We start from the raw sequence: 72,089 nt of genomic DNA on the forward strand, positions 1-72,089 counted from the left end.
AATGTTTGAGTACAGAACTGTTTATACTAGTGCAATGTTAAAAACTCTGGAAAATTTTAAGGTAAATGTTACTGAAAAATGGAGTGTTTACTGTACAGAAAAAAATACAGTAAATTGTACTAAAAAAAAACCCATTGCAGCGCCAATTGATACACAACGTGACTTACAGTGCCAAGCACATAACACCTTTTTTCTCCTCACGTGATGTGCCCCAACGTGTATGGTAGTCAGCAAAGCCGATACGAATGCCGATGCAGATACGAAGGTTCCGAGATCAAACCTGCTGTTCGCATGAAACTTTTTTTCAACTTTCGTTTATTCTACCGTAAAATTTTTTAACAAAATAAGATTTTACGGTAAAAGTCACCGGCAACATAGATATCAGTAACTTTTACCATAAAATTTCGGCTTTTTTTTTTCTATTTTTTTTTTTTAACAGTGTGTTCACTAACACCAAACTTCACTTTCTTGTTGTGTGTAAAGCCTTTTTAGCAGCGATGAAGAAGTTCTTTCGGGCATTTCTATTGTATCCCGGAAATAGCTATTTGTAGCGTTTTATTAACGAGTTACAATGTGGAGTTTTCTCTGGCTACGTATTTGTATAGCATTTAGAAGTTAGAAAATGTAAAGTAGGATATTATCTATTCAATAAATGTGCACTATTATTCTCAGAAATTTGATTAATAATATATATCATTATTTGGTAATATGTCTTTGCGAGGCAATACATTTTAGTTAATGCATTTTTAATACTGTATAAGTATATTTTCAAACATATACTGCAAGACTCCTCTAGACCACGGTTCTTTCCTTCATTTAATAGTCTAATTATTTGCTACGAGATGAAATTGCAAATTATCCTCTTAATTTTTGCGTTTAAAGAATTCAAATATTATTCCACAAAACTGCGAAGCAAATAGTGTTGAAAAGGATTTTAGTTAGTTTAGTTTAAAGGACAAATAAAATTTTCAAATTAACTATTCTTACTTGCATTTAGATACATATTTAAAGAGAATATTATAGTACTTCCATTAATTAGTTGTAGTTAATATTCTATGCGAGCACTTATTACAAAGTAATTTACATATTCTGTATAAAGGTTAAAAATTGAATACTATTTGATATAGTACTTACTGAAGAATATTACTTTTAATTATTTCTTATTTGAGCTATAAATGATAGGATAAAGTGAAAAGTAAACATTAGTGTAAATTGTTGTACTTAAACCAACCTTTTTTTACGCTTACTTTGAAATGTGTGTTCGATTCCTTTAAAGAATTTGTAAAGCTCTGAACTTTTATTAGTGCTCAGTGTATTTGTATTCAGTGGAAGAAGAAGCGTAAGACGTTAATGAATAATCATCGTTAGTTGGGATTGGAAAGTTTTAAGAATGGGCTTGTAATTTCACAACAGCAGTACTTACATGCAACTCTACTTACATAGTCCCTTTCTGATTGAATACACCGACTCCAATCATAGACAAGATATAAAATGAAGGGAGTGAAGACTTTCGTTCATGAAGCAAAGATCCCAAGTCACGTAATAGAAAGCAAAGTGATAAAGATTTAAAGCAAAGCATTGGAAGAAATGAGTTTTATTTCGCTAGTTTCGCGCAAAACATGCTAACTATTTGTCGTTGTTTAGTCACGTGACTTGGCTTCGTTGCCTCTGCTTTTCTTTAGCCACGGATTGAACTTGCTCTCCATATTTACTAATTCCATTCCAACTGTGTTTCCACGATTGGAAGCATTTCAGGATTTTTTTTTTCTCAATTGTGTTTAGAACGCTAGCCGTATTCGTCTGAATGCCTTCAATCGAATCAAACCGCGTCCCTTTCAGTAACACCTTCAGTTTAAGAAACAGGTAGAAGTTTACTGGTGCAAAATTAGGGGAAAAGGGTGGTTGCGGAAGCAAGATATTGTACAATTTGGTCAAACATTCCACGGTGGAGAAGGCACGATGAGCTGGAGTATTATGCGGTAGAGCATCCAACTCCTGTCTTTTCCCAATTCAAGCATTTTCCTCCCCACATTTTCCCGCTAAACGTTGAAGGATACATTTGAAATATTCCTGGTTAATTTTCTGTCTCTTAGGGATAAATTTATGAAGCACTATATCGGTGGAATAAAAAAAATCACCAATATTGTCAACACATTCGACTATATGCTTTTTTTTTTTTTTATCCGTAGTGAATCTGGACGCTCCCACTGCAAAGACTGCACTTTGGTTTCAGGATTATATCCATTTACCCACGATTCGTCACCTGTAATTACCCTATCTAACAAATCTGAGCCATTTTTAATCCGATTAATAAGTTCTTGGAAGGAAGCGATTTGACTCGATTGAAGACATCCAGGTGAATACGGCAAGCGTCCTTAACAGACTTCAGAAAAAAGAAAAGGACGTTTCCAAACGGGGAAACACCGTTGCAGTCAGAAGGAGACTATTTTGAAACATACACCACAGTAGCATGTACGGCCATTTTGAAATTACAAGCCCATTCCTAAAACTTTCCAATCACACCTCGTATGTATTTGTCTCGTGAAACATCAGGAAGAGTTGACGTTAAAAAACAACTTATTTATTACGGCTATGATGCTTACAATGAAATGCGTAAAACAGATAGAAAATAAGCTCTTTAAAAAAGAGCTCATCTCCAACAGGCAGCAATTTAAATAACATATTAAATAAATTTTCTTAGATAGAGCCTAAAACGCCAAATTAAACATTCAGAGCTACGAAATACACGTTAAGCACAACTGGCCGAAGCTATCATTAAAATTGAAAATCGGACAGGCTCAAGTGGGCCGCTAAAAATAGAACCAAGTCTGACTTGAGTTGAAGATGGAAAAGCAAGAGAATAAAGAAAAGTTCCCGGAGTTTAACTGCAATCCGCAAATTACATATTCTGCGGACAAAATCCTGTTGCATGACAGAGAAAATGAATGAGATTAAACCAATGCAAATAAATGCTAGAAATAACTTTTGAAAAATAGTTTTGCTCAATACGTAATAGAATCTTTCTATGGATTCTGAGATTAAATTAAAAAAAAAAAAAAAAAAAAAAAAAAACAATGCATGCCTGTTAAAGCAATCATGATTTTATTACTGTTCTGACTATGAAAGTAGTTGTTGAAGAGTCACTGGCAGAGTAATAGGGAAGACAGGGTATACTGTAAAATTGCTTCATTTAATTTATTAATGCTTTTCCGTAAATTTATTGTACAATTTCCCCTTATAAATAGAAAAGTTCCGTTCTGGATTGAAAACAGATCTTTTCATGGAATTACTGGAAATATTCTTTTACCTTAGCGCACTAACAGAACATGTCCATATGCGATCGTTAGAAAGAGCCTTTATCCGTGAAAAAACGGAATATCTCCAGCGTAGAAGTTTTTTTTAATGGCGGCGAAGAACGTTGTTTATTTCGTGCATGGAGATAGCTGTATACTGAACATTTTTCGAACTTTTCCTCTTCTCCATCAACATGAAATTGTTTTGAACAAAAGCAGTGATTACTGCATTAACTGAAACGCTTAGAGCGTTTGTTCTTCGGCTACGGTTTGTTTATCTTGCAGCAATGGCGGATGCCGCAGCGGTCAGAAATCACTATCGCCGAAGATGAAGTTTTTGGTATCTTCTCATCCGGGATTGATTGCTGGTGAGTGTTTATATTTTTACTACAAATATATACTTTTTGAATTCTGTAACGATGATTGCTGCTTAAAATTAAGTTTTTATCTAGTTTGAACATTTAATTTCCCGCAGACCTTTGTTTAAACTTGAAAACATCGTGACAAGTTTTTAAAATTAAAAAGCTTCTAATAATATTAAAAACTTTTGTTTGCTAAGAGGATATTTTACAAAATTGTCTCGAATAACTAAGTAATTGTTAGATGAGACACCATTGAGTCTTGATTGTTTTATTGTTAATCTTTATATATATATAAATGAATGTTTGTCTGTATGTCATTCATGAACTCAAAAACTACCCGGCAGATTTGACTGAAACTTTCACCGTTTGTTATTTTTGGTACTGGGAATGTTTATAGACAAGTTCGAAAAAAATCCGATCGATAGTTCCTTTTTTATTCCAATTTAAGTAACAATCCATTGGATAAATATGAATAAAATTATCGACTGCAGAAATTAATTCGCGTGAAAGATCTCATTGATAAGAAGTTAGCTCTTGCCCTTTTTCGTGAGTTTGAACAAATAAATTCTTTCTTTAATGTTTTATGGCTTTTCATGCAACGGGGGGATTTAAAACTTTTTCTGTTCGATAATTTTAGCGATTGATTGATCTTGCAAACTGCGTGAGTACTAAATTTGTGTATAGTCACGGCTTCACTTGATACCTGGACCGATTATTATGAAATTTGCTATATATATGTATTTTTCCACGGAGAAGGTGCATAATATGCTCATTGAAGCCACTCGCCACCAGCTACTCGCACTGCAGAGTAGCAACTTCTGCCCCGTTCAACCGATTGTCATGAAAATCATCATAATGATGTATTTTTTTTGGCGTAGCAACGCGCGTCGGGTACAGCTAGTTTTTTTAATAAATATCTATATAGGTATACGGAGATATGTAAGGGAAAATTTAGTTTCATTAACATCTGCGATCTTCTTTAGTTATTTTGAAAAGTATTGAATTCAAACTCTATCAATACTTAGCATGATTTTTTTAAAGTAAAGTTAAATAAACTGATGCTTCCGAAACGGGTTATTAAAAGTAAAGTTATTTCCAGTCTTCTCATGTGGGTCACTTTTTATGTGCACCAAGTGGGCAAAGGTTTTGGATACTGTCCCGTTTATTTTCTTGCCTTCGCAATTAGTTTTTGTGAGAAAAAGTACATTGAGTTAAGTATGACATCACTTCTATAGTAAAATGATGTGAAACAACGTAAAACGGCACAAATTTTCAGGAATATATATATATATATATATATATATATAGCCTCAGGTTTCGGAACACGTCGCGAGTCAGCAAGTAAACAAAATATAAGCAGTTTAAAAACATCAAAAACTGAAGATGTTGCAGTAAATATTGAAGTTTTGGTATTTTTGTTGAATTATAATACAAATAAGACGTAAGCAAGCTCGTCTTATCATCATTGGTTTCAAACACACGTAGAAAAAGATTTCCTATCCTTTCGTATTTGTCAACCTCATTTGACAGAAATTTTGAGAAAGCTCTAAATGACCGATCACTATTTATTCAAATTTGTTGCAATTTGACCACAGTACGTCGTTATTTTTTTTAAGCAATCGCTTTCCTTTTCTCTAATTCTTGTAGAAGGACTCACATAATTCTTGTGTAGGGAAACGTTTTGTACCTATTGAGATGACAGTAAAAATAGACATTCCTCAATCGCTTACTAAGCACGGTTACATTATACGGTTAAGTAGCCCATTTTACAGCAAAATGTCATTATATGTTTTAGAACAAACAACTATAATGGACCCTATTCACCTGACGTCACTGTGGATCAAAAACGTCACTGCAGTGCATTGTGGGAACTGTAGCAGACGAAAATCCGGTACTGCAGCGTATGTATGCATATGAAATCCGGTACACATGCATTTATGCGGTTTATAAACTTCTTTCTATTTAAAAATAGGAGGTATTTTTAATTTTGAACTAAGAAACGTAGTAAAAAAATGATTAATTTAATACGAATTACCCTCTTTATTATCGCATTTCAAGAGTTTAAGCCTATTTGGTGACTCATCAGAAACATGATGAAAACTCGAATTGTCTTTTTACTTTTCCCTTTTCTCGGCATTTTGCATGCAGTCATAAGTCTGTATAAGTCCTAAGCTTGTTCATCACGTGTATGAAGTCGAGTAATCCTTAAATAAAACTAGTGTTTTTAGGATTACTAACACTGCGTAGTTGGTCAAAATACACGCAGATGGACAGCTGATGGGACCGTTTCCAAACCGTAAATATAGTCCATCGTTCTTTTAATTTTTTCCATGTCGCACAAATGTCTAAACTTAAACTTTTTCTGCGAATAAGGAATTCCTTTGTATTTCCAGTAAATAATACAAAAATAGTTTCAATTTCTATTATGTATTAGCTGTAAAATTTGCTTCACTTTCTGACCAAATGCAGCGAATATTTGGTGATTTTTCCTTTTGTCCTTATAATTTTGACCACCACTGTAATGCAGAAAAAAAGTTTCAGTTTGCCTTTAACATAAATCAAAGAAAGCAAGCCTGAATCATAAACAAACGGTGCAAACACTCTAAGAACATTTTTTTTTATTCAAACAACTTTTAATATAATATTTAAAAGGGGAATATTGATATTTTCTAACTACATGCAACGATCTTATACACTATCGTATCCACGTGTTCAACTTCCGCTTTCCTTTATGCGCATGCGTTATTTTTCAGATGATCTGCATATTTGATTTTAAAGGCAATATGTACTTATTTTTAAGTCGAAACTGCTTGGAACAAATGAGTAGGTAAATATTTTCATTTTCAAGCAGAATATTTTTAACAGTGTGGGCACACAACATATTATTTAACATTAATATTTTTGCAAATCATTTATTGAACTTCAGGCTTCCGAAACATACATTTTTTTTCCTTTTTCTTTACAAGTCAATGAACAATTTAGCTTAAATAATACATACAGCACAGCAAGTTAAATATGAAGAAGAAAAAAAAAGAAACATTTTACCTAATGAGTATTAAGAAGACGTCTAGACAGAAAATAAATCTTTTTAAATGAAATGAAACGAACAATAGAGTGTAAGTTAAAGTTAATGAGAAAAATAAAAGTTAATCAATAGACTTTTCACCATTTGTTTCTGTCTTGTTGCTGGATTGACAGTTCGGATTCTGATAAAAAGTTTCTTTACGTTAAAATTTTATTAAGAGCACAATTTAGTACATCATTAGAAAACCCTATAAATCGCTCGTAACTTTAAATTAGTATAATAAGTCCAAGCGAGAAGCAAAGACAAAGGACGTATTCTTCGCAAAACGAGTGTAACTTTTCAATAAATGATCTTTTAATCCACGCCAAAAAACCGAACAGGATATGAATACCACTAGCATAACCCACTAATGTGGAGAGACTGTAGCTGAACTGTACACTGTAAAAAATTTTAGTGTATCTCAACACCAAAAATGGTGGCAACTACTTTACACCAAGTGTAGTGTAGTGAAATACCACACATAAATCTTGGTGTTTGCTAACACCAAGAATAATCTGTGGTGTTTCACTACACGACACTTGGTGTAAAATAGTAGCAAACATTTTTGGTGTTGAGATACACTAATTTTTTTTTACAGTGAACATATTATACAAGTTTTAATTTCCTAATAGATTATTAACAACACAAATACATATAACTATTTTGTATATGAAGATTCTCAACTTTTTATTTTTAATACGAGGAATGGGCATTTTTGCCTATAAGTTGTTCAAAGAAGTATCTTTCAAAAACACTTAAAGAAACTAAAATTATCTGTATATTAGAACAATGAAATTAACACTTTTCAAAAAGCAACATAAAAATGGAACAGTTTAAGATTTCAATCAAATTTATTCAAGAAGATTTCTTACTCGGTCTTAAAAGTTTGGTATAACTAAAAACGAATTACTAAAACAAACAGAATATAAAAATTTCAAAAATCACGATACAATAACGATAAAGTTTCTCGCTCCTCAAAAAAAAAATATATTACAAAAAAAAAAAAGTGTTTACTAGGCCTTACCGTTTTCCCGGAAAGCGCGCCACACACAAACATGTTATTTTATTATGAATTGATATACCGTAAACCCAGCCCCAGAAAATGGATGCTAAAGTTGTAACGATCATTCATAAAATAATATATTCGTTAGTTTATCTTTCAGATGGACTAAAGACTTTTCTAACAATGGTGCAAAGTAGCTTTGGTTTACGGTAATTGACATTTCATTACAAATAAAATTTAACATACCTTTAGAAAACTTATATCCTGCGTGCACGACGATTGCGTGTTGACGACGTTGCAACGTGCTTGAGAATGATTAATGTTTGGTTGCCACCGACTGTTTTCCAATCTTACACCAAAGGTGGTGTTAACGGATCCTCAAATGGTGTTTGCGCATGTGACGTAAGTGTAAGAATTCACCAATATCGGTGTTTGGTTTCAGTTACACCACTTTTGGTGAATGGGAAAGCTAGATATGGTGTTGACTTGAAATAAAGCGTTGATTTGCACAATTTTTGGAGTTGCTTAACTCCAAACTCGCAGTATTATTACACCTCAGTTTTTACAGTGTATGTAATGCAACTTGTAAAGAAGATGAGGGGATGATGATTAGGGTGGAGCTTATAATTAAAGTATGAAAATATAATCTTTTTAGCCCTTAATTCGGTTCATTTTCATGAAAAAAGTTCAGGCAAAATTTTACTCGGATATAACAATATTAAGATGATACACGATGATATTTTTTTTTAAATTTTTTTCCCCAATTGAGCACACCAAACTACAACTTTTAAGAGGTAACATGATTCTGAAATTAAAAAAATCGATTTTTTTTGGACCACACTCATCTTTATCTTTACTAATAATAAAGCTGAAAATCTCTCGGTCTGGATATCTCTCAGTCCGGATCTCTCTATCTCTGTCAGGATCTATGCCTGCCTGTCTGTCAGGATCTCTGTGACGCGCATAGCACCTAGACCGTTCGGTCGATTTTCATGAAATTTGGCACAACGTTAGTTTGTAGCATGAGGGTGTGCACCTCGAAGCGATTTTTCGAAAATTCGATGTGGTTGTTTTTCTAATCCAATTTTAAGAACATTTTCCCAAGCAAAAATATCATAAGATGTACGAGTAAATTACGAAATTATCATTACGTGGAACAGTAACATGGGCAAAAGCCAATTGACCAGAAAATCCACCATACATTATTAGTAAATATACACAAATACTTTTAATTTTCTAGTACGTGCAAAGCCGTGCGGATACCACTAGTTTACATATAAATATACACTGTTCGACAATGAAAATGCAACACAAAGGAAGACGTGGTCAGAAATTTATGCAAATTTCAGTTCTAAAGGAATTCGCAGAGTTATGCAAATAATGTGAAATCGGTAGGTGTCCAACGCATGTGAAGTTAGATAAAAAAAAAAGAAGGATCTTGCAAAATTGGCAATATTCGTGCCGTTATTTCTGCCAGACGAATCTTCAAAAAAAAATTTTTTTTTTGTCTCGGAGGATATATGCAATAGGAGAGATAGCCGTGCCGCAGCCAACGGAGGCTTTTCCAGCATACAGACGATTTTAGGAGGGGCATGGTGATCGAGTAAAGATATAGGTTGGTTCAAAGCACAGCTGATATGAACATGGATGCGTCCACGTTGCATCGGCGAAGATGGTTGCAGAAAAGAAATGTGACAAGTTTCAGGGGTGCAGGTGCAGACAGAGGTGACGTCAGCACGCTTAGATCAACGCATCCGCCGACAAGCGATGTTAACCCCCTGATGCCAGTCTAAAAAGTTTTAAAACATTTCTGGATAAAACTACAGCACAGCAAGGCAAGGAATAAAAATGCTACCGACCGCCGTGTGCAAGCGTTTAAAACGTCAACACAAGCACTCGCAAGTCGAGTTAAGTTCCACTCTGCTGGTGTCTTACTTTTAACTTGAATGTTCCTTTGTTGTGAAGTTTTCATTCTGTTAAAAATGTGTTTAGTTTTTTTAAAGCAAACTTGTCTCTATTTCTCGAATGTACTTCTTTTAAGTCGAAGTGTTAACTATACTTTTGACCTTAGTGCAGTGTGGCACGATTACGTGATAAGGAGCCGATTTGGGCTCCTTTTTGCCGTGGATAAAGACCTAAAATTGTATTGCTACCTTATCTTTGGGGAACATCAAGTTTTGACGAAAACTGAAAAAAAGTAACCTTTCTTTTCAGGACGATTCAAAAAATCTGCTTTAGAACAAAAATACGTTAAATGCAATACAAACTGAAATCAAGAGAAAAGAAATTGATACTCTAACATGCAAACTTAATGACGCTTTAAGATGAGATAAAAAAAAATGTTCACAGTCAAAAATAACTTCCTTTGTCAAAATATCTTTTGAAAAAAAATATTCTCAGTAAAGAAATTTTTTCGTCGCTCTAATAATTATTTCTTTCCAAGTATGAGTGTTATAGTCTATCTATTATGCATCGCTCCAGAAAAAGAAAATAAAAAATATTCTATAAATATATACACAGTGGCGTGGTTTAAAAAGAATTCAGATGGTGAACATGCAGCTGAAGGAACTCGATTTTGGGAAACTATAAAAATCCATTCTTTAGACCAAATCCCTTCTTTGATTACTTAGAAATAGAATGTTGTCATTCTGTTTTGAAGTTATAAGACCTGCACCTTTTCGATCTTTTGCAACCTCCATTTAAAATGCATTCTTCAACGATGTTTCTCAAAATTTGTATTTTTTTCACTGCATTGGAACCTTGATTTTGGTCAAAAAGAAGATATTGAATTTTAAGATCGTTCCTTCATGTGTCTCTTATTATGTCTTTTAAACATAAATTCTGTTCGCCAACATAAGATAGAAATCGGTGCTTTGATGGTGAAACATAAAATCATCAGTGATATCCGCATAGAAAGTTCTAAATGTAAATTTATCATCTTTGGGAAATCACCATGTTTTTCAATTGTAAATACAAGTAAATTTAATTCTAGGGTTTCTCACTGGCATTTTAAAATTTTTTGTTCCGAGTTTTTTATTTTAGAATGAATGCATTACTTACTTACTACTTTTTTTCGTTTTTTTTTTTTTCTTAAGTGCAGTCGAGCACGTTAAGAAGAATAAGCAATTTGTCACGAAAAACCTCTCTAATAAGCGGAATATACCGTTATCCGGGATAAAAATAACACGTATCAACAGTGTGGGACACTGAAGTTTTATTATATTAAGCGAGATATTCATTTATCCGATATTCCGATAAGCGGACTCGACTGTATGCACTTTAAATACCAACAAAATTTTGAAATTGCAAAATTATGCGCTTACTGTGGGATTTTCATAGTCTCGGTTTATTTTCGCTTCATTAGAAAATATGGGATTTTTTTTTAATGAAAATCCGCGGACTAAGATTGTCCCGAGGCACGTAGTTAACGAGTATGTTTGAAACGCTTTAGTCTTCAGCTCGACTTTCAGTTCCTTATAAACTAGAAAATCGCCCGTCAAAGCATGACGGATGAAAATTGCTTCTACATTTGAACAAAGCAATTGCCTGTTTGGTGATATTTTGACAGTTGAAGTTTTAACCCTAACTAAAGTGGATTAATCTTAAACTCCAGTATTCATTGTTGACCACTTTTTCGTGTCTTCATTCCCCTGAAATGAGTCTTACCAGTGAAACAGTTGCCGAATCCAGTTCAGCCTTGTCATAAAAAAGCCTTTCCCTGCATTTTAAACATTACCAAAACATATTATCAAGTGATCATGCCGTGGCATGAGTTTCATTGTTGATGACGTCAGGAGCGTTGCTCGTTTATAGGATATTATATATATGACCATAATTAGGGAAGAGTGGCACAAAGCGGGTAGATTCTCGAAGAACGCTCAAAAATCGTAGTTTTCGGTTTTTTATTGCAGCAATTTCGGTTTTATTTGATAGCAGGGTTCTTGATCTTCAAAATTAAAAGTGATTTTTGTATTATTTCAAAACCTTTATTTAATTATTATATAACTTTAGAAACATTTGAAAAAACCGCTTTGCCCTAACAAGGAGCCCAAAACGGGTAAGCTTAACTAATTATGAGTTGGTACATTTGCCAATCAAATATGAAGTTATGAATGATTAAAATAGTTTACTAGCTTACTATTATATAAAAAATGTAAAACAGTTGTACTTATTCAATTTAAAGTCAGCACATTTGGTTATAACACATAAAAAATTAACTGATTAAAATAATAGACTAATTTTTTGCCTTCCTAAAATATAACATTTTAAAGTTACACTGTTCCTATTGAAATAGAAAATCTCTAAGAGTGCACACGAGTCAAGAAATTAAAAATAAATATTTGATTAAATCCTATACCCGCTTTGCCCGACCCGCATTGCCCGAAGTCATGTTTTTATGTTAATAATTATAACCTTAAATTTAAAAAGGAAACAAAAGAAATGACTATCGTAGTTTGTAGGCGGATGGTGTCAGAATAACGTTAAAATATTTACAATCAAAAATTAGGCTGGTCTACACACAACACACAAGGAACAAAATTTCCTTTTTTTTAGAAATGTATCTTTTTTTTTTTTAAATTTTAAGCCTGGTTGCGTTTTGCCGCTTCACTGCTGCTTCGCTGAGACTGATAAAAACTCGGGTGTGTTCATGTAACTACGACGTACGTATGCATCGCCGCTTATACTGCATGGGGGGGGGGGCTCATATGAAAGGCCGACCAACTTTGGGCAGTCTACCCGCTTTGGGCCACCCTCCCCCTATATGTCATTTAATGAAATGCAATTGATGTCATTTATTGAACTCAAACGAACATTTGATTCTGAAGGATTTTTTTCCCCGCACAGATTTTTAAGTCTTATTCACTATTTTATTCAGAGGATTGCTTCTTGACTTCGTCTGATTTTTTTCCGTTATTTTTCTATGAAACTTCATTTGATAAGCGTTGAGGTCAAAACCTTAGACATTGCTTAAGTCTATCTTTTCTTGTAGTCGAACTTACTTATAAGGAGCCCCGATTTAACAAGAGCTCGGATTTAGCGAGGAAATCGGAAATGGTTGGTACAATGTTAAGTCTATGGGAGCATAATTCGCTGTTAACGAGGAAACCCCGCTTAAAGCGAGCAATATTTTTCTGATTCATAAAATTTCAATTGACTTCCAACTCAGCTTACCCATTTTTGGTAAAATTCCAAAGTCAACTGCAGTTCGTAACAAATCATAAATCCAGGGAAGAAGAGATGACAGCACATTTTTTTTTAAATTGGTAGAGTAGAGAAACATTTAAAAAGACTACATGTGTTGTGTGTATATGTGTATTTCTCAAGAACAATAACACAAAGGACATTCAGACAGTTTGAAGCAAAGTAAACAACTTCTTTGGGTTGTACAGTGATTAAAAAGAAGAAAAGACCTCCATGATGAATTTTTATATTTTTTTCGCGAATCCGTTTTTTACGAGTAGGGGGAGACCGGGGCAGGTTTTCCAACTTTTTTTTATTTTTTAATTTTTTTTTATTTAAACATTTTGTTAAGTTTTGATTACGACTTGAATTCTTGTACTTTAGGCTAAATATTAAGATTACTAAAATATAAAAAATTTAAAAAACTTCCAATAAATAAATATATATTTGTTACCAAGTCACGTTGGAAAACCAACCCCGTAGCCGGGGCATGTTTTCCAACATGTAAAATTGGGTCGGGGTAAGTTTTCCAAATAGTCTAAATGGTCTATAACAAAGATAAAATAAACATAGAGTGTAACGTAAAATTTATATTCTAATTCATTGGTAAGTACAATGGGTACATTCTTAATAATTTATTGCATTAAAATGTATTATAACAATAATCAAAGTTAGTCAGAGTCATCCTCCATATTACTGTGACAGTTAATGTAAACAAAAAACAAAGAGACTTCTTTTTTGACGCACGCTAGGTGAGCCCATTTCAATCAACGAATACACTGGATCCACTTTTCTTTTGGCTTTGAGTTAGACCTATAAACATACAGTAAAAAGAGATTGTCGCAAAGGAAATTGTCTACTATATCTAATAAATTATTGAAGGTTTATTGTAAGAAGTCTACTTGCACTCCATATTTTGGCAAATCCGAATCGTAAATCTTATATAGGGGGACAAGTCTTCAGTTGAGGCCATTTCAACTGCAGGAACTTGTGCTGACGGTACATCAACATGTGACATTTGGGTTGTAGAAACTTCGGCTTGAGGTTCTTCGGCCTGTGGCATTCCAACTTTAGCTTGAGGCACTTAGGCTTGTGGTAATTCGGTTTGAGACACTTCGGCTTGAGGAACTTCGGCCTGAGGCACTTCGACTTGAGGTACTTCAGTTGGAGCCAACTGAACATTAATGCACTTGTGGCGGTTCTTATTTAATGTCCTCGTATTTATATTAAATTCTATAGAAGCTTTCCTAACACTACATCCATTTCTTATTGCTGCAAGCGCTGCATTTATTTGCGCTTGCGTGTAGTTCCCTCGGTCTGACTTCTTACGGTAATTGCGCATCATTTTCAGTCCATCTGATATATCACATTAGAGAATGAAAGTTCAGATTCAGATAGGACTTGATACTATTAAAAAAATAATAAATCAGATTATTTAAGTAGTTATCCAAATTTTAATTTTGAATATTTATAATTGTGGTTTTATGCAGTAATTATAAACTGTATTGGCTAAAAATATAAAATTAAACGGTAAAAAAAACAACATAAAAAACGTTCATGGAGATCCCGGGGCATTTTCCAATCAGAAAATGTGCCCCGTATTAAATTGGAATACGTGCCCCAAAGCCATCTTTGATATTTTTTGTAATATTTGACTATGAAAATGAAAAATATTTGCCAAAACAATCACGCCATCAGATCCGTAATAAAATATAGTTTAAAGTTAGATCCCAACAATTAAACAAAAACAGTATCATACATGTTTTTTTAATGAAAAGTAAATGCTTGCAAAGTTACTCACCAGAAAAAAAAACGCAAAAGTTGACGTCTCATCAAGACAAAGCCAGCTGATGAACTGAGGATCTCGTGAAAAGCGTGTGCAGTGCTGTAGTTTCACACTGTCCGGTAAGCGTCGCTACGTAGCGAGAAACTCTTAAACTGTGGCGCGTTGGAATACGTGCCCCTATAGAATATCTGCCCCGGTCTCCCCTACTCGGTTATAACGAGCAAATAACGTGGTTCTTTTGCTCTCGTTATAAGCAAGTTATTTTGCTAGGTGTTGGAAGCGCATTTTGGATGGTGTATCCCAATGTTGTTTTTTGGATCTTCTCATGCTATTGTTGAAGACGAATCGTACTCCAATGTAGTTGTCCCTGCTGAGAATGTAAACGGCCTTGAACGGAACAATCTTCAATGAATACGTGGTTACAATATCAATCAAATCTCTTTCGTGATTAACAAAAAAAAAAAACATTGCTGGAAGTTCTAAGTTTTTCTGTTGATTACCGTCATAATCAAATTAAATTTTATTCAGTATGAAGTTTCATTTTTGCAAGACGAATCTTTAAAAAAAATCACACGTCGGATATGCTTTTTTAAGGAAAAAAATAAATAAAGCAGAAAGTATGCATCGTGTATGATGTTGGAGAGGAAGTAAGGGTATACGTATAATGTTCAATGTACAGAAAAGATGCAAAATGTGATTTCTGAAAATGCATCAGACGACCACTGAGCTTTGCTTGTTGACCTGGGTCATACCTTTGACGTTTTTGGATTAGCTACAGATAAAAGTAATGAATGTTTTAACAAGAAAAATAGATTAAAGGAAAACACAGTGTACACTCGGAGTCACACGCGTTTCGTTGACTCCCGTTTCACAAAGTAAATTTCTTGAAAAAAAAAACCGCCAAGAATTTATTTAAAAAAAATCCTTATACTTCTGGATAATTCCTCAAAAACGAATTGCGAAATTTTATTTTCAGGTGAAAATATTACCCAATAAAACTGCTTAAAATTACTTAAAAGCATTGAAGTTATGATACGTATCACCGTTTATGTTTGATATACGGAAGAGGTATTAAGAATGCGCTTTATGTGTGCAAAGGCTGTTTTTTATAAATGTTTGGCGGACGTTGACGTTTTTTCGAACTGCAAGGTGTGCGATATAGGTACTGTTTCACCTCATGCTCGCTGTGCGCTTGACAACGCTTTGTCGATCGGCCAAATGCTACAATATTAACCACCATTATTTCCACACTCCTTCCCCTTTCATAGAAATAACAAGTGAACACAATTTCAACATTTCCTTCCCAATGCTTCTTCCTAGCTCCCTTTGTTTTCAATTAAGACTTAAAAAGCAAAATATGAATCAGATAAAAAACAGAGCGAAAGTTAACCATTTAAAATAACTGGAATAAATTTGATTGTAATTAGTTTTTGTTTTGTGGAGTTCTCTTGATATTAATGATGATGCATATTTATATATTCTTACGTAGAAAAGATATTTATTAATTAGCGTTATGTTTTCATGGCAATTTTTATTCATTGCTATTTGGCGTGCCTTTGGTTTGATAATTGAAATACTTTTATGAAGTTTGTTTACACTTCAATCTACTTCATTTTTAATATACATAACTTCCTGTCAATTTACATGTATTTCTACATTTATTTCAGGATTTTCAGTATTTTGAATGTATCATAAAAAAAAGTTTGAAAAAACGAGCAGTTATAAATATTTTCAGCGTGATAAACCATTTATTTCGATAATATGTTCTTTACACATTTTCATCAGAATAAAAAAAGCATATATGCATTATTTTTTTCCAAAATGATAGCATATACATTGAAAAAAAAAGATGTTTATTCGCTGACTGTACATTTAGAGCGGGTGCTGTATGGAGTTGAGATTGCAAAATATGAGGACCTCATTTTGTAAATTGTTTTGAACTCAGTAAAGCTTGCATATTACGATTTTGGATGTTGCCAGGAGGCTTGTTGGTCCATTAATTTTTTATGCCCCGCTCCCTTAGGTACTAAGTAAATGAATTGAGCAAACTCATCCGAACCATTTTAATGTTTGTCCTAGTTACAATGTCCCGTTGTTTCTAAAAATTTAATATATTTAGAGCTAGATAATTTAAAATAAAGCAAAAATATTAATAAATAAATAAAAATTAAAAGAATAATTTTTGTTGAAAAAAATTAATGCCAAAAATCAAATTTTACATAGATCTTAAAAAGCAAAATATAAAATTCAATCTTTTTTATTTTGACAATCGTTATTGATGCGTTTGCTAAATACTTGTCTCAAAGAAATTAGAGAGAATACAGTTGATAAAGATCATACAGGTCTAGTTGAAAAATAAAATCATTATAAAATAATAATTGCAGAATTTTGGTGAGTTTTTAAATTTTTTTACGTGCCAAGAACACTGAAAACGAAATATTTAAATATTTGAGCAACTGTTATGAAATGGTTGAAATTTGGTTAGGTTAGTTATGACTGATAGAAGGAATAATTTTGAACTGCATTTGTTAAATAGACAAATGTTACCTTATTTTTTCTATACGAATCACACAAATTACATTCGTGGCGTGACTCTTTATTTACAAGATATGATAAAACTACCTTTAGAAGTTGTAAATGGTATGAAGAGAGGAATGCTTTCCGCCCAACAAATGGAAGGTAGATTTAATGCAGTAAGTCCCGATTTAGCATTAGGTCAGTCTAAAAATCGATCTTTAGCCGTGACTGGAGGTTTGATTGGTCTTACATAAAATGAAGATACGAAGCAGAGATGGCTACTTCTTTATCCGTTTAAAAACAGCATACACGATGCTTTTTCTTCATGTATCGGAATACAAGAAGACTCGACAAGTGACATTAATTACCATAATGAATGGACGCGATCCAGGATCAATAAAGACAAAAATGATATTCAAAGTATCGTTACATATTTTATTGCTTGCAATCCTTATAATGATAGCGAAAATTGCGCGCTCCGAAATATTTACACCGGTGAAATTACTGATGAATCTTCTTCTCAATGTTTGCTAAATATTGCAAAAAATGGAGAGATTGCATTAAATACATACGAAAAAGAGCAGTTTGTTCTAAAAAGTAAAACGGTATCCGACCCTATTAAAAAAAATACATTTGACAACTTTGTAACTACATATGAAAAAAGGAAGAAAAACTACGTGTAATAAAAAGAGACAAGATGCAACACATATAAGTCTTTTTCAAAAAACATTCATGTTGGCTGATTAACGAGGATTTAACACACAAATTTTAGCAGCTCATGAAATTTCGGATTACTGCAAGTACATTTTTCATGCAGGAAGATTTTATAAGAAATTTCCAAAATCGGAACTCGCTCTTAAAGTCGAAAGTCATTATAAGTTCGGTGCAAACACGCAGATGGAGGTTTTCAATTTACAAAATTCTAAAATTTTTATTGTTGATGGTATGGCACTTGTTCACCGAATTCCATTAAAGAATTTCAACACCTTTGGCGACTTTGCTGAGGCATTCTTCCAAAGAATCCACGATTTTTTCTTGCAGCACATAATATTTTACAAGTATGATGATCTTTCGATCAAAAGTTTAGAGTCAGCATTACGGATAAGGGTCAAAAAGTAAAAAATGTTGTAATTCAAATGATAATACAAAAGTCCCAAGCATTTGCAATAATTTCTTTTTCAGCACTGAAGATGCGTTACAGCTCGTTCAATTTCTCTGTATTGCTGCTTCGAAATATGCACAAACATACAAGATTGCGAGTTATATATTTGTGGAGGATTTTATGGTCCATCAAAATATTTTAAATTACAAGGCAGTTTATTTTTTTAAGAACCTGAATTAAATTTCAACCACTTAGAAGCCGATTCTAAAATGTTTTGTCATATATTTCACATTGGAAAAACCATAACTACCCATATTATAATTCTTAGCGCTGATACAGATGTTTTCATCTTGGGAATTTATTTTTGGAATAAGTTAGAGCGTCTTGTTGTTTAGTTCCATGGTTTCACGGTTTGTGCAAGAAGAAACTCATTTCATCTTGTTATTTGACAGCTCAATCATTAGGCGAAAACATCTTATTCTGCCAGAATTACACTCTCTACGTGGCTGTCATTCGACCAGCAGATTTGGTTCAAAAAAAAAAAAAAAAAAAACAAGGTTAAAAAGTTGCATCGTTGGATTTTACATACTTCTAATTTACAAACAATTGCAGTTCTTCATGCTATTCGCTAGTCCGGGGAAATCTTCCATTAAAACCACTTAAACTTTCATTGTTTTTTACAACTTCGAAAAAAGAAAAATATTTTTAAAAAAATTTGACGTAAGCTCAAAATAGTTCTTTCCTTAGAATTTTAACACTAGTGTCAGAAAATCACTGAGATGAAAATGATTCATTCCATTTAAAATGTGATCTTATCTTCATCTGCCTTTCCTTACATCTTTAGAAGGAATATTAGTTTGAAAGTGGTCAGCACACTCTTATTTTATGATCTGAACTTTTGGAGACCTGTATTTAAATTTTTTTTTTTTTCAATTTGGTAAAAAACAAAGCAAAAAAAGATATCCAATAGTACTAATAGAACTTGTCATAAATATATGCATATCATGCTTAGTAAGTAAAGATGTTGCTGTTTTTTAGTTAAAAAAACGTTTCATAATATTACAGAAAATCTGTACCGGCTTACAACCTGAACTTTAACTCACAAATGAAAGGATCGTAATGTATTTTTTTCAGCAAAATAAAAAACTGAAAAAAGTCAAATCTAACGATAAAACATTGTTGTACCAAATTGCTTTCAAGCGACAGAAAAAAATCATGTTTGTTTCAGTTATTTTGATATATTATCGATAATCATTTGTTTTTAAGGATTTTTGAATATTTCCTTTCGTTTTTTTTCTCTCTTCATTTTAAGGGAGAAACTCCAGACATTTAACTCGAAATGAAAACAGTATAATATTTTCATTTCCACTATCAAAACTTGCGTCAAAATTTGAAAGCAGGAAGTACATCAAAAAATGCAGATTTCGGAAGTGCGAAAGGTTTTCATGTGTGAATGACACTTTTTTTCAGCTTGCTCTTTGAGTATTATGAACAATCTCAGGGCTTGTCATGTTTTCAGTACAAGATATTATATTTTTTTACAACAACTAACCGGTTAAATCTTCAAATTGGAGCAGAATCAAATAAGATCAGTCCATTTATCTTGACATCACAGTCTCAAGCTTGCACCGAGAAGTTAAAGTATTTCTTAATCGTTGTTTTGTTACTTAAAACTTGTATGAATACCTATGTTATATAATTTAACAAATGATTGGAAGAAAGGGAAAAAAAGCTTACACTGCAGTCTTAGCTCTATATAGTTTTTGTCTCACATAATTTCGTGAGAAATTTCAAACTGTTCATTAAAATTACTTAATTAAACAAAAATTACTTTACGTGTCCCTGATTTAATCAAGCTATTAAGTTTTCCAAATAACACTTTAAACTTTTGCTAGTTTTACTTATAATCATCATTGTTGTAATAATGAGTAGTAAGGGAAAAAAATTGTTTTGAATTCATGAACTGAAACAATAAGGATATTTTCTTCCAAACGTTTATGTAGGTAAAAACTGAGAATAAATAAATTTCATTATTTTTTAAACTAAAATCACTTACTCTTGCTGTGTATAAACTAAGTACTCATTGTGAAAAAACTAATATTAAATCACTGCACTTTTTCTTAGCAAAACTTGCTCAATACACAAGGTGTTCCGTCTTAACCTGCAAAAACTCTATTTTCGCAACCGTTAGTCCAAGATGTGAAAAAATGTTCAAAATCAGATGCAGGGTTATAAGATATTGACAGTTTGGAGCAAAAATAAAAATAAGTCAAAAAATAACGAAATTTAACTTTTTACATGGGCCTTAGGACCCCTAACTAATGTTTAAAGAAGTAATCTCCATAGAAAACTATTACTTACGCAAAAAACTTGAGATATGTGCGACCAAAACTCAAGGAGATATTCCAGTTTAAATTTTTAAGGGACCATACAGATGATGAGATTGGAACCTATCGCTCTTTCAGAAGAATAACAGTCGTCAACGTAAGAAAAACAAGGTATTTATATTTTGCATTGCTATTCAAAAATAAATGAAAATGTTATGCCGTTATACGTAGAAACACACGACGAAACCTCGAATAATTTGAAAAACCACACTCTATGCGCACATATAATTTTAAACACTTGTTAACCGCTATATTTTCCCCCAAACGGTGTTATTGATGGCGAGTGTAAAGTGGTGTAAGTCACAAAACGTTGCATTTCATTTCTTGGTGAATCTTGGTCATACTAATTTCAAACTTTTTGTGTTGGAATTGTTTTTCAATGGAGATCATTTCTCTAAAGATAAGTTAAGGAACCAGGGGCCGTATAGAAAGTTAAATTTTGGATTTTTTGACTCATTTTTATTTTCACTTCAAACTGCAATATCTTAACTCTACATCTGATTTTGAACATTTTTGCAATAGAATGTATTATGCATCTAGGGCTTACCGTTGCAAAAATAGATGTCTTGCATGTTAAAACGAAACACCTTGTTTATTTGATCAAAACATTTATACCCCAATGCAAGCTCTATGATTTTTTTTGCTCCATAGCCGTATGAAGTAACAAAATCTGTCTAACCAATGAAAAGTAGTAAATATTTTAAAAGACGAATCCATGTTACTCAGATCAAAACCACAGTGATGTGGCACTAAGAAATCGTACATGTGGCCTTCCCAGAGCCATTTCTAACCAATTGCCATGCAATTAAAAACATAATAACTGAATTGCAAATTGAAGTTATACATTGCAATTATTAAATAATAAACAGCTAAAATGATTTAAAAATCACTTTATATGAAGTTATAGACATGATAGTTTTTTAACACCTGTCTAAAGTTGCCAGACAGTAAACCCTGAAATGAGGACTTCGAGGGCCAGATTTTGAAGCTCGATTCTCAAATTTGGCGAACTTGTTTCAAGTGCCAAACTTTTTATTTTGCATTATGTGTTGCCATGTTAAAAGTATGGCTGTGCAAAGGGATCATGGCAACTGTTTTCAGTTTTCCAGAAATCTTTAGCAAATCAAATTTTCAATAATTTTACCATTTTCTAATAGTTGTTAAAAAAAACATTGAGATGCCAATGATCCGATGATAGATTCTTGTTGTATAACGTTATGTTACTTTTTTGCATAAATAGGACAATTTTGAAACTCTGAAGTTTTGAACTTATTGACTTTGAAAAGGGAAATTTTTGGAAAAGCATTATTTTTGCTTGTTATTTTTGTAAAACTGCTTAGAGTATCCACAGTTATTTTTAAGTATAATTATTATTATCATATTCTAAAACATAATGGCTAGTAAAAAGTTTGGCACTTGTCTGAAGATTGGAAAAATATTGCCTCAAACTTCAAGAAATTCCTCGCAAAGCACTAATATCAGGGTTCAATCGTCTGAAATTTTTCAGAAATTGAAGCTCATATTTACCGCATTTAGGGTGCACCAAAAGAAAAGAAAAAGAAAACACAATTCACTAAACAGAAAAAAATCCATATAAATCTGCAAATAGATAAATAACTAAGTTATTGGCTGTTTTCCAGGACACTAGAGATAATATCTCTGGCGCGAATTTCATGAAAATTAAAAATGACAACATTTGCATCTCCATGTTACTTTTATACTTTTACTTAAGCTTTTACTACACTCTTCGCTTAGGAAAAATGAGTCTTGAAATAAATCTACCTAATTTAAACAGAGTAGGTTTTGTTGGCGTAGAGGGTCATTGAAGTCAGTGAGGTCACCCTACAAAACTTAAATATCTATAATTTTATTATAATTGCGTTTGCATTTCATGTAACTTTTTCCAGGTCGAAGAACTTATGTCAAATAATTTTTCCGAGAAGCATTTTTTTGGGAATTTCAAATAAAATGTTCAAAAAAGTGTTTCCAGGATAGTTTTTATCATTTTTAAAATGATCATTATACTTAAATGAATAGTTTGGGGTCCTTTACATTTTTTGACTGTCTGGAAAAATTATATGTATGCATACCATAATTCTGAACAATTTGATACCTTATTTGTTATCCTAAGCAAACATTTTTTGAGTTATCGTACAGAACACGTAAGTATCCCTAGTGAGATTTCTGTCAACAGCAGCTGTTTTGATCAACTGATCGAACGCAAACAAACCGTGTTTTCTCGTTTTCAATATAACTTTTCTCATTTTCATTTATTTAATTTTTTTGTTCAGAAAATATTTAATATTTATGTCTTCTCTGCAGCAAAACTTGCGTCCAACTTCACGAAGAGAGGTTTGTTTACTTCGTATTCTCTAAAACGTCTAATCTATATGACTTAAAAATCGAACTTTATTAAATGAATGCTTACATTTTTTCCAAAATTTTGGTAATTATTTTTTTTTATTTCAAAAAAAATTGTCTTTAAATTTAGCTTTAGGTCCTGGGTGAAGAATAAGGCAATACTTAAAATTAATACTATAATTATGCATACATTTTACTGTTAGAGAGTTTGTGCTCGGTTATATGTTTGTCCCGCTTACCCCTTTTTTAGCAATGCGGGCATTAAAATTAGAAAAGTTGGAGTTCTCCACTTGCCCCTTTTTTGCAGTAAGGTAGACAAAAACCGGATTTTTCTTTTTAAAAAATGTACTAAGGGTATTTAAAGACTTAATTTAGGAAATAACAATTAACTTTTGATTATTAATAAATTTCAAGATAAAATAAGCTTCATTTTTTGATTTTTTTTTTAAATGTCTGAAAAGGATCATTAACTCTAACTAACCCTGCTTTAAAAGCTATACTAATTCGGAGCGTCAACACTCTAGCCGAAACAACACAGTACTCAACAGTCACGTTGTTTTTTCAGCAAGCCATGAAAAAATTCATTTAAAAGGCTGTATTTGATATGCTTTAAAAACAGAATCGTGAAAAATACAATGCTTAAATGATGTAAATCTTAAATTTATAAACACTCAGTCACACAACACATGTTTTTTACATATTAAAATCTATAAGATTTACGTATCACAATAAATATAAAAAAAATTTCTGTAGGATTACTTGAAAAAATAAATTTGGCCTGTTTAAGATGAAGTTAAAAAAAAAAATGTGTATGTAAGTGCTACAACATTTCAACCAAAATGATGGGCAATATAATTGAAGTAATGATTTATTAGTTTAATTCATGTGCAACCCAGGGTAGTCAAATAAACTCATGTGTTTTAAAATTTAGTCTAATGAATTAGTTATGTAACGTATTAAAACCATTCTTTTAGTCTAGGCACGGAGAAAGTTTCCGCGAGAAAAATTGTCTCCCGAAATCGTTTGAAGGGAAATACCTAAACGGACAGGTAGTTGTAGTTACAAAAATGTGTGATAAATACCAAACCAAAAAAAAAAAAACCAGGCATTCCAGTGTTATAGTCTATTGTTTTCTCAATGCAATAAGAATACACTATTCAATAAGAATAATCTATTTAGTTCATAGGAAATCCAAACATATCAGCAAATGTTTGGTGAATCCAATAATGTATCAAATAAATTTACGTTGAAATCCAATTTAGTGAAATCATTTCAAGGAAAATACATGAATAAATCGCTTTAAGGAAAATACATTGTAACCCGAGTGGTTTAAGAATAATGCAGCAGTATCAAATCATAAATTAATGCAATGAAATGGATTCAGCAATGATGAAATCAACTTTGCATAAGTGTGTGGAAAGAATGGGGAGGGTTAGTTGAAGGAACCAAAATTAGCTTTTCTGTCAAGTCGTGACAATTTTAATGATATTCCTTACTTATGGATATTGAATATTTTATTGAAATGCGCAACGGGGATTTGTGTAAAACAAAAACTGATCTCCGGTGTAAATATTTATTACCGCTGAGAGCACTATTCTTAAACTTTGGTAATTATTGTGTGTACAAATACTGCATTTCTAAAATCGGAAATATCTACGTAAGTAAAAATATACCATTATGATAAAAGTTCTTTAAAAAAAAATATGGTCAAAACGACTTTAATTGCCTGAATACAGGAACTGGTGATTTGCGTCACCAGTGATCTTTTTATTTTACTTTGAGTATTAGAGGCAAATCTTGATGACTCTTAGAATCAGGGCTGCGGAGATAGAATCGAAAAGTCAAAGTTGGTCTGATTTTGAGATAACGGAGTCAAAGTCGGAGTCGGGAGTCAAAGTGATTTAAGGTGAATCTTTATGACTCTTGAAATCAGGGCTGCGGAGCCGGAATCAAAGGGTCGAAGTTAAACTGATTTTGGAGTAAAGGAGTCAAAGTCGGAGACAGGACTCGAAGTTTTGAAGTTCTAATAGTCGGAGTCGGAGTCATAGTCAATCAATTTACCTCAAAATTCGCAAAGCTGTCAGTGCTTGAGGAGTCGGAGTCGGACTGATTTTGGGGAAAAGGGGTCAGAGTCGGAGCCAAAGGTTGTAAAATTTCTGGAGTCGGAGTCGCTCATATCCTACTCCGCAGCCCTGTTTGTAATACTAAGAACACAAAGCTTTTTCGTAAAACATTCCATTAGACAGTAATGAATAACGGAATTTTTGTACTATAGTTCAATTTCTATCGAGAAAAAAAATCACATTTACATTAAAAACAAATTCTAAGAGAAAAATATTTTTTAACATCCCCTATTATAAACATTTATTAATTATGATTTCTTCCCTTCATTAAGTTTTTTTAATTTATTTTATGCAAATATAGCGAATTACATACTTTTCTGCGTAATGTTTTAGTTATCAGCAAAGCTATGAATAAATACTCTGAAGTTGAAATTTTGTGTGATCTGTAAATACAGTTAAAAATGAGATTTATTTTCTTTTTTTTCATTTCTTACCGAACAAAACTTAAACTAAATTTCTATAAATGCTGATTATAACTTGACTTATCGCTTATCATATTTTCAAATTGCTGATTTTGACTCACATCATGTTATCAAATTCTAACACGAAAATATATACATTGCTTTTGTAGTTGAATTTTTTAGGTTCTTTTAACATTTAATAAGATGTAAAAATACTCTGCATATATTTTAGAAAAATCAAAACGAAAACTTATAAAATTTTTTACAAGAAGAAAAGTGCTTCAAAATCAGATACATAGCATATATCTTAATGGAAATGTATCATGCAGGCAAAAATACTTCAAACTATTTTCCTCTTTAAACTGCCATTTGTGAAAGTAAATAAAGTAAGATATATTCTTTGCTGTAAAGTAAACATCGTTTTTATGGAAGTAATATCTTTTGCCTCAATTAATTACGTAAACTGCTCTCATAAAAAATGATTTCTGCTACATTTTTTCTTTTAAATTCGATAATACAACATGACTTCATTGAAAAGCTTGACAAAGTAAAAAAATAACTTTAGACTCCAAATTAATTACTTCATTCGTTGTTGTTGTTTTTAAAAGCATTATGTTCAAGCACGGTTAATTAAGCAAACTTCTAATCAGAGTAGCATAGTTCTGGGGAGGTTTTTTTTTTCATTCCACGTGTTCAGAAATTTTTACTAATTTTGTTTGTAGTGAACATCAAATTTTTATTTATTTTTAAATTGCGTGCATATTTATTAATGAATTGGGAATGTAAACCATTTTAGAAGTTACTTGGTTTATTCTGAGTACTTAATTAAAAATCTTTCTTTATGATCATAATTTTTAATCGTTCACGTAAGGAAAGCAAATGTCATTGTCTCATTAATATTCCAGCTTAATTTCGAAATAAAAAATATTTTTTATAACTAATTATAAACATATTTTTGATTTAAAAATTCATTATTTTTTTGAGTTAAATAATTCGGTCGTATGTATCATGCCCGGACTGTCGGTATTTTACATGTAGCTCAATCTTAGCCCTGGCTTAAGGGCTACTAGTTTTTATCTAAACCTTAGTTTGCAAATTGGGCCGGACCATTGCTAGCGGACTCTTACTAGTGTGCTTAATTAATGTTAGCTACCAGTTTATTGGTAATTTCAGCTTCAATGACATTAAATCTGCCTCCCGTTCAGTTCCTGACTGTTCCTGACTAATGAATCTGTACGAAAACGAAAACTGCAGTCTATGGATGACCTAACCGAGCTGTTTGTATTTACCATGTGATTCTCCCTTAAGCCTAAAAGTGTTAATAACTGTTTCCCATGAAATTAGAAGTTTCCATTGAATCATATAATTTAAGGTTATTTCCGCCAACGCAATAATTAATATAAAAATGCAATAAATATACCAAACTACTCTTATTTTGTATTATTCAACTTAAATACTAGGTGTGTGGGTGTGTTGCTTTTAAAGTTAATCTAGATAAAATGGTTTTTTAAACCCTAAAACACTAATGTACGTAAAATTTACGTATAAGCCTTCTATATTGGCTGCTTTTCCCCCCTTTCTTTTCATCATTGAACTCGACCGAGTAAAAGTTCTACGAATGATGACTTAGTTAGCTGCTTGCCAGGTGGCTTAGCTTCAACGTCTATTGTTTAGTACGCAAGCGTGTTGTTCTAGAGGTCACACGTAAATTTTACGTATCTCTAGTAATACACATGCAGTATTTCACAGGTATTTTTAACGTATCGCAGGTGATAATTTGTATTTTACAGTTGTTAAAAATTTTATAACAACATTATTCGCAGCTTTTTAATTTCGTTTCTATATCAGTATGTATCAGTAATTTCCATTATTAAGATTGCAATTTATGCCAAAGCTACATCAGCAGCTATGTGAAAATGGGCTACATCAACGTCTAATTACTCAAAACCTATCAAGAAACCTGAAAGTAATGATCATGAAAAGTTTAGAAGAAGATATACAGAATACACAAGTTGCACAGAATCACCAAGGAGAAAGAACCTACTGCAGCTTTTGCGACTATAAACAAAAAAGGATGACAACTACTTACTGCATGTGTGTCAAGGTGATTTGTGGGCAGCACCAAAATAAATGTTGTCCAAGTTGCATTTAGACAATTTATCTTTATAATTAGCCGTTTTATTATTTTACCTTTATCTTCTATACACCTTTTTTTCTTATTATTTTAGTATTTTTAAGCCTATAGTATGTATGGGGGAGACAGTGGCCCAAAGCGGGTAGGTTTTCGCAGAGTACTCGAAAATTGTAGTTTTTCGATTTTTATTGCAGGTATTTGGGTTTTATTTCCTAGCAGTTTTCTGGAACTTCAAAATAATAAGTGATTTCTGTATTATTTCAAACCTAATATTTATTTATTATCAAACATTACAAACACTTGAAAAACCCGCTTTGCTCTACAAGGGGTCCAAAGCGGGTAAACTTAACTAATTGTGATTTGGTACATTTACCAATCAAATATGAAGTTATAAATGATTAAATTAGTTGACTAGCTGCCTGCCATTACGTATCTTTAGTAACAACAACCTATACTTAAACACGCTAGCGTTAAAGGGTTAGTCATAAGTATCATGAACCTTACTATTTTTTTTTTTTTTTTTTGAAAATAAAGAAATGTTAATGCAAAAATAAAATATCTTTTACTTTTAAAGAGCAGTGATAACATTCAGAAAATCACATTTTCTTCCATTTGAATGCTTTTAATTCTTTAAATTGTAACAGTAGAAATAAACATTATAGAGTTCGCTTTAAATTATTAACTTATTATTTTTGCACACTTTTCAATCGTACAATAAAAAGAAACTTTTCTCCCTAAATAACGATGAAATTCTCAACAAATCAATCTTTCCTCGTTTCTAGTCTTATGTTTTAATCATATAGCGTACTTCTGATATAAGATTTATAATTTTACTGTTTTTTTTTTTTTTTTTTTTTTCAGTTTGATTACCAGTTCATTATATAATTCTAGGAATGATGTTTATTTCTCTACATAACACATAGAATCGGAAAGTTACATTTTTTTGCGAAATAGGAATAAAGTACCTATCAGTTTTCTATTTTCAATGCATAAATATTTACATTATTTGGAAAAGTGTTGTTAATGGACACAGCGAAATGGTAGTTTAGTAGCTGTTTCAAACATTGAGTGTTAAAATTCTTTCAGAACAAAATCAAATTTCTCCAGTGTGAATTCCTGTTTGAAAATCTGTATTTTTATAGGATTGACTTTTAATAAGTATTTTGCAGTAACAAATGATGCATCGTTACTAGTAATATTGGGCACATCATAAAAACAAATGCAATAAGAAGCTAGAAATCTTTTTAAAATCCTGATGCCCTCAAAATATATACTTTCCAGAGTACATGCAGTCTAATTTTAGAATTCCTTAAGTTTCCTTCAGGTATCGGACTAGACTCGGAGCAGTTTTTATTTATTTATTTTTTCAAACTTCATTATAAAATAATATTAATGCTTTTTTAGGAGCAAAAGGATCTTAAAACATGTATTTTGCTTAAAAATAAACCATAATATCAGTTTTTTAATCAGTGATTTTTCGGTAAAAATAGCTAAAAGATACTATTTAGGAGCAACACTGTATTGAAAAAAATTTACTTGCTACAGGTAATTTGCTTATATTATTTCACATTTATAAATGCTACAAAGAAAACAGACCGCAGGTTAAAAAATACTTCCAGAATTCAAAGATTTATGACAAATTGCGTGATTTTATCCAGAAATTTCTGAAAATTAATCACTTTTTTTGGGTAAAAAGGTTATAAATCAAAAAATAGTTTATCATTTACTTAATCGGGGGTCTATTACACTCACAAGTACTTACAAGATAGGTATGCCAAATTTCATGTTTTACTGTAAAAACGATTCAGAAACGTTCCTGGAAAATAATAGGCAGCTGATGTGCCCAATTTCAACCAGTAACATTTCTTACAAAAACCAGGAACGTTTTCCGATACAAGTGAGTAACCTTCCTGAAATTCTGGGAAATATCCCCTGTTAAAGCCAGTCGTGAACTTTCTACAAAATTAAATAGGTTTAATGCATTTGATTAGAACCTGGTTTACCAAGAAAGCTCCAGAAGCATTACCGCGACCATGGCCGAAGCTGCGCAAATAATTGCAAGCAAGAACCAACCATACTTCTTGCCTGCAATTCCTGCCTCGCAAGGCTGCAGCTATCCAGTGACTTATTTGCTCCCATTGGGAGTTCAGTCAATCTGGTCGGGCCGGGATCAAATTGAAGCCGATACACCTTATAAACATGCTCAGTCATTCTTTAAAGTGGTAGCAAAAAATATCTTTCACACCAGTGAAATGTCTGCATTCGTGCATCTTTTATCAATTCAGGAAACTTTTTTGCGAAGATACTTGATTCTGCGGGGAAATAGGTGAAAACCTCTGAAATCCCGAATAGTTCCACGGAGATAACCAGTAACGTTTCAGAATTTTTTTACAGTGTTCAATAAATTAAGTTTTCTGTAGCTAGTATCAAACGAAAATTACATTCTTAAAAAACGTAAGTAAAGATTAGACTAGCACGTAGCGTACTGCAGACACTTGGTATTTAAATGCTTGTAACGTGAGATTCACGTAGATTAAAAACCCAAAAAGTTTTATAATCTTAAAAAATGGGGCTGTTCAGTAAAATCATTTTGAGAAATAGTGAATTTTGGTAAAAAATCGCTTTTTCAACTTCGTCGAAAACCTTAAGCCTAGAATATTTTCAGAATTCCTTAGGTATTTTTGTCTAAACCATTTTTCGAATTCCATAAGTCCTTAGGCCCAAACTATTTGTCCCATTTCTAATTTCACATATTTAAAAGCAACGAAAGCAACTTTGCACGTGCAATGCCTTATTATGGAAGCTTCATAGTTTCTTCCGAAAACAAACTTTATTAGCTTAGTGATTTTATCCTCTACGGAATTCAAGGAAATAATGCATCTTCATTTGAAGACGCATAACATCTCAAAATGCTAGCGCCACCTTGGCCATAATGTTCTTAGCTTTTGATTTAAATTACTAAGAGAAAAGAAAACGGAAAATGAAATTGCCATTTTGAAACGTCCTGACTGTCGCTCTATTTTCCATGTGAAGTGTTATTATTGAAATGTATTTACTCTAGCTTTTGATGGAATTCTTAAAACTAATAGTATGTTTACTATGAAGAATAGGGTGATAACTAAACTTGTCTATAAACGATTAAACTAGTAATGATTAGATATAGAAAAATAGATTAATTTATGTTTATTGTATTAAACATGTTTTAAGTAATGGTAGCTAAAAAAAACATGAATCTCAAACAGAGGATTTTTAAACATTTCTCAATCAAAAATTAAATAGGAAAAACATTGAAATACAAAAATATATGATTATCTTTTGTGGTTCGATAGTGATTGCTTCACTGCTAAAATCGGGAGGGTTTAAATTTTTTTTAAAACTTGTATTTAAATAAGTCAACAAGATGCTGAAAGACTATTTGCTCCGATAAAAAAGGGAAAAAATGCATAGACAGTTTTTTTTCACGTTTCCCCCCCCCCTATTTCTTTCTTTTAAAGCAAACAATATTTACTATTTATATTTAATGTTCATTTAATCTAATTTAGACTTTATTTTTTGAAAAAGCGTAATGCTTTTGAAGTTTCAGAAGATTAATAAATATGAATCATAATCATGAACATTCAAGACAGTCCGGTTATCACATACAGTGACTGCAGTTTCGTTCTTATTAGACCTCTTGTCTGGATTAGTGAATAACCGAGCCGGTGGCAGATGTCATCTGATTGAAGCCGAGACTAACAACAAACTGGTAGATAAAGTAAATGTATCTCCCCATCGAATGTCCGCAGCATGATCTGGCTCGTCTCGATAATTGAAGGCAAAGATGACATCTGCGTCCATGAAGGTTATTCACTATTCCAGACTGATAAGATCTAATAAGAACGAAACTGCAGATTCTGGATGCGATAACCGGGCTGTCAAGTATATTAGTTTTGTCTTAGCGCTAACTTAGAGACGGTAACTTACTGCTAAATATCTAAGCTTTGCCCTCAATTCACGAGTAAAACCGCACCATGCTGCGGACATTCATTGGTGTGATAAATTTTTTATCTACCAGTTTGTTGGCACTATCATCTTCAGTGAGATGACATCTGGCTCCAGCTAGGTTATTCACTTGCCCAGACTGAGAAGCTCTAAGCTCTAGCTTAGGGATGGTAACTTACTGCTAAGATCTGAGGAGGAGTCATCATCATTTGAAGAGGACACTGTAAAAAAAGTTGCTTTCTAAAGTTTAGTTACCTCACATTTTTTTCCTCCAACAGGTATACAAATATGAAGTAGATTTTTTTAATCAGTTTATATTTCGTCATGCCAAAAATTAGCAAAAAGATTTTTGCTGCGAATTTCTACTTCCCAGCTATTGTTCATCTGCAATTTAGGCGTTTCCATTACAGTCACTGGGGTAAAAAGAAACATACTGAGACAAAAAGAAACATGATTTCATTCACTAACACCACATGGAGGCACCTGCACTGTAAAAACGATTCAGAAACGTTCCTGGAAAATAATAGGCAGCTGATGTGCCCAATTTCAGTCAGTAACATATCTTGCAAAAACCAGGAACGTTTTCTGATTAAAGTCAGTAACCTTTCTGAAATATTAAGAAATCTCCCCTATTAAAGCCAGTCGTGAACTATCTAGAATAATTAAATAGGTTTAATTTATTCGATTAGAACCTTTTTGATTTACCGAGAAAGCTCCAGAAATATTAGAGCAACCACGGCCAAGCTACCCGAAAATTGCAAGCAAATTTCTTGCCTGCAATTCCTGCCTCGCAAAGCTATAGCTATCCAGTGACTTGTTTGCTCCCATTGGAAGCTTAGTCAATCCGGAAGAGCCATAAACAATCTAAAGCCGATACACTTAATAAACACGCTCCGTCAATATTTAAACTGGTAGCAAAAAATATTTTTCACACCAGTGCAAGGTCTGCATTCGTGCATCTTTTAGGAATTCAGGAAACTTTTTTTCGAAGATACTTGATTTTTTGGGGAAATAGGTGAAAACCTCTGAAATCACGAAACGTTCTACGGAAATAACCAGTAACGTTTCGGAATTTTTTTACAGTGTGGGCTCTCTTTGATGCAAAACTGCACTAGCAATTTAATTTTGCAAAGATAATTCAAAGTCAAATGAATACCCAAGGAATTTTTGACATGCCACATAAACATACGACATGGGCGCAGATGATTTTCTGCATCTTGAGAATCCACATAATAGCCACCTCAGGTCAGAACCCGGGTCACATGCGTAGAAGGCCAGCGCCTTACCATCATCCCACCAACCGACTACAAGTATAAAATAAAAGATTCCGTACCCAATTTCTCTCAGAGAGTGTTGTCTTGGACACAATGATCAAAATTTTATTTCTCAATTAACTCAAAAAAAGGGAAGGATCTGAACTTTAAATATTGAAATTCAATTTCCTTTTACCCCAACTGGCCCTAACTGCAGTTTTTATACATATACGGAACGTAGGGTGACTAATAAGATGTTAAAAAAATACTTTGCAACGCAGTTTCTCTTTTTGGCATAGAAACAAGATTGGCCGCCTTGTCTAGTGGTCAGGGAAGTCTGACTGCCTTAGAGATTTTCGGGAATCGGACACGTATGTACTTCATGTCTCCTGTTTTTGTCTTTTCTTTCTGTGACTGTAAGTTGTGCTGTGCATGCATGCGAACCCTATAAACCGGTCATTGTGGCATGTGTGTGCTGTGGAAGTCGGACTTCACACAATATTACGGTACAGTTGGGAAAATAAAGCAGTACACATATCAAAGCTGCAGAAACTAATAAAGTTTTAGTAAAACATCTTTTTTAAAGTTCTAAGATCTCATTAATATATTGTTCTAATTATACAATTTCATTTTCAGGGCAAGCGGAAAGAGTATCGGATACCCACGAAATATTCATATATTTTATTAATTTCTCTAATTAACTTTTCCGAGAAGAAATTGCGAGTAAAATCTCAAATAGGGAGTCTTATAGGACAGCCAACCTCTCTCGTCAATGTTGCAGAACGAATAGCACGGAAAATAGTTTTAATTAGTTTGGTTTAAAACATGAATCTAATTATTTCATTTTCTATTCTTATTTGTATTTAAATATTTAATTGGAACATTATACTTGTTAATTAAGCAATTATTATTCTGGTTATGTGAGTACGTCAAACGTCATTAGGAGAATTAGCATTATGTTTTTTAATGAATAATATCTTATGAAATAGATATATTCTTGTTTTATGCATTCACGTTGTGTAACGAGATAGTAATGTCTAAAATTCATCGCAGAAATAATGTTACAGCAACATTGAATTTTATTATAGCTTAAAATAATGCGTAAAAAATAATTTAATTCGTCTATAACTTCAGACAGGACTGTGAAATATTGAAACGTTTAGAATACTTTTCAAAAGCAAATTGCAATTTATTCTTGCTTAGTTAAAATTAAAAAATAAGTAGAAAGTATCCATAAGAGGGAAACACCCCCCCCCCATTACCCTCCCCGTAAAAACCTCACTAGTTCTGTGTATCAACAGCCATTTTTCTGCAGATGGGGCGAATAATGTCAACGCAATCATAGTTTAAACTTTCGGGGATGCGACTAGTAGAAATTAACGTTTACATGCCCCTCCCCCCTCTTTCCATTCAAAAAGTACCAGGTGAGTACAGTACTAAAAGTTTATTCAACTTTTATGGTAAATACTACTTTAAAATAGAGTGTTTACAGTACAGGAAAAATTTACAGTGAATTGAACCGAAAAAAAGATAACTCATTGCAGCGCCAATTGATACACGACGTGACTTACAGTGCGAAGCAGATAGCTCCTTATTTCCCCTCGCTCGATGTATCCCGACTCGTATGGTGGGCAGCAAAGCCGCCTGCCGATCCGAAAGACCTGCGTTCGAATCTCTGCTGCTCACAAATTGCTTATTTTAAGTATTAATTATTCTACAGTAAAATTTACTTTAAAATAAGAATTTACTGTAAAAGCTACTAGCGACATGGATGCCAGTAACTTTTATCGCAGAATTTCATGATTTTTTTAACAGTGTATTATCATCTCATGCGCACTTACAGGGGCAATTTTCAGAGAATATTCCTAAATGCATCGTGCTTTGCCTTAAAAAAATAAACTGTGTGATGATTATCCCATTAAACACTTATTGAAGCAAAAAATAACAGCGAAAACTACGTCATTGTGTATCTAGTAGTTATCTATTTCTTGCCACTGCTATCAAAGTGCAATTCCTCTGAATATTATTTATTATTTTTGCCTGCCGTTGAAAAATTACATGTTGTATCAAAGCATAACTTTCAAGCACTTTTGTTCTTGATGACTTATTTTGATTTTCATTTTCCTATCTCTCTCTTTAGAGCAATTCACTTTCTTTATTTGTTTTAAAACTTCAGAAGTATTGCTGATGTAGAATTTTTGATGAAGAATGCACTCAGAAATTAAAATATCAATTTATCTTATAAAATCAAATATAATTTCAATTTTAAGGGAGTATTTTTACTCCTTTCATTTTGAAGATTCTGGAAAAACCTTGATTTTTAATAGTTTAGTGTACTTATAAAATCCAAAAATGTAAACACAAGAGCCAAGTTCTACCATGAAGGACGTATACAAATATTTTTAACTGTAAAATCGCCCGTCAAGGTATGACGGAAGAAAATTGCTTCTACATATGAACAAAGCCATTGCCCCTTCGGTGATATTTTGCAAGTTGGAATTTCGACCTTATTTAAAACAACGAAGTAATTCTATTAATAAATTAATTTATTACTTTTATTAATAAACTAGAAAGTCTCCCGTCAAGGTATAACAGGGGAAAATTGATTCTACATTTAAAAGAAGCCATTGCAGGTTTGATGATGTTTTGATAGTTGAAATTTTAACCCTAACTCCAGTGGATTGACCCTAAACTCCAGTACATAGCGTTCATTGTTGACTATTCCGCTGAAATAACAGTCTTACCAGTAAGACAGTTAAGTTATCGGATCCAGTTCAGAATCGTCAAAATAAAGCATTTCCAATCATTTCAAACAGTACCAAAAAATATTATCAAACTATCATGCCGTTGAGCGAGTTTTACTGTTGATTACGTCAGGAGCGTTAGTCGATTAGGATTAATCACGTAAAAGTTTATAATCAATTATAGTTAAAACTTTCGTTGTTTAATTGAGCGTAAAACATTGAGGAAGCTTTAACAAATTGAATAAATAGGTTAAAATAATGATTAATATGAGCAAAGTATATAAACCGTGGAAAAAATTTTACTAGTTTTTTTTCTTTTTTTATTGTCATAACTAACTAGTTAATAAAAGTATTAAGTGTAAATGCAGAATTTTTAAACGTAAAGCAAACGTAGCATTCAATATTCTTCTGTAGCAGATTTTTATCCACTTTCTACGAGCAGAATTAATTTCAAAAACATGGCGTGAAAATTAATTTGCTCCAAACTTTCTAGATTCTTACATACTTATACCCTCCGCAAACTTTATCGAATTTTAATTTGAGATATTTAGGAATGTTCACCTATGATGAGACACAAGAAGAGAGGGATTTATATCCAATCTTTTTATAACATAATTTAATTTAGGAAGTCCTGTAAAATACGTTAACGTTAACGGAAAATAAAATGTAAGCTGTTTCGCAATGGGGTTGTTTCCGAAATTTTAAAAGTATTTTTTTCTGAAAGAGCATGCTTAAAAAAATTTTTTTTTTAATATTTGACAAAGTTTAATATTTTTTAACAAGTATTTTAAACGGTGCAATTTCACTGTTTACGCTTCTGCACATGACATCACAGATGATGAGATGCCATTCATTGATGCCATTGGCGCAACACAAAATAATAAATTCGCTTCTGATCTAGAAACGACATGGTTGATAGCAAGCGTAGAACGCAATATTTAATTATCTTCTGAATTATCATAACCTGGGAACGCGTTGGACAGCAAGCGTAGGCATTCAGCGCTCTAGTGGAGATGCACCAAAGTGCATTGTGCACTTGTGACGTCATTAGGACCATGCCTTGTTTTCAAAATCGGACATTTTAAAAAATTAATTAAAAATAAAGCTTTGGGAAAATAAAAGTTTTTCTCGCTACAGGTTTTTTTTTTTTTTTTTTTTTTTTTTTTTTTTTTTTTGACTTATTCTATCAATTTCAGTGACTAAAGGTATTGTTTTTTACTGAAGAAAACAACCCCATTTTAAATTCTTTTTATCAAGGTTTCGTGCTGTTAAAAGAAAGGTTGAATGTTTTCCATGGAAATTGATGCAACCTAGCAAACCATTTAGCAGTTTAATCATATTTCAGAACGTTAGTTTCATCAATAAAATGGCACTTTTACAGGCCTTTAAATTAGTGACATGTTGAATCAATTCTTGTTAAAAGATTGAACTACCTGTTTTCTCAGCGAAAAGTAGTCCAAGAAAAACAGATGCCTACGACAGGAATCTAAAGCAAGTGGTTTTGATTCCGGACGAATACATTCATCACCGCACTGGAAAACGCTTACCGTTCGTTCATTTACTACTGTGTTTCTGAAAGGAAAACGAAAATTGAGATTTCATTTTTCGAATGGCTCAATGCTTCTCATCATTTACAACGTTTTTTTTTTTTTTTTTTTTTTTTTTTTTTTTCATTTCAACATTGTAATTCGTCCATTACAATTTTCCCTCTCTCTCTCTCTGTTTCTTTTTAAAAGTTAAATTTATGGTAGGAGAAATTTATAGTTTTGTGCCGTCAGTTAAATTTTAATTTTGCCCTAATATTTTACGTAATTTTCGTATAAATTTCAGCGGGATCTTTTTTTCTTATGTAGCTGTATTAATTAAATAATTGCTGCTTGCAAATCCATTTTTCGAATCATATGTTAATTCTGGTTCATTTATGGATTCCTCAAATTTTTTTGAGCAATCACATTGCTTATTGTTCTCATTTGACTGTTTTGATGTCCTATGATTTTATTTTTCCTCCGCCTTCCTCTGCAGCACTACTATCGACCGGCCCTTCCCGATGCTGCTCCTCTAGCGAGCAGCGTCTCCAGGTTGCGTCCATATCCCCACACACATACATACATACACACACATACATACATGCCTGCACACAGACACAAACGCACACGCAGACGTACACACACACTCATGCATGCACACATACGCAAACACACGCATACATACACACACACGCACACACACATGCCCACACACATGCCCACACACTCATGCCTGCACACGGACACAAACACACACTCATGCTTGGACACAAAGACACACGCCTACATACTTACACACACTCGTGATTGCGAAAAACATAATTTGAATTCAAGACGTCAAAATTCAAATTATTATTATTTTTTTCATTTTAGAAGTTTTTTCTTAATTTTAATTATTCTGACGATTATTTTTAGATACGTTTAGAAAATATTTTAATATTTTTGAAATTTGAGTAATTTAAGTGTTGCACTAAGCCTGGTCTCCAAGTGCAATAAACTAAGCAGAGTTGATAGTAAAATTATTTTATTTGAAACTAAACATCTACCTGAGTTAAATCCTACCCGAATAAGAAGACAAATTAACTTGCCATGCCTTTTCTTTCAGTTATTTATCAGCGAATAGTTTTCAAAGTATTTTCCAATATGTGCTTCCCTTTAAGAGAAATATTTTCTTGAAAATCGTTGAATGTGAGCAATTGAGTGTTCCTAAGTTTTTGTTTCGAGCTCTTTTTTCTAGTAAAGTGAAAAAGAAACTTGTTTATAAGTTCTTAAATATTTAGACTACATGCAAGTAAAAATGCAGAAGGTTTTTCTCCAAAGAAATATATTCTGTGTAAAAGTAATTTTGAGAAAAAATACGATTCACTGATGAAATATCGCTTGCTTGATATAGCAATGCGTAAACTGATTTCGCTTTATGCTTCTAGTTTACTGTGACGGTTTTGAACTCATTAACAAACGAAGAAATTGACTTCTCTGAAAAACTCATTTTTCTAAATGAAACTTAGTGAGAAATACCTATTATCTTTGTGACTTTTTTTTAGAAGTTTGGGCAGCCATAAGCCAAAGCAGCTCTTGTCTGATTTGTACCCCTGTACCAGTTGTTGCCCCTGTACCCGTTTAAAACTGATGCTACTCTGATTTTGTGGTTCTATCCCTAGTCAAATCCCTAGTTTTCGACCCGGTTAACGTGACTTCGCATTGACTCTGTTGGACAAGTGTGTGTGGAATACATGAAGTAATGGAACTGAACTGCTAAAAAATGTGAGAGAGTTTTTACAAAGTTTAGTGTCGGTATTCTGAACAATGTAGAAAGTTTTCGAAGATGATTCATATTCTGTATGACAATGTTCTCCAATAAAAAGAAAAAAAGACAAATGCAGTGAAATTTGTTTTGTAAAACGCATAAAATGCAATATTTATGTAAAATAATATGACTTGCTTAAAATACCTAGTTCAAAGTTCACTTACAGTTTTGATATGTTTGCCATAACAGAATGGACATTTAATTGTGGCTTTTATATGTCATAACAAAATAAAATACATTCAACTTAAAACACCTCATTTAAACTAGCTATATTCAATCAAAAATGCATTGAAGCTTCAAAATTTTTATAACACATGAGAAGAAAAACGATCACTGAAGAGTAACATTTCTTTTGAAGAGCTAAAAAAAGTTTCGAAAGAGACTTAAAAAATGAAAAAAAAAGCAAACCCTTCAAACCAAATCCCTTTTTTGAATTACTTAGAAATAGAATGTTGTCATTCCTTTTTAGAGTTGCAAAAAACAGAGTTTTCCGATCTTTTGCTACATCCGTTTAAAATACTGTTCTTCAATACTGTTCCTTTTTTTTCTCTGAAATATTATTTTTTCACTTCTTGAAATCTGCTGTTTATTATTCTCGACTTCCCTGAAAAGATTGAATTTCAAAATTGTTCTTCCATGTTGTATGATTGCGTCTTCTGAACAAAAGTTGTATTCTTTAACCTCTGCTGAAAATTGTTGCTTTGGTAATGAAATATAAAAATATGAATGGAATCTTCACTAAAAGCTCTAAATGTTTTTTTCCCGAATTTTCGGAAATAGAAATACTTGGAAAAAATATAAATTGAAGGACTTTCTCGGAAATTGCTTTCCTTGTTTTCGAATTTTACTTTCTGTGTAATAGGAATACACTGCTTATTTTCCATATTTGTTTTACATTTTCTCATTACAAACTCATTTAAAATAATTTAAAAAGAGAAAAAAAAAGTAAAACTACTGTATCGAGTGCGACACTTAAAATTATATGTCCCCCTAATTAAATACCCAAAAGAAGAAGGTATTCAGTATGTCAGGGGGGGAGAAGAAATCCATTTAATTAAAAATATATATATATATATATATATATTTACCTTTAGATTTTTTTTTTTTCAATTGAATTGATTTTTTTAAAGCCAAAATGTAATAATGACTGCTGCTGTCGCTGTTTTATATCTATCGTAAACATGCAAAAACATGATAATAGTCATCATTACGCGTGTATGATTTCCGCAAAAACTCTTGCTAGTTTTTAAACAAGCCTAAAAGTTAATACTTTTATGTTTTCGCAATAGGCAATGTTTTGTAAGAAAACAGAAAAAGCAAAAATGATAGGAATTTCGTTCGTTAGGTGATTTGGACAGCGATAATTCATCAATAGAAAATATTTCCTTCACTGCTCTGAAATTGTTAAAAAGTATGATTAAAAATAGAAACATTAATTTCCGATATTGAATATAGGTGTCTTTTATACAAAACACTCAACTAAAGTTGCGTATATGTATTAATATTAGGCTGCAGGTTTATTGACCAGATACGGTGTCACTTCAAAACGCCTTGGCATATGTTAACTGAGCACAAATAGCAAATGTAATTAACTAAAAATATTATACAAAAAAAAAAAAAAGATTTGTAGAGCATTATCACAAACGATCATTTTTCTGCAGGAACTTGTTCATATGGAAACCGAAATGAAATAAAATAGGTTTATTATTTTTTACTAGTATTCACGTACTACTTTTGTACTCCTAAAATTTAGCATCAAAAATTTTAAAACAAATATCTCCTTATCACGTCGGTTTCATAACATGGAAAAAATGTCTTATATCTTTAAATTATAATTTTATTGTTATGCATGCATATATTTTTATCAATATATCTGTATTATAATCAAGCGGTTGACAAAAATGTTTTCAATGATAAACTAAGAGCGCTAGTTTTGGCAAGTTTTCAATAAGTAAAATTTCAATTAAAACATAAGGATTGTAAAAATAACCATTCTAAAATGACATACCAATGTTAAGGCCAAAACGTTTTTGATGGCATGGACTTTACATGGCAATAATGCCCTTGCAAATCAGATTTATTTTTGATTGTTTGACTACGGTTTAATGGTTGATAAATAGACTACGGCGTCCAACTAAGGAAATATTTTCTGCTGTGTGCATCTAGAATAAAATTGTATTAGCCATAATGTCTTCCTTTTTCTCCCAAATGTCCCACAATTTTTGTCACTACTGTATATATAGTAGAATTTTTGTTTTAAGAACGTTAAACGTTTAAGTATCAGGGTTAAGACTAAAGACGTAAATTTAAACTTCTGATATTCCATAATTTGCATTTCAAAAACACTTTATCTCTAAGTGTATAACGCAAGTAAAAAATTCAGGTATCAAAGAAATGTCAAATTTTTAGGTGTGAGTGACATTTTTTTCCAGTTTGCTCTCTAAGTACTTTAAAAAAGCTGAGTTCGTTATATTTTCAGAACGAGAGAACAAAACAAAATTTTTCCCTACATCTTTCCGAAACACGAACAGTTGAATTTTACACTTTCACTTGTCACACAAATAAAATCAATTTATTTGACATCACGGTCTGCAGTTGACAACGAGGAACTACATAATACTTCTTATTTGATTTTGCGACGTAAACATTTTCTTCTAACATATAGGTTTCAGATTTTCAACTTAGTTTGTGTGAAAAGAAAAATTGGTTTTCATAGTAACATGTGTGTGTGTGTGTTTTTTTTTTTTTTACTTCCTTTTATAAAGTAAAGGAAGCATTGTATTCACAAAAATATTTTCACCCAAAAAATCGGCCTTAATTTCCATTTTGCTCACTCCCGAATGAATATTGAATTTTTTTTCAACCCGACCACACGTAGATATATGCCTGAGAACGAATAAACACCCAAAGTATCCCATTTTGACAATCCCTGAATTAATTACAACGCGTTTTCCCGTGAAGTCTGTATGTACGTATGTATGTGCGTATGTGTACATGTATATCGCATAATTCAAAAACAGTATGTCCTAGAAAGTTGAAATTTAGTGCGTAGACTCCTGATGGGGTCTAGTTGTGCACCTCTTTTTTTTGTTTGCATTCGGATGTTCCAAAGGGGGTCTTTTACACCTTTTTGGAGAGAAATCATTGTTAATTCAAATGCAAACTCAAGTGATAATATAATTTGGCAAACACTTGGTAATATATTGCCAAGCTTTTGTTCGCCAAGTTTTTTCGCCAATTTGGCGGCAAATTTGGCGGATTTTTTTCTTTTAAACCTGGTTTCATTTTTGACACTATTGCGATATTTAGAGAGTTAACCATTGAATCACATTAAAATGTCCAATATTGGGAACATTTATCTGTATAAAACGTTTTTTTTTTTTTTTTTTTGCTTCAGTTCGCAACAAACTTGGGGTAAAAATATTTAAAGATTCTTTGCTTACTCCAAGGCACAATTATCATTAAATTGGCGTAAAAGGAAGCCATGTGGTGCACACCTCAGCTCGTTTAAGTATAGTGTTGCAGTTTCTACTTAGAATATCACTACACTATTTCAGGTAACAAAATTTTAGGTAAAAAAATGTTTCAAGTTTTTGGAACTGACGAAAATCTGTATATGGTGTACATTGTTCTTTATTTAAGGTTCATATTTTCTTGGTATTGCGCTCGAAGATCCTTATAAGAACATGAATCATTTTTCAAGCAACTAGTTAAATATTATGGTAAAAATCCTTGCTACAAAATACAGAAAGTTAAATAATCATATAATAGTTTCTCGACTGTAGATGATTTGAGTTTGAAGGTTTTTGAATTGGGAAAATTTACTCAAGATATATTTCAACAGACTGCTTTAACTGGGTTAACCCGTATTCAGTATTTGTATTTGAATAGAAATGCATTTTGTTTGTGTATCCAATTGTTCATAGTACATTAAATGGTTCATCTATACAATAAAATGTATGAAACGCTTTCACCTAATGTAATATTTTAATTTACATAATATTTAAAAATAGCTGTGGTGGAAGAAAAAAATGGCCAAAATAATACGTTTAAAAATCCTAGATTAAGCAAATAATTAAATCTATATGTATTAAACAAACTTCAGCTTAAATTATATATTTTTAGTGTTAGAATTTGTTCAATTTGAGTTCTGCTTCTGTCGGAAAATTAATTCGATAGTAGTTTAATTAAAATTAAGTTGTACGCCCCGTTAAGAGGAAAGTGTTGTTCCTCATTAGATAATCCCTGGCAAAGACGGTTTAAGTATTATATTACCTCTTTACTGACTGAAGTCAGTGAATAAATTAAGTTAAGCAGACTATAGCTTTAGAAGACATCATAAGGTGTAAGAGACATAGTTGTTTGATTTCGTATTTGCATGCTGGAAAGGAATAATTGTCGAAATTGATAGTTCTCGTTAAAATTTTATAACGTACCGTACACCAGTAAGACTTAACAAAGTGAATCAATTTTCCCTATTATTGAAAGTGATGGGATTTGGTACTTGACAGAGTTTTAAACGAAGTAATTCATGTGGTATTCACTACAGGCCGTAATGGTGGAGGACCACACGTGGTGCGGCTTGGGTAAGGCTAACCCAACCTTCTGCTCCAAACAGATGTTTTATTAAATCTGTATTTGTTTAGCAACTTCTGGGTGGTAAGTTATGTAGAGGAGAGTGGCCCCAAAGCGGGTAAGTTTTCGAAGAACGCTCGAAAATTGTAGTTTTTGGATCTTTATCGCAACAATTTCGGTTTTATTTCCTAGCAGGGTTCTTGAACTTTAAAATAAAAAGTGATTTTTGTATTATTTCAAACCCAATATTTATTTATTATCAAACTTTACAAACATTTAATGTAACCGTAAATGTAATTCAATGTTTTGGTGAATTTTTTTGAATTCCACAGAAACTTTTGATTTTTTTTTAACCGAATAAATAATACGACTTTTTCTCTCTCTCTCTCTCTCTCTCTCACACTTTTTTTTTTTTTTTTGCTTTGACGATGATTTTCGAATGTCCCACAGGATTTTTTTTTCTTTTGTTAGACGGATGAGAAAGCTAATTAATCGGAGTTCGCTTCGCACGATTACAACTAGGCTACGGTAGCGTGGTTGCTGAGCGAGTTGGGCAATAAACAATAGAGTTGCTTAATTATTTCACATTGGAAAGGTACTATTTGAGGTCTATTTTATTTATTTGGCAAAATATTTTAAATTGCAGTAGAAAACGAATAATTTTAAATTCCAATTAAACATGAATAGTTTTTTTTTTTTTTTTGAAAAGGTGTGTACGCATTTTAGTTAAAGAAAAATGATCATTTCACATCAGAGCTGGGGGGGTTGCGTCATTTTTTTTTTTTAATTCAACGCACTTTTTTTATTTTTTAGCACGTGCATCGCTATGCGGGTAAGGCTAGTATTTTTATAACGCAACAGCCATAAACTGTCAGAAAATTGCACAGTTTGAACCTAAAAAAATATTTTATAGCTTTTACATAAGATCTTTCGTTTGCGCATGCGCCTTAAATTGGTCTAAACTCTCCTGCTCAATCTAAGGCGATGTGCGAACTAAAGATATTACGTGAAAGCTATAAAATATATTTTTTTTTAGGTTCAAACTACAATAGGTACTGACAATTTATGGCTGTTGCATGAAAAAACACACAAAAAAAACTAATTTTATTATTTTCTGAATATTTCAATTTTCAGCACATTTTTTCAAACTTTCAGCTTCATGCACGAACTGAAGATGTCAAGTTAAAAAATTTTTATTATTTTTCTCTAATTGAGGACAACAAACTACAACTTTTGAAAGGTAACACGATTCCAAAATTTAAAAAAAAAAATCGATTTTTTCGAACCAGCCTATTATGTAGGAACTGAGATGCAAACACGTACCTTGAAATAGAAAAATCCGCTATATCCTAAAAGGATCGTACGGCGTGGTCGTCCCATTTCGTAGCGCATCTAGTTATTAGTTCGTATTAACACTTAGTAGAGTGCCAAATATCAGTGTTTTAAAGACCGACTAAGCTGTAAGTATCATTTGGTAAAGTTTTTCCCGTTAGCTTAATATACCTTTACGAATATTAAATTATGTTAATTAAAATTCAGTTTTTCGAAAAAAAAATAGTTTAAAAGAAATTACACACGTTGTATGTTTATGTTTATGCTGTTACGTTACACTCTTATGTTTACGCTGAATCAATATAAAACCAGAAAATTTCCAAATATCTCAAACGAAGATATTTAAAGCAATCTAGATGTCTTACTAACGTCTGACGTTATTTAAAGAATGTTATTTTCTATTTAGAAATAATTGTACTTTAGAGCAAACAATAGTTTTGAAATAACTAGATAAAAACTTCCAAGAACGTTTTTTTGCTATGATGATGTTTTATATTTAATCTTTTAAAATACATTTTAGAGCTACTGATTATTTAAATTCTAAATTTGTGTTCAAAAACGGGAAGTTTATTTACTGAAAAAACTTTATTATCTCCTACTTTAGGCATTGAAGTAAAAAAAAAATAATAATAAACAAATAAAACAACTCTACCGAATGAAAATTTTATTTAACGAACATTTAGATTTTACAGGAGCATTTTTTCTCTTCAAAGAACACTTTTAACAAAAGCTATTTTTTAATGTGGAAAAAATTAAATAATCTTCAAAACTTCTTTTTTTTTTTTTTTTTTTGACTTACACAGAAATATTTTTACAATTTGCAGTACACGGAACGCTAACGTTATTTTCCAAAACTACAATAAATTCCAACAGCATGTCTCTTCCAATAAACACATTCTTATTAGAGTCACAGTAAATTCTCAAGGAAAAGCAATTGGTACATATGAAAATATTTCACGTAACTTCTATTCTTCAGTCTTATCTAAACTGTTTTACGAAAATAATTCAATACTATGTTGTCTAATCAATTTTAGGCAATAACTTGACTCTAATTTCTCTGAGAGCACTAACCATACGTAATCTAAAATAAACAACGTTTTCAAAATCCATTAGGAACAACAGCTAGGAAATGTAGAAGTTTTCAAATCTTTTTAGCTAAATATATTTTACTAAATGTACCGGGTCTCTGAATCAACTGTAAAGAATTTGAACAGTCGATTTATAATCAAGTTTAAGCAATAGGAGGACAATATGGCCTTAGTTTTGCACCTGAATTCTTGGAGTTCGTCGGCCAACTTTTTTCATGCGTCTTACACACCTGCACTTTTTATGAAGTTAACCTGTCTGTTTATTACACAAACACACATCGGTATATATATATATATATATATATATATATATATATATATATATATATATATATATATATATATATATATATATATATATACTTTTTGGATGATTGATACATTATCGACAGGCGTTAGTAAACTATTTGAGACAAAAATTACATTTGTATGGCAGGGAAAAAATACTTTTTCAACTTTTGGGTACAAAAGGGAAAAAAACGCATTTTGTGCGTATAAGATAAAAAAAATTGGGGTTTTCTTAAAAGAAAATTGCTTCTAATAGGGGGTATGGTAACCCCGGACGACCAGCAGTTTAAAACACCTCTGAGGCATGGAATTAATGAGGCTATTAATGAGGGGCTGGGGTATTTTGCCCCACTCCTCCTGAAGCGCTCTTTACGGCTCTTAGAGAGTTTGAAGAGGTGGTAGGCGTCCAAAAACTCGTTGCCTAGAATGTCTCAAACATGCTCTATTGGGTTCATATCTGGAGAACGCGTTGGCCATTCCATTCGTATGATTCCTTCCACAAAAAGAAAATCATTCATCAAATAAGAACGATGTGGTCTGCAATTTTCGTTCATTAACATGAAGTCACCTCCAATTGCTGCAGGGTAAGGGACTACAATAAGTGTGAGGATCTTATCCCAACTTTGACGACCGGTCAGAGTTCCATTCGGAATGACATGCAGCTCGTTGCGCCCATTAATGGAGATGCCAACATGCAACATCACACCACCACCACCAAATTTGGCACCTTCGGGCCCGAACGCTGGATTGTTTCTAGTGCCAAGCTCCCTTCAGTTGAAAATACGCCATTAAATGGATAAAGACAAGAACGGGACTCGTCAGAGAAAAAAAATATTGCTTCATTCATTTCTCCTCCAATTCACATGCTCTGCTACCCATTCCCTGTATCGGGACGGTGAGCTAATGTGGCACGTTAGCAGTGGCACATTTCGCAGCTAATGTGACACAGACCATTGGTCGACGAGCATACAGACTTACAGTGTGAAGGCGATTTCGAACAGTTTGTGTCAAAATTGTGGTGCCAGTACCCGAACGAAAGTGTCGTTGTAGTGTGTGGCATTCCTACTTCGGTGCCTCGGAGCCATCAAAGCTAAATAACGGTGTTCGTTGAGCGTTGGTGACAGTCTGCGACCTTGCTCTGATCTTCGGCCAGCATTTCCAGTCTCTAAAAACCGTTTCCATCTCGTAGAAATCATACCTTGCAAAACTCCAACAGCTTCTGCTGCCTTGGCTCGTGTTTGGCCTTCCTTTTGCCTGACAACCACTTCAGAAGCTCCTGTTTCGTTAAATGAGTTCGTTGAGGCAACGCATTCATCGAAACAACGCGTTTACTGAATGCTATTCATTATTTTCTGCTTTGTCTTACAATAAGTTAAGAATGAAATCTCATTGGCTGTCACTGAAACGTCGTCTTCGACGTCAAACTCAAAATTTGCATACTGCGACGCTTGAAATTAAGAAGAATTTGCATTTGTAACTCCCTTCTTCGATTCTATGCAAAAAAATATTTGCTAATACCTTTTTTTGTACAAAAACTTACAATATTCTTTAGTTCGAAAAACATTATGCTTGCTTCAGTTGGAAAAAGATGAAAAAGAAAAATTTGTTATTTGTATTTTAATTTTTTAAGATTTTCACATAAATTTGCATTTAAGAGAAATACACAAGAATCTAAATAAACATCTTGTAAAGAAATTTAATTGCATTTTTTCGTTTTTTAAAGCATCATATCTTTTGAAATTTGTGAGATCAAACACTTTATCATAGAAGACAACACTATTATTCATGATGAAGATATTTTCGTTTATTCATTATATATTCTAATATATTCAGTTCATTTAAATTTTTAAGATTAAATTAGCTTGATTATTTTTTTCTCAAATATTACTTTTTGAATTAAACATTTGTGAGATAATTATCATTCATTACATAATTCCATCTTTTTTCAGCACTTTTCAATTACACAACTTCATCGTTTCTATTTGCGTTTTATTTTTTTGACTTTTTTCTTAAGATTGAAACAGACTTTTGAATTCAAAGTAAATAAGCTTCAGAAGCAATTTCAATCTTGAAAAATGTGCCCTCTTGTGCAAAGGCATTGAACTGAGAACCATTTTTAAGGAAAATGTGGAAATCACAAATATGTTTTGAAAAGAGGAAACATCTATGTTCCAAAATAATGCTAATCAAAAAAAAATATTAAAAGAAATTTATTTCGTTTCTCCTATTTAAGAAATAGCGTCTTTAAATGTTAAAATAAAACATATTTGAATACATTTATTTTATTTGTCTATTTAAGAAATAGCATATTTTAACTTAAATAGTTAATGAAAGGTTTAATTTAATTTTTTTTAAAACAGATATTGCATTTTGAGTTTTACTAATTGGGAAATATTTTCTACTGCAGGATAAATTAATGGGGAATAATATATCATTAAAAATATTACAATAGTACTGTTGGTAGATATTTTCTGAAATTTTGTAGATGGTTAAAATCTAAGAGTCGCTAATGTGACTCAATTCATATTGAGAAAAAAAATATGCAATCAAAAAACGTTGTAACCACAAAGACTACATTTGATCAGAGTGAAAATTTCTTGTCTCGTCAAGAAAAATATTTCTCTTTTATTGGTTTCAAGAATTTAATGCCTATACTAATGTGGTTGTAATGTCATCTTTTTTGGCAAAGAAATCCCACAGTAGTACCCCAATCTTGAATAAATTACTTTATTCGTAGTACGTAAAAGGCAATCAACTTATTTCTGAAGCATAGTTTAACAATTGTTAGGATGTAAGGTAGGTGGGCGCAAGGTGGTCGTTTAGTCGAAGGTAGATCACCCCACAAAAATAATTTCATTTACTTATCACGTAACAGTGACAATACATTGTAAAACGTGTATCTGCAGTTCAAATGGCTGAATTTTAAAAGCCTACCTTGATTGGACGACACTGTACATAGTAATTCCTTTTTTGTGTTATTAGCTTCCACATTTTTTCTTCTCTAGCAACTCAGACCGGCCTTAACTAAAACCCCACCATTATTTTAATAAAATATCTGAAAAGATAAACTAATTCAGATCATTTACAATAAGGGTACGACGAAGTGGTTAAACCTTAACCTGTCATACCGAAGAGCGAGGGTTCAAACCCGGCTCCAGTCGACTTCTGGATCGTCTGATTATGCAGCATGTAAAACATTCCTGAAATAATTGGTCAAATTAATTTCCATGGGCAGTTCCGCATTGAAGAAAGTATAGGTACTTCCATCTGTTGAGAAACTAGGCTTCAAAATTAATCGTGGTAATGGCACATGAAAAAATGGATGCCTGCTCTAAGCGAATGCACTAGGTCTGAAAATGGGAGAAATAAATGGGCAGTTCCGTTGAAAAGCAGACAAAAGCAAAGGATTGTGGTATAGCACCGTTTAAGTAAAAAATAATGATAAAATTGAGAGACTCAACCGTAATTATAACAATAATATTACTCACAATAGTAATGATTCAAAACACCACTTTTCTTCTTTTCAGCTTAATTAAATTTTTAAACATCGAAGAAAAATTTCTAAAAAAAATTGTGTAACCAAAGTTGTGTGACAATTGCTTTTTAATATTCGAGAACCCTAATGTCAATTTTTCAGCTTGATTGATCAGTTAGTAAAAATACAATCGCAATCAAATAACTTGTTTTGCCTTTTTGCAGAAATTACGTTTCTTTGATTTAAGGTAAAGAACATTTTGCATACTAAAATGAAGATCTTTTTTTACGAAAATAATATCTTCTGTTTAAATTATGTAAAAAGCACAAATAAAAAATGAATTTTGCTAGTCTTCGCTTTCTTAGTTTGACATTAATACAACATGACTTCATTAAAAAAGATTAACAAAGTAAGAAAAACTTCTGAGTCGAAATTAATTACCCCACTCGTTGAAATTTTTAAAAGCATTATGTTTAAACACAGTTAATTAAGCAATGTTCTAATCAGAATAGCTTACTTCTCGGAAGGAAGGGGGAGATTTTTTTTCAATGCCATGTGTTAAGTAGTTTTTACAAAGTTTCTTTTAAGTAAACATCAAAAATTTCTTCTTGTTTTAAAAAGTCTTCTTAATTAATAATCAAATGGAAAGAAAACCTTTTTGGAACAACGAAAAATATCTTTTTTTTTTCAAAATTTAATTAAATTTGTGCTTTTAAACCAGTTATTTTATGATTTACAAAAATTATATTTTATGGCACTACTATTGTTTATATTATTTAAAAACAATTTTAATGCACAATACCATTAAAAGATATTCAAGAAATTCAATTTTAGATTCGAAATAGATATAAGTGGTACTTTTGTAGGTAAAAGTGGTGTAAAACCGGAACCCTAAGGTTTGCAGGCTTTTAGAAATCACAGTTTTTAGCATAAAGGAACAAAATTTTGCAAAAGTATGCAATAGCTATCTATTAATACAACCACAGTTTCAAAACCATAATTGTTTTGATTTTTTTTTAATTTTCATTAATTTTCTTGCAGAAAAAGTCATTTTACCCGGTTTTACCCTATTAGTGGGGTAAAACCGTAAGGAGAATTATACACTATGGAAAAAATGTTTTTTTTTTAATTTATTTTACATATATTGTACGATTTAGAACGGTAACTGACACACTGTAAAAACGATTCAGAAACGTTCCTGGAAAATAATAGGCAGCTGATGTGCCCAATTTCTGCCAGTAACATATCTCGCAAAAACCAGGAACGTTTTCCGTTAAAATTCAGTAACCTTCCTCAGATTATCCAGAAATATTCTCGTATAAAGGTAGTCGCGTCGCTGGAACTTCAGAGCAATCTTAGGTACAGATAATATCACAGCTGTATTGCAAACGCGGCCAAAGCTAAGCCAGAATTGCAAGTAAGTATCTAGCATAACACTTCATTGCAATTCCAGCAAGCTACGTAGTCCAAAGACTTATTCGCTCCCTTTGGGAGCATCAGTCTGGACGAGCCGCGATCGAAGAAAAGCTGATACACATTATAAATACTGTCAGTTAATCTTTAAACTGGGAGTTAAAACTATTTTTTACAACAATAAGAATTCTGCATTCATGCAACTTGTAGCAATTCAGGAAACTTTTTGACAATGATGCTTGATATTTCCAGGAAGTGTATAAAAACCATTGAAATCCCGAGACGTTACGTGAAAATACTCAGTAACGTTTCGGAATTTTTTTACAGTGCACAAGCCACTGATACTTGATTTCAAGCCCTTCAGTGTAATTGGTGTATACGTATACGTTTCATTATAAAGAATATTTTGATGAAAAATGAGTCTTGTCGTGTTTTTTCAGTCGTGTTCATATGTAATAAGTCGGGGTATCATGCCCCGTCAGATAGGTGTCCTCAGTAACTGTATTTTACGATTTCAAAAATAGGATGCTCCCATGTCATGCTCGTATTATGATTCTTATTGATTTGCATTCATTTAGTTAACTGTTAATACTTTTTGCTTGCTATACAAAGTTTGGTAATGTTACCTCAAGTGGGGCATTTAACCTGGTGTAGTGGGGCAAATTGTCTGACCGTCAAGGTAATATGTCTCAAAGGAGCAATTTTGTTTCTCTGCAATAAAAAATTTAATTCGCAGTTTTTCATTATAAAAAATTTTATACATTATCTGGACCTATATTAAAAAAGACCGGACGCACTTTTTTCGTCAGTGTATGTTTTTAAATGAAGTTTCTGCTTAGATGGGGTGAGATTGCCGAACTTACTCTATACCCCCTAAAGGGGTACATGTGCCTCTATAGAGGCTCATTGGTCCATTAGGGGACTACTATATATATGTGTCCCCCTATAGGGGCACATTTAAACAATTGAATATATATTTTTTTTTAATTTCATAAAGTAACGAAATATGTTTTTTAAAAAAATCTGAAAAAAATCCTGAGACCTATGGAAGGACCATTGAATCATGGAGACACTTTTGCTCTGAAAAATTGACGATATTTTTTGAGACATTAAGAAATTAAAAAAAGTCATCTCATGTGCCCCCTTTTCCCCTACGCGCTTTCTCAAACATACAAAACCTACAATGGATATCATTGTACCGCAGAGCCAGGCTAGTAAGTCCATAAATTGCGATTTTCCGTTTATTAGTGCATTGTATGTGGAGTTCTATTCTGCATCAAGCCATGTAAATGTAATTCCAAAAAAAAGCATTTTATAATTATTAACTAGTGTTAAAAGGACACGTGTCTCATTGTTTGCAAGCCATGAACAAACGTTTTCTCTCTTTCTCTATCTCCTGTAAAGTAGTCTTTGTGACTTACGTTAGTCTGGCTCTGAGGTACTTAATAACTAAACTACTAAATAACTTAAAGATCTAATTCTTAAAACGTTCATAGGAGGTCAATTCACGAAAAAAATCCACCCTTTGTCCCGCGCGTGACGGTTTATAGCAACGATTTCATACAAAAGCAACAATTTTAAATTAGTCTTTTTAATTTTCATGCATTCATTTTTCCCGACTTACTGACAAGATTTATTCAAACAGTTCTGATAGTCTATTATTTTGAATTTGGGTTGTAGCAGTGTAAATATTGAATCTTTTCTCGTCGATATATTGTTGACTTTCTTACTTTCTTTTATTAACTCATAAAAGAAAAAAAAGTAATAATTCCTAATTTCAATCTGAATGAAAATGCTATAACAATATTTTATGTTACTGAAATGTAATGTATGTTATGTAAAAGAAACCACAAGAAGAATTATTTAATCTGATAAATTGCCAGCATTCACTTAATATCGATTCTAAAATTTATAAAATACAGCATGTTTTAACAAAATATGCTTCCCAAAAAAAAACTTTAAATTGTTTAATTGCACACAAATACTTTGAGTTATAAATTTTCTATAAATTACAATTACATCACAATGTGGTGAAATTATTCTTTAAGATGAAATATTATTAAAATCATAAAAAGTTCGCCAGTAAATCATAACAATTTATTATTTTTAACTGTTGCTAAAAAATATTAAGTCGCTTTTATTTATTTTTCTTAATTATTTTATTCAAGAATTAACTCGCACTTCCTTCGACAATTTTCCTAAACTTACTTTAAAAATAGCTTAATTAAATAGAAACTTTTCATCGGGCTGATTGAATAACATTTTTTCATTTGAATCTCAATTTGTAACGGTCTAGAAAAGGATTTCAACACTTTTAAATTGTTTTTTAAATTCAATGTCATTACATATTTTTAAATTAAGGTAGCAAACAATACTTTACTATTGATTTTTATGAAATCAACATACTTTTTCTGCATTTATTGGGTAATTTACAATTAAAAGAAGTAACGCATTGATCTATAAAGAGCAGTAAAATTTAGAACAAGGCTTTGTTATGTTTTTTCTCTTTCTTTTCTATCTACAGAAATATTTGTGACGCATGGGTTTTGAGCTTTTTGTTTTCCTTTGCATCAAGAAGCATCCTCAGAGAAGAGAGCGGTTTTTTTTTTCTAGCCTTTAAAAATATACGAGGATCTGACCGTTCTACTTAAAGTTAAGCATCAAAAATTATTTTATTCGCTGTCAAAAACTGCATATATACATTCTGTCGTACAGAACTAGTCGTAAAACCTTCGATAAATAACCTAACTAAAAGCCCTCACATAATGTGTCAATCCACAGAAAATCGGACATTTTTGCACACTTGTGACAACTTTTTATATCGTGTAAAAATTAATGTGCAAAGATGTAATAAATAACACTTTTTTTCTCTGAGAAATCACACATATGCGTGGGATTCCTTTGAGAAAGAAATGTCGCTTATTGCAAACTTATAAATTATACCATGCTACACACAAGGCGGTTAACTGAAAAAAACTTTCAAAAAACTTGCCGCTTATCTAGTTGACTGGCTTCCTTCGATGTCTTCATGCGAGCCAACATAGATCAACTTTTTTCTAATAAGTCAAATTTATTCCCACAGCTGCTACACAAAGCAGTTAAAAGTGAACCGCGATGACTCAAATAGTTTACTCGTGTATAGAGCAAATGCTTGGCACTGACTCGATAAGTTGAATCGTCTAGAAAGTTGATTCAACTCGTCAGGAGAAGAATGGTGCCTGATCAGTTGACTGTCGTGTGAAGGATGCCGGATGATTCCTCCTCTTTTCTATCTGATTCTTAGAGCAGGAATTAGTAACTGGAGGGAGCAAGTACAATCATTGCCTTAGCAAAAGCTGAGTCAAGGACCCCAAATCACGAGACTCAACAACGACGAATGGTTGACACACGAAGTCTTTGCTCTGCAAATGAAAGTCTTCACCCACTCCATTTTATCTCTTTTCAATGATCTGGTTAATCATCCTTTAATTAAATATACTTGCCTCGTATAAAGAAGGCCTAAATATAGATATGTTACGTGTGGGGAAAAATGTCTGCTTTTTTGTGAATATTCATATACATAACAGCCGATTTACTGATCGAGTAACGCTCCTGACGTCACCTACAAATCGCTCCATAGCACGAGAATTTGATAATACTTTTAGGTAATAATTGACATGTAGGGAAATGCTTTATTTTGACAAGGCGAACTGCATTCGGTAATTTAACTGTTTTACTGGTGAGAGTCATTTTAGGAGAATGAAGAAATAATATAGGGGTCAAAAATGAACGCTATCTACTGGAGTTTTGGGTTACCCCACTGAAGTTAAAGTTAAAATATCACCCAGACTACTGCAATGTTCAAATGAAGAAGAAATTTTCACCAGTGATACCGTGACGGGTGATTTCTAGGTGCTCTGCCATACGAACAAAAAATTGCAGAATTTTCCCATGCAAAAAATATAATAAGTCTCTACTGGATAAAATTTAGGGGAAGGTTGCCGTCAATGAACTGGTTCCATGACTGGACTTCGAAGTAATTTTTCCACCACAGTTTTCGCAGGCACGAAATCAGTTTTAGTGTCCTCTTTTGTCTCAAAACATTCCAATCTAAATCGTCAAGGAGCTTAAATCAATACATCATATTGTTAAACTTCCAAGTAAGATTTCTACTGCTAACTTACTAATGATCGACATTTACATTTTGTTTTTACATACTTTGAATATAACTGAACAACTAAATGAGAACGATGACTAGAAAGACTGCATTTTCAAGTACAGTTCTCCATATTTAAAGTTTTATGATGAATCATCATAGCAGTGACAACAATGAGAATATTCAAAACAACGCAGTTTCTATAATTGAACCGCTAAGTGTTTCTATGAATGAACCAGCTAACAAAGTGCTTCATTCATAAAATCTTACAAATATTATTAAAGTTTCAGCTCAATCATCTTTAATAATTTATCAATGTTTTTAAATAAATGTGATAATGATGAAAAATATTTTTAAAATAAGTTTTGGAAACTCCCCTCAGTTATTATGTTTTTAACTTAAAAACGTGTGTGGTCAATTCAGTATTTGTTAAAGTAAATTTCAATAAAGCTTCAAGTAGGTTTGTTGTTCGAGAAAAATATCAAATTAAGTGAAATAAAGCCAGTGGATAACTGAGAACATGCAACGTGCTATAGCAAAATCTTTGTTGTCAAGTAAAATCTTTGTGGATCAAAATTTTAGAACTTAGATGAAACAGGACTTTCATTTGTTCAAAAGAGGCCGAATGAAATTTTAGCTAAGAAGAGTAAGTTACATGTTAGAAAATATCAAGTGTTGAGCGAGGTGTGGTGAAAACAGCTGTGTTGCGTGAATCCTGAGGGGGGTTTTATGTTTCTACTGTGATAAAAAAATAATTTTAAAGAACCAATTTTCTCTTCTTGATTAACTTACTATTATTTGTAGTGTTCATTTATCTCCTGTAACAACTATTTATATTTTAGGATTTAATTTTCTTATTTGAGAATTTGGTCCATCGATGGAAACTCAATGGTCCATCCATAGCAACTGGTTCCCATTAATGGACCACATGCTAAAATATTTCTTTTTAATTTTTATTCTTTATTGAATACAGTTAGCATAAGAGAGAATATTTTTATTAAAAGAGAAATACACTGAGTAAGTTTCCCATCGTCAATATAAAGTTTGAGTCTGAACTACTTACTAAAAAAGGTCAAAAGTGTTACGTGGTTCATGGACAGTAACCTTCCCCTATATCTAATTTGTGTCATAGATACGGAGATATCTCATACTTTTTATTTTGAGCAAGATTAATTCAACTCTGGCTTTAAATAGACACTTTTTTGAGTTAGAAACAAATATTACCTTTGCCCTTTAACTTCCAAAAACTTACAAACAAAACACAGATTATTGCGTGTTATATCTACTACCAAATAAAATTCTTATTCTAACGTTTCGTTTAAAGAATGACCTTTAGTTTCATCAGCAAGAATGATGATGTAACAGAGCATCTTCTATACATTTTTCGCTATTTTAAAACCTGATATCGTATATTTAATCCTCAATTTGTCATTTAGAAGAAGCCATTTAAAATCGATTTGCACGAGTGGAAATTGATAAATGGTGTATCCCGTACTTTTAGAAATTCTAAGTTTAGTGAATAAGGCCAAGTTCGTTTCATTAGTTTTAACTGAAGTATTTCAAGTATCGTGTTTGTATTCTTGAAAGTTCATTTCGTCCATATCAAGGAAAGGTCGATATTGATAAATAAAGCACAACGGCACCAAAGGAAGATGAAATATTACATAAAAATCTTTTATTTTTAATGGAAAAATTATCTAAAGTATTCATTGCGATAAACTCATGAGGTTAAATACTAGTATAATGAATTGTACGATTAGTTGTTAAAAGTAAAATTCAACACTACCAAAACAGAACACCTGCGTTCATCAATACATATTGTTGAGTAAGTCGCACAACAGTAAAAGTACTTTACGATTTCAGTAACATAGTGCATCTGTGTCAACTTTTTCAAAAGCATTTGTGTATTAAGAAGTTTTAAGCATAAACTAAAGAGAAACTTTAGTGATAATTGGAACTTTCAAAAAATTTAAAGGTGAGAGTGATACTACATTATTATTTTGCGAGAGCAAGCAATTTTTATTTCGTTGCTTATATTATGATTTCTATTGCTTTGCCTAAATTTAGTTAATTTTTATTTTTCCTGCTTATTATAACTAGTTTAGTGATGTTTTCTCAAGTGGAGCATTTAACCCGATGAAGGAGAGTTAATTGTCTGACTGTCAGTGTAATATGCCATTAAAGCTATAGTTTTGTTTCTTTGCAATAAAAAATTTAATTCGCAGTTTTTGGTCAAGATTCTGTTTAGGTAGAGCGCAATACCATTACTTACGTTTCTGTATAAACAAGTTCGCATCAAATTGCTATATTGGATGACGTAATTAACACAAATGGGAGAAACTTGATAAGACTTGAAATGATACGTTTAAAATGAAATATACCTCTACAAATACTTAGGGTGAATCCGTCAGACCGTCGCACCGGGATAAATGTCACAACCCCTTGCATTTCATTTATTTAATGATGGAAGCAGCCAAACACGCAGTATAGGTACAAAATGAGATTTCTTTAACCACTGTGAGGTCTAGTTCGATGATTATATTTTGCTGTAAAATTGTTATTTTGAATTAGGTGCAAAATTCCCCTACGATTTTTTTATACTTAGTGCTAAAATGGATTTTGCCCTCTTAGTATGGCAACCATTCATGCAATTCAAAGTTAAACTAAACGTAAACTTTGTATACTGTGTGTGAATATACAGTGGTGGTAAAAAAATTGCATCACCCTCGTATTTTCCCAACAATGGGATTATGTGAGAAGTTTTGGTCGAACGATTAACGATGAATGTATGTGAAATCTTGCAAAACTCATGTAATAAACATTTAACAGCAGGAATCCGATAATTGTTTACGTAGATCGGGGCTGTTTCCGGGTCAAGGTGTATATTGACAAACTGCTGACCCCATGCTCATTTTTCCATTTCTGAACCTGCGTGTCAGTTTCTTCTTCTTCATCAGCACAACAACCTGGTGCAGGCCAAGGCTTTCTCCGTCTGCTTCCTCCAGGCGGTACGACACGTTGACAGGTTTCTCCACCTGTTCACTCCCAAAATTTTAAGGTCCTTCTCAACACTATCCAGCCACCTTGTTGCTGGTCTTCCCCTTCTCCTTGTACCCTCAATCTTCGAAAAAGTTAGCTTTTTAATCGGATTCAGATCTGCACGCCTAAATACGTGCCCCAACCATCTGATTCTATTGGCTTTAATTACTCTTAAGATGTTGGGTTGTCTGTATTTACGGTATACTTCAAAGTTATATAAAATTCTCCCAGTGTCATTTTCTTTTACTGCTCCAAAAATTGCCCGAAGGATCTTTCTTTCAAAAATGAGAAGTCTGTTTTCCTCTGTTTTATTAATTGCCCATGTCTCACTACCGTATAAAATGATCGGTCTTATGAGGGGCGTGTGGATTTAGAGAAAAAAAATTACTTAACGCCAATTTAAGTCTATAAGACTTAATGGCAGGACAAAGGTTTTTAAATTGTTACTTACCAGTTTTGCCCCATGGCACGGAGCAGAATCTTCCTGGAAAATGACTTTTGGAACTGAAGTCATCCCAGATAGCAGGAAGCAATTTCTCCTCCAAAATGCCAATATGCACCTGAGCGTTTACTGATCCTTGCACAAAGTGAAGCCCACCAACTCCTTGATCAGAAATACATCCCCAAATCATCTGGGATACGGGATGCTTGACTGTGTGTTGAATGCGGTTGGGATGATATTCCTCTCCTTTGCGGCGCGGGTGATGCAATTTTTTTTAACACCACTGTACTCCATTTGCCTCCGCAAAGGCAGGAAACTAATCTGTTCAGCTTCTGACACAATAACGGTACGGGATACAAGCCGAAATTTATCTTTGAGGGAAAAAGCTGTTACAATAACTTAACGTTATTGAACCATATCATATTTTATTATGTACTGCCTTTTCTATTGCTGGAGTAGATTTTTTTTGGATTTGGTAATATTTATAACTTTTTTTGCCTTTTAATAAAAAAAAAAAGAGACCGTCGAGATTTACTGTTTCGGCATTGCCGGATAGTTAAATGCTCATATTAAAACATATCACAAGAGGACGGTTATTCATTCAGTAAAGTACAAATCAGCAAAAGTCAAATCAATTTACAGCTTGACAAATAATAATTAGCTATGTCAAAGGCTGGTATCTACTAATTACCTAAATGAAATATTTCCTATACCGAAAATTAGCCAGGTGATGGCAAAGCACAGAAAAAGAAAACAGAAAAACTCTTAAAAGCTATTGATAATGGGAATGTGAAAGATTTAAATTGAGAGAATAGATTCAAAAATGTAAAAAAAAAAAAAAACCATAAGAAAAAAAAATATTATGTGTTTCACTTTCAATCAGATGAGGATCCCACGGCGGATCATCTATATATATATATATATAAATGGATGTATGTTTGTGTATGTGTGTGTATAGAAATCTCCAGTTTTAGTCGGAATTCTTCCAAATTTGGCACAGAGATAAATTGATGCTCAGGAGTTCATATAGGCAGGTTTTCGAAATTAATAAAAAAGATGCAAGGAGGTATATGTTTATGTTTTTAACCATAAAATTTATCTTTTTTACTTGAACGAATTTTCGCATAGTTATAAATTCGTTTCTGAATAAAAAGCCTTTAAAAAACTGCCCCAAATGAAAGTTTCTTCAAAGGTTAAATATAATAATCAAATTTCTGAACCATTGTTCGAAGCAAATGAAAATGATTAGGAACTTATAACCTGGAGATATTTTAAATGCCATCAAAACTAAAGGTATTCTCAATATTGTCCGTTATTGCCGATTCTCGAATAGCGTAGGGTATGTTTGGCAAGAAAGCCAGACGAGAAAGAAATGCTGCTGTGTACTTTTTTTTTTTAAATTGCATACGGCAAAGCAAGGGATGAATTGCGATCTCCGACGGTTCTACTTATTTTGCATGCTTTCTTTTGGGAATTCCGTAGCACTAATGGTAGAATGAAATTATAGATCAGTATTTTCCACACCAACAGCACAGAAAATACCAGAATTAGTTAGGTATCAATAATTTATTTATTATCAATTTACAATCTTTAACAATTTAATGTTGGATGATCCTTAAACCGATATGCATATGTTCTTTATACTATTCCATGATTTACATCCGATCTTTACCTAATTCGGTTCAACTAAGTTGAATCGCTCCAAGCTATTAAAGAACAGAGGTAAAAAAAATACTAATTTCGCAAATAAATTGCAAAATAATCATTTTTGTGCATACTAGCGTTGCTGGAATATGTCTTTCAAGGGGGGGGGGGGATGGTCATGACGTTTCTTACATGCACATAAAGTACCATACTTGGATTGCCAATGTGTGCTAAAAAAAAAAAATACTGTGCACCTTCTGGCCCGCAAAACCAAACGGAAATTTTATTTGGTGGAATTCATACAGTTTGGAGGGAAGAAGTTTTCAGTTTGAAAATATACAAGGAAATATTAATTTAAATTTAATCTGCTTTTAGCTTTACAAAATGCGTCTGCTCGCTCTTTCCATTGTGATTTAGTGCCATGTGATAGAGTAAAATTGAATAACTGTAACTTGCCTAAAAAGGCACACGTCAGCTACATTTTATTTTCTTATATTGACGTCAAATTTCTGTTTTCGTAGTTAAAAATTACAGTTAGACAGTAATATTAATTCTTGTAACGATTTGAAAGTTGTTAATATTTAAGTTGTATTTCAAATTTTTAAAACCTAATTTACTCGCTTTTTTACTTTAAATAGGTGGACGCGAACTTATGGAACGAACTATTTAAAACCGTTAATTAAACTGCGTTCTAGAGAAAGAAGTAGGCGTGCACATTTTGATATCCATCCGTGTTGTTTTTTATTATTATTATTACTATTATTTACAGGCCATGAAATACAAAAATACGTCTTGTTTGTACTTACTACTGCATAATGAACAATTCTTTTGTTTTTGTTTTACAGAAGCTTGTTGCATATTTCTTTCCCTTATCCACAGTTTAAAAGCAAACGAAATGTATTTTCAAATTTCGAAACGTAGTCTAAAAACTTAACTGGCAAATGATTCAAAATTTTCTAATCCATAAATTTAACTCAAAACTTGCTCCCCTCCCAGCAGCAAGAAGAATTACATTTGTGAGTAAACCCAACCTTGAGAGAGCATCATAAAGCTATCTACGTATATCGGAAATATGTACATCTCAAATACATTTAAAGTACTTAATCGACTTCCCTTATGATTTGTTGATCGTGATAGTGAACGGAAGTCTCACTGGAAATTGTAATCTCTTGAAGTTTAAAGATAAATCCACTGCGGTTTCATGTAAAATACAAAGTACTTCACCTTATCCCTGTACTGTTAAGAGATTTTAAGCTTTACAGGGATAATTTTCCATTCATCTCTTACAGCACTTCTTCGATGACGGTTGAAATGCTTAGTGTAACCACAAACTTCCAATATTTTTCGATTGTTTATAATAACAGTTATTAAATTGAGCTTTTTAATTAGGAATGCAGCTTTATTCAACTTATTTCAGGATGAAGAAAAAAACTTCATATTGAGGTACAATGTTTCATCATGTCTTTTTCAGTAGTTATCTCTGTGTGTCAAAAGTTGCATCATACCCGCTAACAGGTTTAAAATTATTGCTAGTCGGCGAAGATGCTTCATTAGTTGTACTATTGCTCGAGCTTTAAGTTAATATAAAATTTTAAATGAAGATATTTGCTTATGTAAAAAACGTAGCAATTTTTTGCAGTTTAAAACAGTTTAAATTTAAATTAATATTTCCTTGTATTTTTTCAAACTTAAAACTCTTACCCTCCCAAACTGTATGAATTCCGCCGAATTAAATTTCCGTGAGGTTTTGCGGACCAAAAGGTGCACAGCATTTTATTTTAGCACACATTGGCAATCCAAGCATGGTAGCTTATGTGCATGTAAGAAACATCATGACCATCCCCATCCCCCTTGAAAGACATATTCCAGCGACGCTACTATGCACAGAAATGATTATTTTGTAATTTATTTGCGAAATTAGTATTTTTTACCCCTGTTCTTTAATAACTTGCAGCGATTTAACTTAGTTAAACCGAATTTGGTAAAGATCGGACGTAAATCATGGAATAGTATAATGAACATAAGCATATTGGTTTCAGGATCATCCAACATTAAATTGTTGAAGATTGTACATGGATAATGAATGAATTATTGATACTTAACTAATTCTGGTATTTTCTGTGCTGTTCATGGGGAAAATACTGATCTCTAATTTCATTCTACCATTATTGCTATGGAATTTCCAAAAGAAAGCATGCAGACTAAGTAGAACCTTCGGAGACCGTAATGCAACCCTGCTTTGCAGCATGCAATTTAAAAAAAAGCTACACAGCAGCATTTCTTTCTCGTCTGGTTTTCTTGTTTTCCAGACATACCCTACGCTAGTCGCAAATCGGCATTAACGGACAATGTTGAGAATACAATGTTGAGAATACCCTTCGTGAATGGCATTTAAAATATCCCCTGGCGGTTATAAGTTGCTAATCAATCTCATTTGCTTGGAACCAAGGTTCACAAATTTAACGATTACAGTTAATCTTTGAAGAAACTTCATTTGAAGCAGTTTTTTACAGGATATTTATACCGAATTCATAACTATACGAAAATTCGTTCGAAAAGAAAAGTTCAATTTTATGGTTGAAAACATAAATTTTAACCTGTTTGGATCTTTTTGTTAACCAAAAACCAGCCTACAGTCGGATCCCGACTTATGCAAGGGATGCGTTCCAAGGCTCCTCGCGCAAGTCGAAATTTCGCGTTGTGGAATATCGTATTTTTAGAAATTTTTTACAAGCATACCCAAATATTTCATACATGTGTTAACACCCCTCAAATAGTTTTAACCATTTCTTAACTATATGTTACCTTATCTTTTATAAAGAACTGACTTTTTACCGTATTTTAGAAAAAACGTTACTATTCAACATAAATTGCTGTTATGAAGCACAAAATCAATGATTCATGAGTGACATGAATTAAAACAGTACGGTACTTACATTATAATAGCACTGAACAGCAGATATCGTAAACTTAATTATAATTTTTAAAATGATGACGATGATGGTTTGTACAGTGTGGGAACACCCATCTTTCTGACCTCTTTAAGCCACAATGAAAGAGCAGCTTCAATTTTCATGATGTATGTATTTCGCTCCGACACTACTCTGCGAACTTCAGTATTAAAACTAAGTTCTGAAAGTTCATGAATTTCCTTTTCTTGACTTAAAATTGTACGTATCTAAAGATTCACTCCATATCCAATTGTAGTGCTGCCTTCGATTCACTTTTAATTGTTCAAGCAAGTCGAGAATTTTGACCTTTTCTTTAATGGTCAGATTCTCTTTTTCTTTCCCTTTTCACCAACTTTAGATGAAAAAGCGCGTTTGAGAGACATTCTATTTTATTAACATTCATACGTAAAATGAAAAAAAAAAAACAACCGTTTTTAATCGGAGCGGTTATTTGTATCAACTACAACGAAGCGTTGTTTAGACTAATACAGTGTGTTAATTTCCGCTTAAAGTGATGCTAAAGGGATGAAAAACCACCCACAAAACCAATATTTAGTGTAACCGAAGCCCATTTTACCACTCCGCCGCTTTTTTCCAAAAAACTTCATGTTGGAGACGAGCAGTTTGTGTTTCCAATAAAAAATTCATTACACATGAAAAACTCGCGTTATAGCCATTTCGCGTAAGTCGCATCGCGTTGTAGCGGGATTTGACCTATGAATTCCTGAGCATAAATTCACCACTGTGCCAAATTTGGAAGAAATCCGACTAAAACTGGAGATTTCTATTAAGAGCATACACACACGCACACTACTCACACACACACAAACATTCATCCATTTATATATACAGTCGACTCCCGCTACAACGCGATCCGACTTACGCGAAATGGCTATAACGTAAGTTTTTCAGGAGCAATAAATTTTAGAGATAAAGCGAATTTTTGCTCTCAACACGAAAATATTTGGAAAGGAATCGTGATGCTAAGCTTCGGCTTTGTTATTGACTTCGTGAATGTACTTTCATCCTTTCAGCGTCACTAACTGCGCAAGTTCTCACACACCGCGCTATAAACATAGCTTCATTAGTGTGTATATATCACCAATCCTCATTTTTCATTTATTTATTCTAAATATGAAAGGTGATGAAATATTGTGGCAACTAGGCACGCTGTTTTATCTAAAGTTTGAAGATGGAAACGTTTGTTTGATCGAAAGTTTGCGACTGTTCAAGAAAGGGTAAGGATTCTTGATACGATTGAACAACTAGAAAGTGGGTCAAAGGTAGCCCGACAGTAAGGTATGAGTGAATCTTTCATACGTCTAATTAAAAGTCGAGTGAAATGCAGTTCGTATGAGTCCAGACCTTAGTTTTAATATGAAGTTCGCAGAGTAGTGTTTAAGCAAAATTCAAAGCAATATAAAATTGGAATCTGCTCTAGTATTATACATTATAGAGATCCTGTAAGAGGGGTGTTACCATAGATGTAAATGTTATAAAAGTAAATGCGAAGCTACTGTATTTAAAAATATATTAGAACCACGATCAGATCGTGCAGCATAAATCATCATCTTCAATTTTTAAGTTATAAATGTAACTTATTGTGTCTACTGTATAGTGCTTTTACAGTGCAGTGCTTTAATATTACTACATACTATACGTACCGTACTGTTCTATTTTTATGTGTCTCTCTCCCATTGATCATTGCTTTTGTGCATTGTAACAGTATTTTATGTTGAATAATGCAGCTTTTATTAAAAAATACGGTAAAAGTTCAGCTCTTTATGTAAGAAAACGGTAATATATAGTTAAAAAATTGTCTAAAACAGTTTAAAAGGTGCTTTAAAATGTCTAAAATGATTGGGAATGTGAATAAAAAAATGATATTCACAACACTTTTCCACAACGCGAAATTTCGACTTACGCGAGGAGTCTTGGAACGCATCCCTCGCGTTCCAAGACTCCTCGCGTAAGTCGGGATCCGACTGTATATATATATATATATATATATATATATATATATATATATATATATATATATATATATATATATATATATATATATATATATATATATATATATATATATATATATATATATATATATATATATATATATATATATAGTGCAATTGTCATTGTGCAAGCATAGAGTGCTTTATTTTTTTTATTTTACACTAGTGGTACCCGCACGGCTTTGCCCGTAATAGAAAAATTAAAAAGTCTTTTGGTTCGCCTGTATATTTACAAATAATGCATGGTGAATTTTCTCGCCAGTTAGCTTGTACCCATGTTACGGTTCCACGTTATGATAATTTCGTATCTCGCCAATTGGCTTGTGTACATGTTACGGTTCCACGTTATGATAATTTCGTAAATATGTATGGTGAATTTTCTCGCCAATTGGTTTGTACCCATGTTACAGTTCCACGTTATGATAATTTCGTAATTTACTCGACAATCTTATGATGGTTTTGTTCTTAAAATTGGAATAGAAAACGAACCACATCGAATTTTTGAAAAATCGCTTCGAGGTGCACACCCTCATGCTACAAACTAACTGTGTGCCAAATTTCATGAAAATCGGCCGAACGGTCTAGGCGCTATGTGCGTCACAGAGATCCAGACATCCTCCGGACATCCAGACAGAGAGACCTTCAGCTTTATTATTAGAAAAGATACACCATGGGATTTTTCCCACAGTTGCATAACGGACCCAGGGCAGTTTCTAGCCCAGTTGCAACTCTCGCTTTCGCCCTATCAAACTCCTGCATTTTTACTGTAAAATATTCATGTCTGATGGATCCGATGATTTGTAATGAGTGTAATCTAAGAAAGTTGTCACAACTTTTACACATGTTCAAACAGATGACGTAACATATTGAATGCAACATACTTACAAGTTAAATTATATGAAGTAAACTCACAATACATCTTTATAAAAAATGCTTGAAACGCTCTGAAGCATTAAGCATAGCAGATTGAGAAAATTAATTCGGTTTCCTTTTTATGTTAACGTATTTCGTTTAATGAAAGTGCTTAAACTTTTAATTTTGAGCGTAATACATTTGACGCAGATAGAGAACAGCTCCTTGAAAACTGATACTGGCATCAGATCCAGTATGCTTGCTGAGTTCTGTTTGCATTTCTAGTTTTGTTATTTTCATTAGTTATTGCGTATTAGTTTGTTTTTCCTTTCTTTCCGATTTAGCTGTTTATCAACGACAGAGATACTATCCTCTGAATTGATGTAAATCCAAGTAATGTACCTTGCATCTATGTATTGTATATGTAACAAACAAAATTTGATTTTACCTTACTATGATATTTAGATCGATACACTCAAGATTTTTTTTTAAGTGGTTGCATTTAAACTAAAGAAAACAAAAAGCAATTACTAAAATTAATTTTTCTTTACATAAATTACTCTCAAACGTTGAACCGATTGGAATGCATTTGTTGAGAGGATGTAATTATTTAGTGATTAATTATACATAAGTGTCTTTTGCAAAATGAAACTTCAAAACATGCAGTGATATACGTGGTTTTTGGTAATTGGCAAGGGAACTGGAGTTTCAGTACATTTTTGACTTTCTGTTATCGCCGTTTTTCATTATGTAACGCCAAAACCTATTATATTCATGAATTGAAAATTTATAACTTCCCTCAATTTTTATATTTTCTAATTAATCTGTTTATGAAAGTCATTTTTTTTAGTAATTATATGTATGTATACAGGAAGCAATAGTTTTCAATATGAGGATATACTATAAATGCATAAGATAGAAAAAAGTACATGAATCAAATTTAGATCTCAATTTCAAACTTTAAAAATTAGAACAATATAATTTTGTAAGTAATTTTATGAAGCTTTTATAGAGCAACGCCTAATAATAGAAGATAGAAGTGCATTTCAATTGACCACGAAAACCTTTAAAATTTTGACTGATTTTGAAGAAAAAAAATTAATACACTTTTAAAACTTTTTATACACGTTTGGGAATGCATTTGAGAACGTTTTTTGAATAATGACGCGTGTCCCTTCTCTTTAAATCGTTTGTAGCACACTTTTTGCCACAAGTTTTACAGCACTTATTGAAAACTTTTGATTATACCAGTAGTTTTCTTGTTAATATTACAGCAAGTCAAACAGATTTTAGGGTAAAGAAGTCGAAATCGGATGCGAGTCGGACACAGGAAGTAGTTATTTTTCCGCAACTCTAGGAAAAACATTTGCACTTTGAATTCATTTATTTAATTTTGATTTGGTCATATACAATGTTCAGATCAGCTGCAATGTTAAGGCTACGATAGATGATCTTTCGATTTTTATTGATATTTTTTTACTTCCTTTCACGAAGAAAAGGAAGTATTGCATTCCCGAAAAAAAATTCACCCAAAAATCGGCCTTAATTTCATTTTGAAAATGAATATGAGGTTTTTTTTTTTTTTTTTTTTTTTCAACCCGACCACACGTGGATAGAACTACAGCCTAAGAACGTATAGACCCATGAAATATCCAAAATCGACCTCAATTTCCATTTTGCTCACCCCAGAATGAATGTTGAGTTTTTCTTTTGACTCGACCACACGTGGATAAGTGCCTAAGAAGTATGGACACGCGAAATATCCGTTTTGACGATTCCCGAGTTAGTTACAACGAATTTCCTCGTGAAGTCCGTATGCACTTATGTATGTGCGTATGTGCGTATATAACTTAAAAACGATATGTACTAGAAAATTGTAATTTAGTATTTAGACTTCTAATGGGATCTAGTTGTTCCCCTTTCGGTTGCATTTGGATGTTCCAAAGGGGGTCTTTTACACCTATTTGGGGGGGGGAATCATTTTTAATTTCAATGCAAACTCAAATGGTGTTATAATTTGGTAAACACTTAGCAATATATCGCCAGGCTTTTGGTCGCCAAGTTTTTCACCAACTTGGCGACAAATTGGATGCATTTTTTTTTAAATCTAGTTTTATTTTAACCATTATTGGCGATTTAGAGTTAACCTTTGAATAATATTAAAATGTCCAATATTTAGGAAATTAATCTGTATAAAACCTTTTTTTTTTCTTCAGTTCGCAAGAAACTTGGGGTAAAAATATTAAAAGTGATTCTTTGCTTACTCCAAGGCCCTTATTATCATTAAAGAAACTTGAAAGAAAGTCATGTGATGCACACATCGGCTCGTTTATATTTCTAGAAACACAAAATTTGGATCTAGAAACACAAAATTTGGATCTAGAAACACAAAATTTGGATCTAGAAACACAAAATTTGGAGTGGGTTAAAAATCTACACATCTTTTTAATTTTTTTGATGCTAAAAAATAAGTTTTTGTAAAGTCTGTAAGGTCAAAAAAAATTTAACTTTTCAAAAAATACCCGTAAAATTACTTGATTAAAAAAAAAACCTTTTCTATGCATATTTTTTTTTATCGAGAGCTTTTTCCAATCAAGTTTGTTTGAAGCAAATCCACCTTTGGGATCGGGATCAATATTTGCCTTGAATTTCCTCGTAGGCGCTATTGTTAAGGTTTTTCGAACTGTTCAGAAAGTAACAAAAATTGTTCAAATTAAAAATATATTTTATGGACATGTTTTTCATCAATAGCTTTTTCCGACACAGTTTGTTTTCAAGCGAATTCGGCTTTAAGTTTAGATTTTTTCCCGTATGTACTTTTTTTTTTTTTTTTGACCTGTTCGAAATTGAACAAAACAATGCTCAAATTCAAATGCAAAATATGGGATGCTCCACACACTTTCCTGATCTCAAACCCCTACTTTATATATATTTTTAATATTTCGATATTTATTTAACTATTTTATTTAAGCCTGAGAGAGATGCATTAAGCCTTCTTTCATGATATTTTTCTTCTTTCTTTTACTTTTACAGAAAATAGGCTAAAAATTTACAATTGTCCGTGCTCAAATATTTTTGATAATTTGCAATGTAGGCGGCTTATGACGAAATATCATTATTTAGAATTGAATGTTTATCTAAAATAACAATACAAATAGCATGTAAATTAATATCTTAAAAGCGAAAATACGACAAAATATTTCAGAAGCTATATCAGATAAACACTTGATAATATCATTGGAATAAAAAAAAATGGCTGCCTCATTTATCTTTTCTTATTTAGAAAATCAAATAGTTTCACATTATTAAAAGTTAAAGGATGTACTTTTAAAAAAAGCAAATTCAAAACTTTTATGACTATATAATGCGAATACTTAGGATGAGCTAAGGAAAAAGTCGCTGAAGAGAATCAAGAGATTTGTTTCTAAAGACAAATAAAATTTAAAATGTTAAAAAAAGAAAACTATTAAATTTATAACAGAGCTTTTAAGATTTATATGACAAGAAACAGCAATATTATAAGGAAAAATATTTTTTTCTTTAAAAGTAGTAAAAGTCAGTCAAGTAAAAAAAAACGTAATTTTTATCTGAAAAAGCATGGAACAAAAATTTTTAACATTGCAATGTTTTCCATTGTCATTGATTTTTCCGAAAGTACACGACTTTCTAGTGCCCTCATTTTCTTATTCATATTTGAGTACATTTACATTTTCACCGATCTTTTACCCTTTATGTATCAGTGGTTTCTTACATAACGTAAGGCACACGAAATAAATGTACATTGCAAGAGGTCTTGAAAGTAAAGAAAGAACTACGGTTTCAAAGTTTTGCAACAGTACTGGTTCTTTTTGTTTGCCATTTCAAATGCAAATGAAAGATGTGAATAAAGCAAGCTGGTGGACTGGAGCATTTGTTTAAAAAAGAAAGTAAATATTTTTGAATATATGAGGAAAAAGTTAGGTAAGTTAAGTTGTATTATGGCTTCTTTATTCATTAATATTACACATAATTGATTAACTCTTAGAGAAATAAATATCATTGTACTTACTTGCAATTACGAAGTCAATTTCAACACTTAACTACATGTGTATTAGTACTTATAACACATACACGTTAAACCGCGAAGTAATAAATAAGTTTAGGAATATATGTATACATTTTGCAGTGGGAGGGGAATGCAGGGGAAAACCGTTACCCGAAACATCCAGGTTATAATTGCAAAATTATTACAAATATAAAATTAATTGGTTTCAAAACCCCTTCTTTACATTAAAACAAAATCTGAATTATGAATTAAAGCAAACAAAAATTCGTCAATCATGGCCTACAACGTTATACAAGAAACCATGTACACTGCAAAAAGATTCCGAAACGTTTCTGGTTATTTCTGTGGAACGTTTCGGGATTTCAGAGGTTTTCACCTATTTCTCCGCAAAATCAAGTATCTTCACAAAAAAGTTTCCTGAATTGCTGCGCGAATGCAGACTTTTCACTTGTGTCAAAAATGTTTTTTGCTACCAGTTTAAAGGTTGACTGAGCGTGTTTATTAAGTGTATCGGTTTTAGTTTAATTACGGCTCGTCTGGAATGACTGAGCTCCCAATGGGAGCAAATAAGTCACTGGATAGCTGCAGCTTTGCGATTCAGGAATTGCAGGTAAGGAATATGTTTAGTTCTTGCTTGCAATTATTCGCGTAGCTTTGGCCATGCTTCTGGAGCTTTCTTGGTAAACAAGGAAGTCTAACCAAATACATTAAACCTCTTCAATTTTTCTAGAAGGTTCACGACTGGCTTTAACAGAAAAGATTTCACAGTATTTCAGGAAGGTTACTGACTTTCATCGAAAAACGTTCCTGGTTTTTGTAAAATATGTTACCGGCAGAAATTGGGCACATCAGCTGCCTTTTATTTTCCAGGAACGTTTCTGGATCGTTTTTACAGTGTAAAAGAGGATGCTGCCCATTTCTCAACAGCAGCTCTGCATGTACTTGTGTGTGGGTGCTAATACGTAAATACTTATCTATGTACGTAACTACATATACTACATAAATAATATAATCAAAGTAATGAGAAAACTAAAATATACTTTTGTTACAGCAACCGAAGTTTTCCCGAAATCTCTGCTATTTTCAAAATGTAATTTTCGTTGAACGTCATGAAAATTAAAGAGCTTTTTTAGGCATGCATACAAACCCCAGGTTCAACAGAAAAGGTATTTAAAAAAATTAATAATGCCTACCTGAAAAAACAAATTCTTCCTTTTATTTTTACTTCCTTTTACAATGTAAAGGAAGTATTCCATTCGCGAAAAAATTTCGACCCAAAAGAAGACCTTAATTCCCATTTTTCTCGCCCCCGAATGAATGTTGAGTTCTTTTTTTTCTTGTTTTGCCAAGTGTTTACTAAATTATAACAACACTTGATTTTGCATTAAAATTAAAAATGATTTTCCCCTAAAAAGGTGTTAAAAACACCTTTGGGACAGCCGAAAGCAACTAAAAGGGAAGGTGCACAACTAGACCCCACTAGGAGTCTACGTACCAAATCTCAACTTTCTAGGACACACCGTTTCAGAGTTATGCTAGATACATACGCACATACATACATACATACATACATACATGCGGACGTTACGAGAAAGATCGTTGTAATTAACTGGGGTATGGTCAAAATAGATATTTCGGGTGTCTATACGTTCTTACGCATCTACCCATAATTGATCGGGTTGAAAAAAAAATCTCAACATTTATTCGGGGCGAGTAAAATGGAAATTAAAGCCGATTTTTGAGTGAAATGTTTTCCACTAATACAATACT

This window comes from Uloborus diversus, chromosome 8 (genome assembly GCF_026930045.1).
Source record: "Uloborus diversus isolate 005 chromosome 8, Udiv.v.3.1, whole genome shotgun sequence".
Lineage (NCBI taxonomy): Eukaryota > Metazoa > Arthropoda > Arachnida > Araneae > Uloboridae > Uloborus > Uloborus diversus.